This window comes from Trachemys scripta, chromosome 4, assembly GCF_013100865.1.
Source record: "Trachemys scripta elegans isolate TJP31775 chromosome 4, CAS_Tse_1.0, whole genome shotgun sequence".
In the NCBI taxonomy this organism is placed as follows: domain Eukaryota; kingdom Metazoa; phylum Chordata; order Testudines; family Emydidae; genus Trachemys; species Trachemys scripta.
In genome coordinates this window covers 29,977,718-30,049,806 of record NC_048301.1, presented here as the reverse complement: position 1 = coordinate 30,049,806, position 72,089 = coordinate 29,977,718, and the positions used below count along the sequence as shown (strand labels likewise).

Genomic DNA, 72,089 nt, shown 5'->3' with positions numbered 1-72,089 from the left:
TACCCAGTATTCATATGAGCCCACAGCCAAAGACAAAACGTGGAGTGGCTCTTCTTGTGATGAGGTGTCTCGTTGGTCATCCTGGGTCTGCTCTAGGGTATGCAGATTTCCCTTTTTGGTCAGCCAGACCACAGGCCTCTTTTTCTTTTGTTTATAGGCACACTCAATGTGTCCCTTTTTGCCACAGTGTCGACACACAAGCTCCTTACACCAGCATTCTGATGCATGGTGACCCAGCATACCACAGCAGTAACATTCCTGACTCTCCAGTTTTGTGGGTAGGTTCTTGTGACACCTTATGCACCCTAGGGGATGCACCGATGGATTGCGCCTCCTTTGTTGCCAGTTCCATAGAGATTGCAGTGTCAACAGCTTTCTGTAAAGTAAGCTGAGCCTCTGTCAATAGGCTCTTCCGTATAGCTTCACTTTGCAGGCCACACGCTAACCTGTCACGTAGGGCATCATTTAGTATCTCCTTAAATTCAGTGTTCTGCAAGCTCTCTCAAAGTTGCTACAAATTGTACAACTGTTTCGTCTTCTTTCTGGTCTCTTTTTTGTGGAACCTATATCTTTCAGCAATTACCAATGGTTTTGGAGAAAAATGGGACCCCAGGATTTCCACAGTGTCACTGTAAGATTTGGTCTCTGGCTTAACAGGGTGTAGTAAGCTGCGTAGCAGGGAATAGGTCTCGGCCCCTACAACACTTAAGAATATTGGCACCTTCTTCTCTTCTGTAATGTCATTTGCAGTAACAAAAAGCTCAAAACGCTCAGTATATACATGCCATTGCACTATAATCTCCTCAAAAGGTTCAGTGGTCCTGTAAGTGTAGCCATGGTTTTAGTTTCAGTTTGCACAGTCAGTGCAAACAAGCCAGTTCTCACCCCCTTCCAGAAGCAAAAAGATGGGGTTTTTGTTTTTGTTTTTTGTTTTGATACACCTCTACCCAGATATAATGCTGTCCTCGAGAGCCAAAAAATCTTACCGTGTTATAGATGAAACTGCATTATATCGAACTTGCTTTGATCTGCCGGGGTGCACACCCCCCCCCCCCCCCCCCGGAGTGCTGTTTTACCGCGTTATATCCGAATTCGTGTTATATCAGATCGTGTTATATCGGGATAGAGGTGTACCTTAACTTCCACTTCCTTCTGTTGCTGGGGCAGCACAGACATCCCATCCTCGTTGCCACGTTGTTATATCCTTGGGAGCAACAGTTTTAGGAAGGAATCACTGGAGACACAGAGCTGTAAATCTAAAAAGCAGCCATTTATTGCCATACACTGAATTAACCAAAACCCAGCCAAAACTGGCTGGGCTATCCCCTAATAATCTAACTCAATTACCATAGCAACAGCAAGATTCTATTACCACGACAACCAAATACACAACAGTTGGCATTCCTCAAGGTTCTCTCTTTAGTCCTCTTGTCCTCTCTCTCTCTCTTTTAATATATTCTCTTCAGCTGAACTCACTTGGGTTCAACTACCATTTCCGTGGGGAAGATGCCCAAATCTGTGCCTCTGCCTATGACCTTCACACCTTTCTCCAGTCTTCTCTTGAACTTTCAGACCTTTCTTCGTGGATGTGTCACATCACCAGTGTTCTGCCAAAAACTGAATTTCTATTTTTTCTCCTTTAAACTCTTCTCTCCCCCCCCCCCCATTTATGCCAGATTGTATGTCTGTTCTACTTTCCTAACTTCCTAATTATTACTCCCCATTTCATTCTCCACATTCCTCCTGATCGCCCTTTGGCTTACTGCTTCTCTGAGTGCCTTCTTAGCTCTGCACCTTCATTCATTGTGCCTGAAACAAATCTTCCATCTCTTTTTTTTTTTTTCTCCTTAAAACCTATTTTCCCCACAAATCTTTCCTAACCAATTCCTTATCTCTTCACAACCTCCCTTATGTACTCTTCTTCTTCTCTTGTCTGTCTTTGAAACATATATAACTATATTTTGTAAAGTGCTATTCATGTCCGTATATAAATGATCTTTTAAAACAATAATGGACATTTAAGAATAAACGTTTAGCATGTGCAGTGGTAATTCACACTATCAATTCCTACTAACAGTATTTGGCACGATGCCTAATTCCATGTGGACTGAGTTGAAACAGTACCCCAAGGGGTCTAAATTGCAAGAATGTTGCTTGTGAAATCAGGTTATCACCTTGATTATTTTCCATATACACTAGTCTGGGAAAATGATACAATAACACAGTTTGCAAGCCAATTCTGTAAGCTGCAGAATCCCCTCAGTCAGTGGAACGTGAAGGTGCTCAGCATATTGACAGATCAGTACCCTAATAGAGAAATAAAGGCTTGCCTTTGCTTGCAGAAAAATGACATCAATAACACGTCACAAATCTAGCACTAAGAACAGTGGTTTAACGTCTTTCATTTTCAAGGAGAAGTATTGTCATCTCTAATGTACTGTTAGAAAACTTAGAAATGTTTGCGAGATGATTATATTACTGTTTACATGCATGGACTGGATGTGGTTTGTTGATCCTAGAGCTCTTGTAATTAGCAGGTGGCAGTCCTAAATTATTGGGATGCAAATTAAAGTTTCATCTTTGGCAAATGTTTGCAACTGAACAATATTGTTTTATTAGAGTACTTCAGACATCAGAGCAATGTTTTAACCAAATGTTAAAAGGACCCCTGCATAATCACAGTCATCATTGCTTGGAAAGTCCTAAAGCTTTTGCTAATTTGGAAAAACTTTAGAATCATGACTTTAAAAGAAGAAACAAAAATATTGCTATATATTATCTTTCAGTTGGTTCATTTGGTATTTAATACTTATTTTAAACTGTACTGCTGGCTATTATGGCTCTTTAGGCTTAGTCCTTCTTATAGAGCAGGGAGACACAATTCCTTCCTGTAGCAATGCGACACCTCACCGGCGCGGCGCCTCCTGCTGGTCGTCCTGGGAATTAGCTCTCCAGCTCCAGCTCCAGAGCGCCCTCTGCTGGCCAATGTGCTGCTGGCCCCCGTGTCCCTCCCAGACCTCGGTGCCCCTTTACCTTGGGTGCTGCCCCCTGGCAATACCCCCACTCTCTGGGTCTCCCCACCCAGGGGAACCCACAACCCTCTAACCCCACCTCTACTGCCAGTCACCATCTAGCCCCCACTCACTGGGGCAGATTGCAGTCTATACCACTCATCATCGGCAAGAGAGGTTTGGACCTGCTGCCTTTGCCTACCCTGGGCTGCACTTCTGCAATCCCAGTACCCTTTCCAGCTTTTACCAAGGCCTTTACCAAGGCTTGCAGCCTGAGGTTTTTCCAGCCTGGAGCTCCCCAGCTCCTCTGGCCTTTCCCCAGCCCTGCTCCACTCTAGGTACCCTACTGAGCTCCCAAGCAGCCAGGCCCATCTCTCTCCACGGCTAGAGACTGCCTGTGCTCCTGGACCACAGCCTTTTATAGGGCCAGCTGTGGCCTGATTGGGGCGTGGCCCCAGCTGTGGCTGCTTCAACCAATATTTTTTTTTTCTTTTCATTTAAATTTTCTATGGGAAAAAATCCACTATTCCAGCCAGCCTTACTCACTGAGGTAGCATCAGGCATACAGCCCCTATTCTCCCCACCTTCCTCTCCCAAATCATGATTGGAACCGCTTGTACTTGACAAGACAAGAGGATAGGTCTCTAATCCTCCTCACTTCCTTACATGTCCTCATGGGCCCATGGCACAATCTTGCCCTGTGAGATCACTAATTTATAGTTTGTGCCTGTTCTCGGGCTGTCGGGGGAACAGTACCTTGCATGCAATATGGTTCACAGAATTATTTAATGATTACTTAAAACAAATTTAAGTAAAAGTTTTGTGACCTAACAGTTGTCTAATTTAAGGCAACACTGTTTTTCATGCCTTAGAACATCCTGTCTCTCTTTAGTTATTACTGATATTATGACAATGGTAGTACCATTACATGTTCTATCTCTTGTTCTCTTGAGCTGAGAGGAACTTTGTACTTGTAATTTAGAGCAAAATTGTTAGACTCCCCCTCAACTCTGATTTTTGTTTTGCACACATTTGTTCATATGCTCACGATTCTATGTGCATTGTTTGGGACTGTCCATTGTGCGTGTGCACAAAGTCTATCATTTGCACATGGAAACAGTAGTGCCCACAAAATTGCACATTCAGAATTAGAGACCCCATTTTAAGTGTCTTTCCACAAAAGGACATAAATATATATAAAAAACTAACAAACATTGCTAACATCTTTAAAATTATATGTATGCTTTAATTTTAGGGTTCATTTTGTCATCTTTAATCTTGCTTAGTCAAAAATGCTCTGTGCATATTTTCATATGCATCTGCATTGATCTCTCATGCTGTTACAGCTGTCATTGCTTTTAACTATTCAACCACAGAAGGTTTGTCAAGGTTTTAGGGGGATTATGTAATCTGGTTTATCAGTAGGACAATATTCAAAGTTTATAGTGCTTGCTGATATCAGTTTATCATTGCTGCACTGTTCTCTGTCTAACTGGTAATTCTAATCTATTGCTGTTAGATTATGAATACTAATGTCAGAACATTACCATTGCACATGTCATAAACTACCGTTTTCTTACACTTACAGCACTGTTCAATATCTTTTAGTGCAATCCTAAATGTAATATGTGTAGGCTTTGCTGGAGCCCTAGGCATAACTAACAGTATGAACCAAAGGATGTGAACCAGAGTAGGCCTGGCCTTGGAAAAATAACACATTAGGTATTGGATAGCCAAGTAGGCATATTCCTGATTGGACAGGATGGTACAAGAAAACCAAGAGTTCTCAAGTAACTACGTAAACATATTCTTAAGAATGTGGTACAAGGAGTCAGTGTGTTCCTGTAAGATAAGGATGGGGTGACAGGATAATGGATAACAATGTGTTTTGTTTGAGCTAGCTGGTACAGGGAGAAGGGTGGTGACTAGCAATGTCTGGAGTGTATTGTGTAATTTGCTTGTATCAGTGTATAAAAGGAGAAGTCATAGGAGTGGCATCTTTGGCCAGCCAAGGGGACAGTATCCTGGTGCGCTGACTGAGCTGGTACCATTGTTGCGAGCATACATGTGTTAGTGTATCTGTAGCTTAGGGTTACCATCCATCCGGGTTTCCCCGGACATGTCCGGCTTTTTCAGTGTTAAATGGCCGTCCAGGGGGGAATTTCTAATCAAGTAGAAATGTCCGGGATTTCCCCCTTCCCCTCATGCAGAGTGCGGCTCGGCTGATTGGATGGCGGGGCCTGATTGAAAGCCGCTCGCAGCCACTGGGGCCTCTAGCAGCCAGAGTCCCTCCCCCTCCCACGCTCCCTCCTCCCCCACAGAGCAGCACAGAACAGTGTTTGAGTCCACGTGGAGCCTGCAGCTCTCCCTCTGCCGGGTGAGCAGGGCAGGCGGGGGGGTGCAGAGGCTGCAGGGCGAGGAGGAGCAGGGCAGGCAAGGGCATAGAGGCTGCAGGGGCAGGGCAGGCAGGGGGCGCAGAGGCTGCAGGGTGAGTGGGGAGCAGGGGGCACAGAGGCTGCAGGGGTGGGGGAGGTGCAGAGGCTGCAGGGCAAGGAGGAGCAGGGCAGGCAGGGGCATAGAGGCTGCAGGTGCAGGGGGGTGCAGGGCAGGCGGGGGGGTGCAGGGACTGCAGGGCAAGTGGGGAGCAGGGGTCACAGAGGCTGCAGGGGCGGGAGGGGTGCAGAGGCTGCAGGGCGAGTGGGGAGTAGGGAAGCACTTAGCAACCTCCAACCAAGATCAGAGCGGGAAGAAGGAGGGGGAATGCGGGGTGCTCAGAGGAGGGGGCAGAGTTGGGGCAGGGACTTTGGGGAAGGGATTGGAGAAGGGGCGGGGCTGGGGCGGGGCCAGGGGCAGAGTTGGGGCAGGGCTGGGGGCGGGGCTGGGGCCCCGTGGAGTGTTCTCTTTTTTAAATGTTTGAATATGGTAACCCTACTGTAGCTCCTATGGCGTGCTAGTACTGTGCTTTGTGGACAATAAATCTGGCCAAGCATCTTTGCCATTGAACTGAATCTGTGGTCTGTCTTATGAACAACATCGAGGTCTATTGAATTAACATGCTGCACTGTCTGCTAGTGCAGCTGACATTGGAGCTCCAAGAACAGTAAAAACACTGAAGCAGCAACAACATTCCACAGCACTTAACAACACTGGTGATCCCAGCTGCTGATTTGTTAAGTGATGAGCAGCCCACTCTAGTGGTTGTGACCTAAGATGGCAGAAAATGCTAGTTCCGTGAAACAGTCTATCATGTTAAAGCATAGCCTCTTCAGATTTTCATCTGGTGATCCCTTAGAGCAAGTCTGTTCCTGTATATCCCCTGGAATCCTTCAGTACTCTTCCAATATCTTGTTAGCTTCCAGAGAATTATGATGATAACTTTTCTGATTATTGTAAGGATTTGTAAATCTGATATCCTGTTCAGTATATTGCCCCAGTGGCTTTGTCAAAGTTGCTTGCTGGTGGCTTTAATAAAGGCATGTATCTAAAGAACAGTTACCATTATCAGTAAAATAATTTTGGGGTGAGACATTTAATGCAGTACACACCATAACTGTACAAACAAATTAGCATGGAGCTGGCTGCTATAGTAAATGAAATTGTAATTACCCTAAGCAGTTAATAATCTTGTTTATCTTATGCAGTTGTTCTCAGAAACATGAGAACCAATCTTGTCCTTCACGTTTGACTTCTGTTTTGTTGTCTTTGATGTGCCTTAATCTATGACATATTTCCCTTTGGATCTGAGATAAGTGTAATGAAAGCAGGTGGATGTCTTTTGAAGTATTTTCATTCTCATGCATGAATTCTCATGGTTTCAGACCAATGAATAGACATGTTGTTACTCTGATCTCTTGGATATGTAACTCTGTATACTTATAGGCTATATTGACAGTGGGATTATATTGACAGTGGATTTTTATTTTACATTGCCAAAACATGATTCTGTTTTGTTGTATTTATACTTGGACTGTGTAAGAGCTTGATGTTACCTGATGCTGTGAATTGTAAACTGTTATTAAAACTGATGAATCACCATATAAATAACATTAGCCTGATTCTCGGGTCAGCTGGTTCCCTAAGAATTCCTCTGGTATAAGAGGGATCCTTGAGTGATGTTGCAGGAATGGCTGGAGAGAAGGAAGATCCCCCTTGAGCTACAGGTATCCTAAGGTTAAAGTTGTTCTCCTATGCAGTGGCTAGACTGGCCTCAGTTTTCCCCAAAATCAGAGTCACAGAGTTGGTGGAAAGCCAGTGTTACCTCTTTCTTCCTCTCCTGCCAGGTCCTATGCTGAGCAAAAATATTTACAGTTTCCTGTATAAATGCATTTGATTTCACTTCTTACCTGCACGTTTACCTGTACACCCAAATACTGCCATGATGGATGTTAAATATACCTGGGTAGAATAGAATCCTTCTGATGTATAGGATCTAATATTGTCTGTTCTATATATTTCAAATCATAATATGAATTGGGCTCTGTACCCCTATCCAACTAGTATGAATTCACCAGGAAAAGAGATCAATCCTATTGATCATAGTTATTCAAACACCAATATGGTCTTTTAAAATATGTAGGTTTCTTTTTAGCTCTCCACTCGTTAATGGAGCCTGGGTTACTAAAATTGCCTCATCTTAAACATTAATATAGCTCACCTGAATATGTTCATAGATCTGCTATTTTTTAACTACTTGAAACAGCTTCTGGGAATTAAACGTGTCTAAATGCAGCTTCATTGGGTAGTGTCTTGTATAAAAGAGCATCACAAAATGCTTCCAGAGAATTGCATGCTTGAGTTAGCCTTGCTTGAGTGAAAGGGGCCACACTACACCATGAACCTTGAGCTGCACAGAATGATTGTGTTAGCAACTGACAAATTGTGCTAACTTGAACTGTAGCCTAGTGCCCCTGCCAGGCCAGCCAGCTTGAGTTAAAGCACCACCACACTCAAGTTAAGAGAATGGGTGTTAGGACAACACTCAAATTATAATTTGAGTTAATTCTATAGTGCAGACAAGCCCTCAGGTTACGTCTAAATGTAAAAGTTAGATTGACATTGCTACATTGGTGTGAAAAAACCACACCCCTGACTGACGTAGTTATGCTGACCTAATCCCTAGTCTAGATGCAACTACATTAACAGAAGAATACCTCCCTAAACAAAGTTAACTATATTGACAGAAGCAGTGTTCCTACACTGATGGAAAAACCTCTTCCACCGGCGTCGGCTGCACCTATGCTACAGGGTTACATTGGCATAGCTACGCTGACATCACTATGCCAGTATAGTCTCCATAGTGTAGTTGTAGCCTCAGTGTCCTGTTTATCCATCTGTAAAATGGGGCTAATAATAATACGATTGTAATGAAGCTTACTCAAAGTTGTGTAAAGCACTTTGAGGTCTCTGGAGGAAAGTGATTATGTAAATATGTAGCATACTCATTCCAGAAGATCTGCTGATTTGAGATGGTATCATCAAAGAAACAAATTATATGTTAGCAAGTGAGAAGAACTAGATAAATTAATGGAGGATAGGTCCATCAATGGCTATTAGGCAGGATGGGCAGCAATGGTGTCCCTAGCCTCTGTTTGTCAGAAGCTGGGAATGGGCAACAGGGGATGGATTACTGGATGATTACCTGTTCTGTTCCTTCCCTCTGGGGCACCTGCCATTGGCCACTGTCAGAAGACAGGATACTGGGCTAGATGGACATGTGGTCTGATCCAGTATAGCGGCTTTGTACATTCCCAAATAATTTGAGTTAATGAAGTTAGCTCAGACCAGTTGCTATATTCAACAGGCTACATTCAGCCAGGCTGATAGATGGAGATACAGACTGCATTTCTCAGCACCAGTGTGGGGGAAGGGGGATCAAGTCTCCACCTCTGCTCTCCCTGCAGGATTACCCTAGAGAAGGGCAGATTGAATCTGTGGCTAGGGCTTTGTCCCATCTGTGCTACCCATGGGCACACTCCTCCCTGCCCCTTAAATCAGCACTGGTCCTCTGGAAGATGGAAGCTGGCAGCTTCTGTGCCACTGCAACCTCCTTCTAGTGGGCTTTCCGATAAAATGACCCTGCATTCTGGTTCACATCAGCAGGTGCCTGTTTATCTCCTCTTTGTCAAATTCTATTTGCCCACTAGTTTGGAGCAAGTAATTTGTGTGTGTGGGGGGGGGAAATGGGTGAAATTCTTTTTCCTCCTTGGTTGTTGTGAGGGGTGGGTGAGCAGAATTTGTGCCTGGACTCATGAGAATGAAAACATGACAGTTCGGCAAACACCGTTATTAAAATAGCTTATTTTAAGAGAGAATCCTGTAAGCTTGGGTACACATTTCAGTGGAATGTAGGGATTGGCCTAAGATTACTTTAGGGCCAGATTGTGATCCACTTACACATATTGTGTAGCACCTTAGTCCAAGGGTACAGTCTCATTGGAATCATGAAAGTGAATACGGATATCACTATCTAGCCCCTAGCAGGGCAAGGCCAGAAAAAAAACTTCCCAATCATCTAGTCCTAATCCCTAATGTTTTGCAGAGCTCCTATGTGTAGTATTTCTTATCTAGACTATTTTAGATAGTAAACACTTAAGGTTTTTTTTATTCGTTGTATAAAGTACATTTGTAGAGGAGCTGTATAAATAATGTAACTGTTCTTGAATATCTACAGTGGTTGTGATTCATCCATTGTGTTAGCTGTGTATTCCACTTCCTTGTTTCTCCTACTGTTAAGAACTTTATTCCAATATTTAATCTAAACTTTTCCTTCCTTAGCTCCTGGGACTCCATAATATTCCCTGTCTTCGTTTATATAGTTACCTCAAAGATACCTATAGATGGTGATCATGTCCCCTGGTCTCTTCTTTCCTAGACTATATAAATTAATCTCCCTCAAGGCTTCAAGAATAAACTGTGCAGTTTAATCCCATGGAACCAGTGCAAACATGTATTGGAAAAAAACATTTTTTCTGGTGTATTGGTTTGGGATTTTCTTGTGAGTGTCATGCCCTCATTTTGAGTTGTGTGCACTGTAATAAAACAATGGAAGGCAAGCCTTTCCTACGGGGTGGCAAGGTAGATTCATTAATAAATTGCTGGGGAGAACTCTATGCATAATATTTAACTTCTTGGTCAGTTCACGAAGCTTGGTAATAAATTAAAATAAAATCAGCTCAAAAGATCCTCCTTATGGCTATGCTTTGTGGGAAGAGTGGTGAGCTCTGACATAGCTTCGGCCATAGGGTGTATCGTACTGCAACAATGTGTCACTTGTCTTTAGAAAGCATCACTCCAAGTTCACTAACCCATTACTGTAACACTGAGGGCAAACTGCAGAAGTGAGGAGCCCTTCAGATGACCCATTCCCCTGTGATTACCTTGCACAACAAACTATTGGAAATAGAAACTGATGTGGTGTGAGAACTATAACAGCATCAATTCATTTTGTTTGTTCATCTTTTTCCCCTTGTTTAAAGTCCGTTTGCTCCTGTGGTCTGTCTTGTCATACTCATAGACTATAAACTGTTCAGGGCAAAGGCTGTGTCCAATGTTTCTCTATAAAGCATTGTGCATTCCTGTGACATTGCATGCAAATATTTAATAATAACAAAGGGGCGTTACCTATTGGTACATGAAGATATGTGAGTGTGCAGGATTGTAGGTTAAAGTAGAGGGCAGCTGGGGCTATTTTAATTTACAACTTTGTATCCTCTCCTTTAATTAGTTTCCCTGCTACACTTCTCGTTCTGCAATAAAAATCAGTTTTATTCTGGAATATTTAGTGCACTTTCAAAAGTAATTTATTCTTGAATAAAATCACTTTTATTGCATGATAGAGTATCCCTAGAGATTTGTTCTGGAATAGCTATTGTGGTCAACTTCCTGATGTAGACAAGTCCTTACTCCAGTGAATGTATTTACTTATACAGTCTTGTACCTATGTACGAACATACAATTTATAGCCCCACTGCCTTTGATTTGACCCAGGACGTTTTACATCCATATCCCACTGCCTGCCAAAGTGTAATTAACAGTGACTTACATATCACTTCTGAATTTGGCTTTTATAATCTATGAAAAAAATATATTTCCTCATTAGATGTTAGGGTTGAGGTTTCCACTAGACCCATGGGCTTCTCCAAAACTGGCGAGAGGCTGTTCCTCTGGCCAGATTCTGTCTGAAAATAGGAGGTGGTTGAAGTGCAGATTGTCAAAATAAGCATTACATATAGGTAGTGGAAAGAGAGAATCTCTGTATTCTTTTAGTGATTGTTATAGTTCCCTGGTGAATTTCTAGAGCAAGAAGCAAATGCCCCATGGAATACCAACAGGGGGAAAAACAGCACCGAACCATGCAAATCAGGTACCTTTGCAAAAGGTAGCTAACAAGCACATTAAATACACTGCAATGAAAGGGAAAATGTATTCTAAACTCAGATAGCATTTTCTAATATTTCCAGAAGAATATGATGTACAAAGTAGAGGGCCAAATCTTGCTCATCTATTTAACTGTGATAGGGTTACTTGTGTGAAAAGTATAAGTAAGATTTGGCCTACAGTTTAAGAGTTATGTTGGCATCATGTTCTATCACCAGGCAGAAACTGCAAATCAAGATGAATGTTTGCAGTTTTGCTGAGTGAAAACATGCTAGTAGGTTAGCCCCAAATATTTAAAAAGTATGAGTCAGGCTCACCAAAATCATGAGATTGATATTTAAAAAAAAATAAAATTAAAGTTTGGCTACTTTCATTTTTTTGAGCCTGTAGGGTTCTTTGAGGTTTTTTTCTGCCAGCACAAGAGCTAGAAACTTATTTTTATTTTAAATGAAAGCTGTGATTCTCACCTAATTACATGATTCCAGCAGCTTGGGGCTTTGAGGAAAAACACCCAATAACATAGGACTCGCAATCAAATCATGAGGATTGGCAACACTGCGAGCATTCCTCACAGAGAGGCTGCTTTATTTTTATTTTTCCATTTGTGGACAATATAGGAAAAGGAATTTAAAAACCTCTCGGGAACATAAGGTATTGATATTTAAAATGGTCCTAATTTTTGGGCTCTGAAAATACACCTTTCTATAGACACACAGAGTTTTCTCTGTACACGAATGGCCTGAGTGTTCAGGTGCTCAGCAGCCACAAGTAAGCCCAGATTTTCAGAACTCTGCTCCTATTTAGACATGAAAATAAGGACAAGACTTGCAGATGTTCTCAGCAGTTAGCAGCCATAAATGTAGCATGTTGCATTCACATTGGGTCCTTAACACTTTTGAAAATTCTGGCCTCTAGTCAGTCTAGTCTAAAAATCACCTACAAAATAGGATACAGGGGTTTCCTTTACTTTATAATTATTGTACCTTTATATTTTAGCTATTCTCTCTGTCATTGTGCTGATTGACAAAGCCTTTTGGACAATGCCCAAAAAAATGTAGTGTTGGAAATAATCCAGCCTTGGTAGGGGATGGACTAGATCTGAGGTAGGCAACCTATGGCACGCATGCCAAAGACGGCACGCGAGCTGATTTTCAGTGGCACTCACAATGCCCGGGTCCTGGCCACCGGTCCGGGGGCCTCTGCATTTTAATTTAATTTAATGAAGCTTCTTAAACATTTTTAAAACCTTAGTTACTTTACATACAGCAATAGTTTAGTTATATATTACAGACTTATAGAAAGAGACCTTCTAAAAACATTAAAATGTATTTCTGGCACATGAAACCTTAAATCACAGTGAATAAATGAAGACTCGGCACACCGCTTCTGAAAGGTTGCCGACCTTTGGACTAGATGATTGAATAGGTCTTTCTGACACTGCCTTCTAGCATTCAGACACCATATCCAAATAAAGCTATGAAGAGGAGAAACTCCAAACCACACCTGTTCCTGACTTCGTTTTTACATCCTTCCCCTTTTGGTTTCTGTGGGCCTGACTTTAGGGCTGTAGTGTGAATCGACACCCTGTCACTATATTTTCTACCAATTGCTTTGCTTTTTCATGCCCTGATGAGTCTCAATAGTCAGTTTATACAATTTTTGATCTTAGCCTTGTAAAAGGTATCACCTACAGCTTTGTGTCATTTTTCGTCTTCATCTACAGACTAACACATCTAGCCTACCCAGTTATACTTTCTCTGTCTAGAGGGTTTCAGAGAAATTGTAAGAATAAACTCAAAGAAGTTCTTTTAAAAATAATGAATTTAATTTCTTTCCCCATGCATTCTGCATTTGGGGAAATATGTGGGCCATTACTGCTACTTTACATGAGTCACCATGCTACACTTGCTAAAATAGAATGGATTGAAATACCCATTATTATGTATTAGCTCTGCTGCAGGCACTGCAGCACAGACAACGTCATTTAAAATGTACTTCTAATGTGAAAAGTGACTCTGGAAAACTACCTCATGGGGTTGCATATTTCTTTCCTCTCAACATTTTCCAGATCAAATCTGTTCATTTTACAAGTAACACAGTGGATTGTCTAGCTGCCAGCACTGCAAATTCATCCTGTGGTCTGAGAGTCAAGCTGGATTCTTCCAAAGTCATTAATTACAATGGCTGTGCATCTGGAATTTGGGTAGCACTTTTGTTGAGGATGCATGTAGCAGAATAGCCTCCAGCACATGTTCCTGTTGCTGTATGAGCTCTGTAGTGCTAACTAAAAAAAACTGGTGATCCCTCATTTTATTCACTAAAGACAGCAGGAAAGTTGGGTTCATCAGAAGGAGATATTTTATATAATTACTTTTCAAAGTAGAATTGCACATTAAACAGCATTAGTGGTATTTGTCACAGAAAAGGATTATTTTAGCTATAATCCAGTTATTTCCAGTAATAAAGATGACCATATATCTGAAAAAGGACTACTGCTAGTAGAAATCTTTTGCTCTTTATCGTTGAAGAATACACTCTGATCCTCTCATGTGATACCACTTACATGAATGTCCTCTTCCATATGGAAGTCCTCAAATGTTTAAAATGGAAGGCAACTTTCAACCTGTGGGCCAGATTCTTGTATTTGATGCAACTTCATTGTGCTGCTCAGACAGCACAAAAGAGCCAGATTTTGGCCATAACTAGCCAGCTCTGAATTTCCTGTGTTGGGAGCTCTCAGCTGGCATAAAATCACCCATGATTGCCATGCCAGCTCCCATGATTGCTCCCCCACCACCCGTATAGGAAGTATGTTGGAGGAGGGAAGGGGTCTTGTTCTGCTCTGCTAATTGTTGGGTTGCAAATGGCCCAATAGGGATGATACACCACTGACATAAGCTAGAGCAGCCCCAGGGCACACAAGCTCACAGAAACAGAGTTGTAACCATCTTCCTGACATCCCCCACTCTCCTTCACCAGAGTTCTGAAACAGGAAAGACTCTAGCCCAGTGGGTCTCAAACTTTTTTTTACTGGCGACTCCTTTCACATTGCAAGCCTGTGAGTGTGACCCCCCTAATAAATTAAACACACTTTTTAAATATATTTAACACCATTATAAATGCTGGAGGAAAAACTGGGTTTTTAGGGTGCAAGTTGACAGTTCGCGATCCCCCATTTAATGACCTTGTGACCCCCTGAGGGGTCCTGACCCCCAGTTTGAAAACCCCTGCTCTAGCCCAATATATCTTAAAACTGTGTTCCTTTGCTTCTTCACATGTTCAATAAGTTTGACAGTGCTCTTTGTTAATTTATCAAGTCTCATTGGTGTTAAAACCAGACAAGTGTCTCTCCCACTTCCTCTTATTTAGATTTTCAGTGAAGTCATACTGCAGAGTTTTTGACATCATGTTAATTGTCTTGGCAGTGGATTGTTGGCTTTGTTTGATATGGGTGAGCTGGATGAACTTGTGAATGGAGAAGCTGTACAACAAACACAAATAATTGTTATAATTTGATTTTGAGAGGGAATTTTAAAACTGCCTATGAACAAAAAACATTGAACTTGAGATGGTGAGACAGAAAATTGAGGGAAAGCAAGTGGTTGTTTGTCAACATTTATCTCTTCAAACTGGTTCTGGCTGGAAAGTCTGTCTATGAAAAGCATGAGGAATTACATGTGGAATTTTGGATCCTCTGACCTTCTCACAATGTGTGTCAGCATGATCATCCACTACTTTGCTGAATATTTCTCTCTGCAAACATGGGTCCTGTTTCTGCAACCTTTGTCCACCTGATAATATCATTGAAGGCAAGTTCAGTCTTTTTCCTTTCTTGCTCTTTCTCAATAGATTTCTACCAAATGAAAATATTGCCAGATATGTAGCCATCTATTCTTTATTGAAATGAAATACAGTAGCCACTCAACCAGAAAGAAAAGAAATAAATTAATGGAGATATCCCATCTCCTAGAACTGGAAGGGACCTTGAAAGGTCATTGAGTCTAGCCCCCTGCCTTTAACTAGCAGGACCAAGTACTGATTTTGCCCCAGATCCCCAAGTGGCCCCCTCAAGGATTGAACTCACAACCTTGGGTTTAGCAGGCCAATGCTCAAATCACTGAGCTATCTCTACCCCCACTTATCATTGGACTAAGAGACACCATCTCATTTCCCAGAGGCCACTGAAACCACCAGTTCATTCATATAAGCAACTGAATAGCTGTCAAATGGCAGTACATTTTGGATACTAACAGCATGTGCTGGAATCAAACTGATTTTTCTTGGTTAACCTTGTACAATAAAGCAGAAGATAGAACACGTACAGAGTGCACCAAAACTAAGCACAGACTGTTTGACCTCTCTCTGTTGCTGATTTAGAACAGTTGACTTGAGTTGATCTAGCAGTTTCATGGTGAGCTTGAAACTGCAGATCACCTCTTCTCTTCTAGTCAGGTTACCATGGTTTTGTTACCTAACTGCTGCTATCTTGCAATAATAACATTGACATGCTGCTGTGTGGAGCAATCAGACACAAGCTATCCTTAATACTAATCTGTGAGATATCCTGGTGCTCTCACAAAGGAAAGAAAACCAGTCTGGTGATAGAAAATCTCCAGCTCTTTAAAGACATTTTTCTAAAGAAGAAAGCAAATGGGAACCAGGGAGAAAAAGTCAATGGCCCCAAACTTATGAGTCCTTTTATAAGCTTGAGGAGTTTAAAAACATTAACAGATGGACCAATGCACACAAAATGCTGTTCTCTGATATGCTGATACAGTGCATTGCTGCTTCAGGAGGTGAATGTATCATATGCTTCAAATTTCCATATTTCAGCAGATAATTGTTACTATATTTTTATTTGATTTTATGACTCTGCTTTAATGAGTGCAAATAGTTTTCTTAAAAAAGAAATTAAATGTAAATTTATATTTTAATAAGGCATTAGTATAACTTTTCCCTGTAGCTAATCCTGTCTTTTATAGAAATATCCGTAATTTCATTCTGATGGAAAGAGAGCTTTTTAAGGCTATTTCAATAATACACCATCCTTTTTTATCTTACAGTACACGTATTAAATGTATTTAATAGTTAAGAATTGAGGCAGTCATTTGCTTCATAAACTGCTACTTGCCATGGCACAGATAATGCAAATTGAATTAATATACTGCAGAGATTAAATTTGCTAGTAATTTCTACAGATTGTGCTGGGGAATGGGAAGCTTACTGTGCCTCCTGCCATATGGTACTCAGCTTTGGATAGAAAGTTTCATCTTTGGCTTTGCACAACATTAAATTGATTACGTACAAAAGGTTCAGTGGTGTTTCATGCTAGACTTCATTGTTATGTGTTGTCATTGCCCAGGCTGGGCAGTCAGGCTAACTATTCTTACTACAGAGTTACACATAGCAGGGTTTCCTTCCAGAGTTATTTCATGCAAACAGATATGTGTCTTTGAACTGCTGGTCCCTAATTGCTCTTCACCAATGTGTGTATATTAACATGCATCAGAGGCAGAAATGATCATTTTGGGGACTGTCCACATGTGATTTTGATACAAAACTGAAAAACAGCTGTCTAATGGGAACAGGAGTTCAAAGCTTGGGAACTGTCATTTTTTCAGCTGACATCTGGGATTAAAAGTAGAGTTATTATTTTCATGTTAAGATACCAGCTTTCCTGGGTATCAAGTGCCCATGAAGAACAATGTTTTCCTCGGGTAGGGACATCCCTCTCTCCCCTTGAAACATTTAGTTGTCATTATTGAATTTGTGGTGCATGGATAGGTTTGGCAGGATGTGATTTCAATGACTATCTGTTGGTAAAAAGCAACAAAGAGTCTGACGAAGTGGGTATTCACCGATGAAAGCTTACACTTTAATATGTTTGTTAGTCTATAAGGTGCCACAGGACTCTTTGTCACTTTTTACAGATCCAGACTAACACGGCTACCCCTCTGATACTTTATCTGTTGGTAAACGTCTATTTCAGCATAAAATGAAATTGATGAAAAAAATGTCAATCCATAACAGTGGGTGGGAGTGCAGCTTTGCCCCCTTCTGCCTGCAAAGTCTGGGTGTCTCCAGCCCTGCAGCAGTGAAGGGGAGCCCTCTGCAGCTCCATTGTCATGGCCCCACTCCCTCAGTCCCATGACCGCAAGGCTACAGAGGGCTCCCTATGCTGCTGCAGGGCCAGAGAAACCGGATCCCTGCAGGTGTCGGGAAGGCTGCAGTCCTATCAGGGCAGAGCACCGACCCCCAGCCAGGACTGTGAGGAGGATGACCCCCCTGCCCTGCCCCTTCTCTGAGGCCCCACCCCCCCCACTTACTCTATCCCGCTGGCTGCCCCTAAACCTAGGAGCTGGAGGGAGGACATGCCGCTGCTTCTGGGAGCTGCGCGGTGCCACAGCAGGCAGGGAGCCTTCCTTAGCCCCGCTGTGTCGCCAACCAGACTTCTAACAGCCCGGTCAGCAAGGACACCTGACAACCCTACTGGCAGGGATCCAGTGTCACCAGCCCCACATCTTCACTATCATGGCACCACTGAGCAGGAACTGTTCAGCAGCACTCTGTGGCTAGTGGTTCATTCTCCTCCTTGAAGTCCTGGCTGGGAATCTCTGCTGCAATGGGCCAGGACTGCTGCCTTCCCAGCACCATGTTTAGGGAGCCCCCTGCGGCCCCTTGGTCAGTGCAGCCCTAATCCTAACCCCAATCCTACCCCTCCTTTCATTTCCAGCCACTGTAATAATAAAAAATCTTTAAAAATAAAAATCGATGTAGTTGAAATTAGAAAAAAATAAAAATTGAATTCTGCCGAGCCCACCCATGTAACAGCATTCATGAATTTAGGGTTTTCTGACAATTTGGAAGAAAAGTGTAGTATTAATGTACTGTATAGCATTTTTGTGTTTTTAGACAGACACATAAGAATGTATTGAATCTGTTTAGGGATGGACCACTAAAAAGTCAAAGACCTGTAGACTGTTTACTTAGAGGATAATCCATTGATTTAAATAATTATTATTCCTGTTTGTAGTCAGCCAAACACTGAGGTTCAGCGGAAAACAATAAAAATCAACATGAATTTTCTATGATAAAGAACGAAGTAGAAACTGGGACAGAATGTTGGGAATGGCACAGTATGCTGGTGTGATGTTCACATTTGTTCCATTTCCATAGTTAGCATTGAAATTCAAATAAATCCAGTCAGCATTTTTTTAGTCAAAATAACTGCTTTTGTTTCGTAAGCAATTTTATTGCTATCGCAAACCTGAAAATGTGGGGTCAGATAATGATAGCTCATGTTTATGTTGTGCCTTTCATCTCAAACTTTACAAATGTTATCTGTTGTTATTACTAATCATGTTTATTACGGTAGTACCTAAGGGCCAACCAAGAATGGGGTAGGTGCCGTACAGACAGAGTACCAGATGGTCCCAGCCCTGTAGAGCTTCCAGTCTAAATATACAAGACAGACACAGGCTGGGAAAAGGTGTAGAATGCATGCAGAATGAGCAATGTGACAGTGGCAAACATCATGTGAGTTGCACAATATTTTGGGAGTGATGGATTTACTTAGCCAGGGATTGGTAAAATGGGAAGGGAAGGGAAGGGAAGGGAGGGGGACATGGCAGGGGAGAAGACAGTGAGAGGAGCAGGAGTGGAGTGAAGCTGAGGTAAGAGACTCTGAGCAGGAATGGGGAGCAAATAGCCAGTCAGCACAGGGCAGAGGTCAGAGAACATTTAACAGTTTTGACCGGAGTGAAGGTGAGAGAGGTCCCTCCCTGCTTTGGCTACTCCTGTTCCTACCCGCTGCAGTCCCTGGCTGGCTCCTCTCTTCAGTTTCCCCCATGGCCATATGAGGGGAAGGAGGAGAGGCACTACCTGAATCCTAATGCCCCTTGAGTTGGGGCAATCTCACCGGCACAGTTCTGGATTCAGGGGTGAGATGGAGAGGTATGGTCCCATCTAGGCCCTATTTTACCCTCTCGCCCCTAGTGCAGCAGTCCCTGCTCAGGCTGCTTCTATTCCTACCAGCTGTAGTGTCTGTCTATATCAAGCTCTTCACCCTGATTTCTGAAACCCTTACCATTTAAACGCCTGAGCTGATATGAAAACTGCATCTAGGGTTGCTGTACCCAACATTAGGTAACAGATTAAAACAGTGAGACATTTTCAATAGAGGGGAAGCAATGACCGCCTTTTGCCCCTGGAGCCGTTTCCCCTGATGGATATTTCACACCTGGGACTGTGTGCCAGGGTTTTCTGCCAGCAGAAACAGAAACATACCATGCTAAATCCAGCCCACCATAAAAACTAAACCCCCAGGGGGAATTCAGGTACATAGAATGTCATTACTCAAATTGTAATTTGATTAGAACAGAGAAACTAAAAAATGCCTTAGGAACATCAATGAGCAAAGTGGTCAGGACATTCGTTTTCATAGATCCCAAGGCCACAAGGGACCTCTGTGATCATCTAGTCTGACTTCCTGAGTAACACAGGTCATGGAACTTCCCCAAATAATTCCCAGGGTATTCTCTACTCCTGCCTGAGATTCCCCTGATTATGCATTCCAGGATAATATTAGCTCTTTTGGCCACATCATTGCACTGGGAAATTATGTTCAGCTGACTGCCCACCACAACCCCCAATTCTTTTTCAGAATCACAGCCCCGTCCTGTAAGCGTGGCCTGCATTCTTTGTTTCTAGATGTGTACATTTACATTTAGCTGTATTGTTTGTTTCCACCCAGTTTACCAAATATTCCAGACGGCTCTGTCTCAGTGATCTGTTCTCTCCATTATTTACCACTCCCCCAACTTTTGTATCATCTGCAAACTTTATCAGTGCTGATTGTGTTTTCATTGCTAGCTTGGGGAGGGATAGCTCAGTGGTTTGAGCATTGGCCTGCTAAACCCAGGGTTGTGAGTTCAATCCTTGAGGGGGCCGCTTAGGGATGTGGGGCAAAATCAGTACTTGGTCCTGCTCATGAAGGCAGGGGGCTGGACTCAACGACCTTTCAAGGCCCTTTCCAGTTCTAGGAGATGGGATATCTCCAAATGTTAAATAGCATAGGGCCAAGAACTGGTACCTCACTAGAAACACACCAGCTTGATGATGATTGCCCATTTAAAATTAGATTTTGAGACCTGTCAGTTATCCAATTTTTAATCCCTTTAATATGTGTCCTGTTAATTTTATTTCGTTCTAGTTTTTTAATCAAAATGTCAAGCAGTACCAAGTCAAAGCCCTTACAGAAGTCTATTACATCAACAAAATCAACAAAATTACCTTTATCAACCAACTTTATAATCTCATCAAAAAAAGATATCAAGTTAGTTTGACAGGATATATTTTCCATAAAATTGTATTGACTGGCATTAATTATATTACCATCCTTTAAGTTCTATATCAGCTGCTCCATTATCTTGCCTGGGATGGATGTCATCCTGGCTCATCCCATATGTCCTTTTTTGTGTGTGTCTTCAGAAAGCTGTGGATTCATTTTTAAAGTTTCTTTATGATTTGGAAAAACAAGTTATTATTTTATTTTATAGCTATTATAAAATGAATCTATTCTCTGATGCGTGGGGCTTTGGTGCTGGTTGTTTTTTGCTGAGATACGAGCACGCATAAAGAGACCTACTCAGTGTTCTTTCCTTCCTCCATTTGTTTCTTTCTCCCAGCTCTTGTATCTTGCCTTCTAGATTGTCAGCTCTTTGGGGCAGGTAGTGTCTTTTACTATACGTGTGTACAATGCTTAATAGAATGAGACCCTGAATTTGTTTGGGCCCCTGGGTGCTCCTGGTCTACAAATAATAATGCTAATTAATTCAATAACATTTGATTTTTTTAATTCCATCCCCAAACAAGGATTTCGTGTTGGTTTGACAGTGTGTTATGTGTAAAAGAATGCTACAAAGCACAGGATGGATCATTGTTCCTGGGGTAAAACTGCATGGGAGAGAGCTGAAGGAAACAATTTTGCAATGTTCCCCACACAGAGTTTACCCCTCATCGTTCTGTCAGAAGAGCCGGCCGGCTCCCAGAGGCAGATTAGGGATTTATGGGTTCCTGGTCCACAGCAAATGGGAGGGTCCCTCCCCACCCCTTCCGCCTGCAGTCCCCCCCGGTACTCCTGCTTGGGAGCATGGCCTGCAGTCCCCTCAGCGTCCTGACCCTGCTCCCCATCAGGAGCGCCGGGCAGGCAGAGCAGGCAGGGGCACCCATTTTTCTGGGGGCCACCCAATTGGCCAGGGCCTCTGGGCATGGGCCCTGTTGGCCCAGTGGCTAATCTGCCACTGCCCACTCCCCCACCTGCTTCCCCAGCAAACTCAAACTGCAACCCTGCCCCAATCCCACACATCCCTGGAGAGCCACAGCAGAGCAGTGCTTCAGTGTTGGGGTGACCCTGCTACCCTTGCCAGCTTCCTCTACTTGGTTCTGTACATGCAAATGCTCGTTTCTGCATGCAAATGGGGGTTTTGCTCCCTGTAACTGGGGGGGCACATGCATGAACACAAGGCCTTTAAAATTTGGCCCAACCTCTCTGTGATGAGAGAAAAGGCTGCGCCCACATTTAGAAATACAGTCAGTATTTGGAGAGTATCACCTGGATTTGCCCTCATTGCTTGAACAAATGGAATGTGTTAAATGTAATACTTTGGGCTGGATTTTGACTGCTTCTGAGCATATTCATGGGAGTGGGTGGAGGAGAGGGAAGGCGTAGGTAGCTAATCTAGGCCTTCTGCCTTACTCCCTTGTGTACCTGCACTAGGTGCATCCAGAATGCCAGTGCTATGTCCTCCCTGAGCGACTGGGGAGAGAACAAGTTAGCATAGCCAGAGATGTTGCACATGCCAAGGTGGCTGGGGGTGGGTAGGGAAGGGGGTCATGAATGCATCTGCACAAGCCCCTTCCAGCATGGCTCTTACTCCAAGAGCCCTTCATATGCATCTTTTTTTTTTTTAATTGCAGTTCTTTTTTCCCTGCAGCAGAATGCCGCTACCATTGTAAATAACTGTGACAGGAAAATGTAGAATATCTTTTATGTTCAGCAGCCTATTAAGAGTTGGTATGTCTCTTGCTTCTGTGAGTGAATCAACTGGTGATAAAGTGAAGAAATCACATGCCAAGGCAGGTTATAAAACAGCTGATCCACGTGGCTGCTGAGATTTTCTATCAGGCTTATGAGATTTTGAAACTTAGTTCATTGGCAGGCTGCCTCCAACAGTATAGACAGGGCATATGGGAACAATGCTCTCATGCTACTCAGCAGTGCCTACTGGAATAATCTGGTAACCAGCCTAAATATAGGCAGGTGTCAGTATTGTGCACGGGCTCCCCCTGGCTTCTGCTCTGTAAATCCTCACTTAAAAACCAGGGTAAACAATCAAAGTGAGGCACGGGGATTAACTTCTGTAACTCCTTTTAAACTCTGTTTTGAGACTTGTTATTTACACACTTCCATTTGCATTTTGGTGCTTGTATTATAAGTAGTTTGGTAGCTCAGCAGAATCAGCCCTCCAGGTTTGTTCTTTTAAAGGTGATTAACTCTCTTTCTTTGTGTTCCATGTTCATGGCTCAGTATAGAGTTTTCAGGCTCCTTCATAAATTGTACAGAAAGGTAGTGTCCTAGGCACCTCCCCTGCCATTCATGAAATTGTCAGCCACTTCCCCTGCCCTCTGTTCACATAACAGCCCTGTAGTAACTATTATTCTTGTCAGTTATTAATTGGTATGACAGTAGTGCCAAGGAAACCTAGATAAGAGTCCAGGCCCATTCTGCTACTCTCTGAACAGGCAAATAAGAGACAGTGCTCTTGTCCATGAGAATTTATAACCTAGTTTATCAGGACTCAAAAGGTGGGGATAATGGACAGCTGGGGTGAGGTGGGTTGGGAGAACAAGGTAACAACAGGATGATCTGTAGTAGTTTGCCTGGAACTGTCCTGTTAGGGAGAATATTTATGTACTTCCAACTGTCTTCAGAGCAATTGGTGGGTGTTCCTTTTTGGCAGAATTAGTCATACTGTACACCTTGCTTTCCATTTAATCTTCCCCTCCCATCTCAGCTGAAAATAGTGGAGAGACACCTACAGTTCCCATCCCCAGAAGATGGAAGGATCCTTCCTTCAGTATTTATTCTTTGTGAACATGGTCGGTTTTAATTCTACTTGTTAATGAGCAGATATGCATCTAAACCCATGTTCACTGGGAGCTGCCTTTTTTTTTTTTTTTTTTTGTTCATACCTGAGGGAATAGTTCTGGAAAATTCTGCTTTTGGCAATTACTGTAGCAGAGTAGAAACTCTCATATTTGCTGGTGCTGGAATATTATCCCAGAAGTACTGCCCACTGCTGCCACATGAGGGAATGATGTTAAATCACATTGAATTGGCAAGATATATTGATATATTGCTGGAGTGATGTGTGTTGTTGTATTAATTTCGATAGAATACATGGTCCCAGAGAGTCAAAGGCATTAACATGACCCTGTTACTGTATAACATTAGTAGTTTTTAAACAAGGTTTGGAATTCCAAGTACAGAGACCTCAGCCTGATTAGTTCCATGGGATGCACACAATTAATTTTTAACTCTTTAATAAAGATACAGACAAAGAAGGAAAAACAGTTAAAACATTTGAAATGTAAAATATGAAGTAAGGCTTTCCATTGTAACAGTATCGCTTATTCCCTTTCCCTTTGGCCTCAGAGAGTCTTTAGAAGGAAAACCTCTTGTCTGACAGGCTCTTAGATGGTGTCAAAGATGATAATAACTGTCCTTTGGGGGGGAGGGAAGTTAGTTGAGTTAGGCTGGAGCTGTTGATAAAGTCTGATCCTGTTTCCTAAATGACAAAACAAGACAAACACACATGAAAAGAAAAGAACAGAAAGATAGAAACTGCAGCTTATGTTTCTGGTGTTGATTCTTACATGCAACCTCACTGCTGAAAATACAGAATCACAGCACATGGCCTTATCAGCCACTCAGAGATCTGGCATATTTATACCAGCATTAGACTGTATAGGTAGGGTTGCCAATTTTGGTTGGATGTATTCCTGCAGATTTTATCACATGATATAATCTTTAATTAAAGATTAATTTTTAATTCCTGGAGACTCCAGGCCAATCCTGGAGAGTTGGCAACCGTATGTATAAAGCATTGTTTTTAGCTGTCTCTCTGGTCACAGGCTTATATCAGCATTGCAAAATACAGTCTCATTCAGCTAAACTAGATTCTTAATACAGAAGGCAAAAGGAAAGTAGGAAAGGATAGAGAAGAAATACAGTGGGGAAGGAAGAGGACATATAGAGGATTGGAGGGAAGTGTGTATATGAGGTGGGGGGGGGAAGTCTCACATTCCAGGTGATGTTTGGGATTTAGCCAGAGCCATTGGAGGAGGAGATGTCATCCGTGTTCTTCTCTCTGGCTAGTTCGGGCAGGATATTTCTCAGGATCAGCACAACAAAGGCCCAACAGTGTCATAGTGATCCCTGAGTCCCAGAAGACAGTGGGGTTGGCAGCCATGATGGTGAAGTTTGCTCCTTTCAGTCCACTTGTCTCCCATCTGGCAGTTGTTGGTCAGACAACATGATTCTCCTACCAGAATCTTTTCTTTTAAGGATCCCAAAAGGAAGTGATGGATGGAATGGCGCATCTGCTCATTGTTTTGTCCACCAAGTAGGCCTAATTTCTGATACACCAATTTCAGTCTATTGATTTCCGGTTCCACACTTCTCTTGTTACCAGACATGATCTTTACGCAGTCATTGAGCTATATCAGTAGGCCTTTTTGTTTGGATTAACCCAATCTTTCTGCCTCCACTTTTCACCTTTCCCCATCAACATTTACATTATAGGTTAATGTGATATTTTATGATCTTTCATTCACATCTCACTGTTGAGCTCACAATTAGGGTAAACTTGTAGGCCCAAATATTACAACAGTGCTAAAGCAAGTACTAAGTAATATGAGAAACCTATTCTGCTCTAGCACTTGCATATATAAAAGGCTGTTTTGGCCTCTTACAAAGTTGTCGAAAGCCACTGCAGATTATGTAACACTGACTAATAGTAATTTATAGATTATCCTACACTGTCTCCCAGCAGGAGATTAAGAATGTCACTTTCACTCCAGTTTAATAGTAAAGTTGTGCAAATAATGGATTTTTTGGTTGCAGACATTTCCAAAAAATTGTGAGGAAAAATTAGTTTTGGATAAATCCAAAAGTGGATTTTTTTTTTCCAAAAATTTCAGTGACTCAGACTCAAGAAAAAAAAATCATTTCAGGTCAAATTAAATGTTTTTATTTTGTTTCTGACCATTTAAAACATTTTTATTGTTGTTTTTTTTAAAAAGCAAAGGGAAATTTTTTAAATGAAAAGTGTACCGTTTTGAAAAATGTCAAAACAAAATGATTTTACAGAATTTATTTTAATTTTTTGGACTGAAACAATTCATAGAAACCAACATGAATCTGTGAAATATTTTGAGTGTTGCCAAATCTGTGTTTATCACTGAAAAAATGATTCAGAGAATTTCATCCAGTTCTACTTAATACAGTGTCTCAAAATATTACAATGCGACAATCTTTGTTCCAATATATATATGATATTCTCTCTCTTTCCTCTTCCTTGCTTGCTGGAAATAGTAATAAAAATATAAAAAGAGGCTATTTATCCATCTGTTTTGATTCTTTAAAGGTATTTGAATTTGTGCTGGTTCAACAGGCAAATCCATCCAAATGAGGATCCGAGATTTCCTAGCTGCTGGGTCATTTAATTGTATATTATCTTTGTTTTGACAGCTTTTTGTGAAATTATTCGGTGAAATTATTGATTTTTACAAAAGTGTACTTAATAGCAGAGTCTGATCTGTGGTGTTTAAGCTGGTGGCCTTAAACTGGTGTGTTGATGATATTTATGCACGTAAGCACTCTTCAGTCCCTTGAATGACATTTCATAACTCAACAAGGGATTGGGTAGTATCCTGCTGATGTGCTGGATTACCAGAAAGTTTACTATCCATCGCTCCCTCAATTTCTCCCAATGGTTACAGAAGTGGGACATAGGTTGGATGGTTTGTCAAAGGATTGGAAATAAGGAATTGTATTCATAGATGTCTAAACAAAATATCTTTTATAGTACTGTCTTTTTCCTGGACTAAATGTGTGATGAAGAAAAAAATTGCATCTTAATCCTGGGCAAATTCTATGTATTAAATGCTGTTTACTGGCTTTGAAGTGCAGACCTTATGAAAGAGGCTAACGAAACGCAGTACAGTCATTGCTCCATGACATCTGGTTGAACTTTTATTTTATGCTTAATTTTTTATAGACCACTGACTACGGTAGCTTTCGGTCAGAGGATTTCCAGGATTTCACAAAACAGTGGCTTTGCCTTTTGTAAGGCAGATAAGATTTATTAATTCTGATTTTAAACAACTCCTGCTGCCAATGGTCTCATGCAAAAATAATTGTGGTTGTAGGCATGAAAACAGAGCAGGGAGGGTTTCATATTTGCACTGAGGCAATTATATAATATATATATTATATAAATTACTTTCAGGGGGCAAGAAAAGTTTGCCATGTATATACATCCTTGAGCAGATGTTAAATAACTCGGTCTTTTCAAATAGTGATATGAAGGCACTTTATTTTCCCTGGTCAAAATGTTCAGAAATGACTGATTTTGGATGCCTCAGATTTGGAATGCCCATCTTGAGCCACCTTAAAAAGGCCTGATTTGCAAAGGACAAGAGCTCAAACTTTCTTAAAGTCAAGCCCCTTTAAGGTGTCTTAAATTGGGCACCCAAAATCACTAGTCACTTTTGAAAATCTTGGTCTCCATGTATATGTGTATTGCTTGCAGAATTATATTGGAAACTGAAGAATATACACAAACCAGAACAGTGAGTGCACTGGCATTAAATGTTGTGTTTGCAAGGACATTGTAAAGTAGGCATCATATCAAGCATTTGTTACTTCGAAGAAGCAGGCCTCAGCAAGTACCATTAAGAAAAGCTCTGGCTATGGGTAAAGTGATCAAAGTAGACACTGGCTTTTGTCCATCAGGTTTTGGTACATTTATGAATATTTCAAAGTACTTTTGAGCCATCTCCTACCATCAGTCCACAAATGTAACTCCCTGCTGAAATCAATCGGGAGTTCTGCATGAAAATGTCACCTTTCCAATCAATCTAGCTTTCAGTGGCTAAAATAATGCTCTGCTCTGACCATTTCATCTCCAGTCCTCTTCATGGACTCTCTCTCTTTCCACATAAAGTTCAAAATCCTCAACGTCATTCCTAAGGCTTTGTCTACTCTGGAACTTCGTCAGCAAAACTTTCTATCGTTCAGGGGTGCTAAGAAACACACACACACACCCCGAATGACAAAATTTTACTGACGAAAAGTGCTGGTGTGCGTGGGAGGTGGAAGTTTTTTGGTCTGCAGGAGAGCTTTCTCCTGCCGCCAAACAGCAGCTACACTGTGCACCTTTTAGTGGCACGGCTGTGTGGCACAGCTGTGTTGCTAAAAGCTGTGTAGTGTAGACAAAGCCTAAGTCTCTGCACAGCTCTGCCCCGCCTGCCTCACATCTTTGGTTGCTCTCCATCTCACCCACAGCCCTCTGCCCTCTGGGATGCCTAGCTACTTCCTTTCTCTCCACTCTTTGGTGTTCTTGCTCTTAGATTTCTCACACTGCTACCTAGGCATGGAAGATGCTCCATCTAACTACTGCAAGCAGCCTCTCTCTCATTCAGAACCTGCTTGAAAACACATTTCTTTGCTCTTTTCTTTCCATCACTGACTTCCCACTTCTGTCTGAGCTACCCCTCTCCTATTGACCTACCTCAGTCACTGCTTATAAAGTCAAAGCTTATATGGTTCTCTTCATCTATTATCTGACTCCTATTATGTTTCAACCCTCACCTTCCTTTTTTCCCCACCCCTTCCTTTATCTAACATCCTTTTCTTTGTCTAATTTTAGATTGCAAGCTCTTGGGTATGCACCGTACATTTATTTAATCTCTGTAAAGTGACATGCAAACATTTATATAGCACCATAATCTATGTGGATAGCAGACTACAGCCATTACATGTTTTTTTAGGGGGTGAGGCATACATGAAGCCAGGAATATTGTTTTTTTGGGGGGGAATTTGCCCCTCTGCTGGTTACTTCAGAAGTATAATTAGAAGAGAAAATAGTAAAAGGGAGGCATTGTGAGCAGGAAACTCCTAGCAGCTATTGAATATTGGTTTAAACTGTTGGAGCAAATGACAACTGACACCAGCAGACGATCTTCCATGCTTTATCCTAGTGAACTGAAGAGACTTCGGCAGGCTGTGATGCACCAAACTAAATGATATGGTCGTTGATGAAGATGTCACCTTCTCCTTTAATTTAGGACCAGTATTAAATATCCATCTTTATTTTGCTTTCTTTCATTTATAAAATTTCCAGGTAGACCTATACATATTTTTTAAAATAATTGTTTTTCTCTTTCAGCAATTAATGAATTTCCTGAAGATGTATTTACAAATAAGGATCGGCAGGAGGGAGCAGTGCTGTTTCATATTATTGGTGTAAGTTTTGTCCTACCTTGGTTCCTTTTGGTTTTCCTTTTTTTATTTATTTAGTAAGTTGCAAGAAGTTACCCAGTCCCATTGCCCTTTCTTAGTAGAACTCTGTAAATCAGCAGATTTTTAATAGTGCATTTGCAACCCAATTCTCAAATAGCAGAAGGCGACTGGAGCACTTTAAAAACTGTTCATGCAAGCCTAAATTTATTTGTTTATGCCTTCATCTCAGTTAGGGGTGAAATCTTGACCCCATTGAAATCAATGGAAGTTTTGGCATTGATCTCAATGGAGCTAGGATTTCACCCTGTATGGGCAGGTATGGATTCCGGTTGCCCTCTGTGCAGGAATGGATGATATGGGGTCTCCTTGTTCCCTCTCCTGTCCATTGTGCATCTGTGCAAAAGAAACAAGGATAAGGCCTTTAAAGCCTAAAGGAATACAGATGAAATCTGGTAACGTGGTACTGGGCTTGATGTCTTATTGCAGAAACCAAAAACATTTAAAGGTCTTTGGGGCTCAGTCTTGCAGTCCCAGCTCTGGGAAAGTAATAGTAAATGGGAGATTTGCTTGAGTGAGGACTGCAGGATTGGTCCCATTGTGAAAATATGCATCACATAACTCACATAGAACAACAGGAGGACAACATGTGCTCACGAGACTATCACAGCCCCTGAGATGTTTGCAAATGGGAGCCAAGGTCAGGGACCATTTCTTTCAGGATGTGATTGTTCTTTGCACATGGAATGTCTTGGTGTTGCTTTTGCCTTCATTACCTACCCAGGTAATTAATTGAAAACATGAGTGATGACTGCTCTTCCTCCAAAGCACTGTCTGTTATTATCATGTCCCTTACTCTACCATGGCACCCAATTACAACAAATTACTGCTTTTTCATTATTCCCTAACTTTCCAAGCCCTCGCTTTCTAAGCATACTGTTAAGTATAAGAACATATTGATATTTTTATGCCATAACTTCATCAATACAGTTTTTTTGTAGCAGATAGAAATGGAGCCACATATTCATGTTAGTTTGTTTCTACATTATTTGAATAAACATCCTGTCATTCTCCTCTCCCTTTTTTACATGATGTGACTGAGTAACATTTTCTTACTTTATTTTTTCCAACAGGCTCTTTATATGTTCTATGCCTTGGCTATAGTATGCGATGACTTCTTTGTTCCCTCGTTAGAGAAAATTTGTGAGGTAAGTGACAGAGAAATTTAACCACCTTTTGTAAATCTGTTTCCTGTAGGTTTTAGGTTTGGATGTTTTGTACCATCCAATGGCTGTCTGGAGTTTGTTAGAAATGAGTTTGGTGGCCTCAATTCATTTCCCGGTGGACAGGGCTCCATATCACAAACCCACTACAGTTTGCGCTAATTGACACTCTTGACAGCTGTCTTGGCAAAGAGGCTAATGACTGAATGGACATAGCCAAATGATTTCCTCCTGTCACAGGTCTGAAGCACATTGGTGGGGCAGTATAGGGGGTGATGTAAGGATTAGATGGGTTTGTTACTATGATCCTTGTTTTAAAAGCCACTTGGAAAAAGAAGAGCTAGAAATATTTATATTAATTTGCTGGCCATGGGTGTCTTTCTGCCAGCAAGACTAATCAGTCAGAGGAAGGGCTGTGCTTGTGCTGTTTTTCTGGCCTGTTGGGATTGGGTGTGGAGGGGTGGAAGAAAGTTAATGTATTGAAATAACTATCAGGTAGACTTTTCAAAAGCACCCAGCATTGGCTTAACTCTGCCACATCTGAAGTCAGTGAGAGTTTTACTATTCATTTCAGTAAGAGCATAGTTAAGTCAGTGCTAAGCACTTTTGAAAATCCCACCCAAAGGCAATGCAGGATGAATAATTGGAAAGGGAGAATATAGTTATTATAACTAATGAAGTCAGTTATTTTATGTACAGGGCCCACTTGAACCAGATCTGTGAAATGTAACTAGAAAATGTAGTGCAATATATAATATATACACAATTGAGAATAATAATCTGCTATTATATTAAAACATTAATGTACAGCACTTTACAAACGTATTTATCAGATACTAGTTAGAGTTGATCAAGATAGGGGGAAAATTAAACTTTTGATCCAAAATTTATTTTGTTGAAAATTTTCCAACCAACTATAGAATTGATTGTAAAATAGAAAACCTTATTTGGAGAGTGGGGATTGACATAATTTCATATTAACAGAAATGTTTTGACCAGCTGTTCTAGCTAATAAGGCATCTTTTTTCCTCTCCTCTGGACACATGTACAGAACGCCCACAAACATCAGTAGGAGTTACATAGCCTTATCAACAGGAGAACAGATGTAAGGATAGATTGTAGCAGCAAATACTTGCAAAGTATTCAGCAGTGATCTTTACTTACTGTTTTCAGATGTGCTATCAGCATAGCATACTTTTAGATACATGATATTTAAGATGTACCATAATGTTGCTGCTTCTGCTGTCGATCCTTCATAAAATCTATTCTGCTTGTTAAGTATTTCCAGAATGCTAGACAGCTAACAAGAATCCAGAGTAGTTAGCACATCCGTGCTGAACTCTATCAGCCATGTTATCGGTGATAGATCATCTTAGCCCTGGTCTACACTGGGGGTGGGGGGAGAAGATATTGATCTAAGTTATGCAACTTCAGCTATGTGAATAGCGTAGCTGAAGTTGACATACTTAGACCTACTCACCGCAGTGTCTTCACTGTGGTGAGTTGACTGCTGCCGCTCCCCCATTGACTCTGCCTGCACCTCTCGCGGCGGTGGAGTACAGGAGTCGATGGAAGAGCGCTCGGGGGTCGATTTATCACGTCTAGACTAGATGCAATAAATCGACCCCTGCTGGATCGATCGCTGCCCGCCGATCCAGCGAGTAATATAGACATACCCTTAGAGAGCTGTGTGTTGTGTTCTATGCCATGAGTTCCTTATGAAGCCCTTCCTGCTAGCTCAGAATGTTGCAGAGTGCCTGAAAAATACTCTTATCTGCTTCGTTTATCACTAGGCACTCTTCTGTCCTTGGAAGTGGGATGGGATATTAAAGATGAGTCTAGAGATTCAAAAAGGAAAAACTTTCCCATAATATTGCATTTATAGTGCAAAGGAAAGATCCTCAGCTCAGATCCTGGTGTGAATAGGCCTAGCCCAATTGTGGAGCTAAGTGCATTTATACCAACTGAGGTTCTGGCTCAAAAGCTCTAAGGTAACTGCATACAGATTAGAGCTCAAGAAGCAGTATATTAAAAATAGATCTGTCTATGGGACACAGTCCTCTCTCTAGTTCTACACTGCTCTAATTTCATGTACCTCATTGGAGTTCACATTAGAATAAGCGAGATCAGAATCAGGTCTACTATTTGCAAGACATATTCACATAGGTTATATTTTACTCTCACTTAATTCTGTTACCAAATTTTACAAGCTAGGTATCCCCTGTAACTCTTGAATTACTCATGACTTCATTCTAAAAACTGTTCATTCCTGAGCGTTCCACCTTCTAGAATCCCCATCTGGGTGGTCTTTCTCTAATCAGCTTGGTTAGTTCAAATATTATAATGTAAGTGGATAATATTATCTAACTGGTGTAACACTAGGTTAGGGAATAAATATTTTATATGCCCAAAGCATGTTGTCTATATCTCATATATAGGCTTTTTCAACCTTTGAGCTGTATCATAGTGGGAGTTCATTCTTTCATGGTATTGTGACCAAGAAAATAAAAGGATTCTATCTATAGCTATAAAGTGTGCTATGTAAAAAGACCAGCAATGCTGAAGTAATGGGTACTTTTCTTTCAGAAATTACACTTGAGTGAAGATGTTGCTGGAGCCACTTTCATGGCTGCAGGAAGCTCGACCCCAGAGTTATTTGCATCTGTAATAGGTAAGGGATCTGCTCAATAGCATGTGCAACAGTTGCCATTAAAATGTCAAGGTAGGTGAGATTATATCTTTTATTGGGTCAACTTCTGCTCTTTTTCAGCTATGTGTAGCTTGAAAGCTTGTAACTTGTATAAAAGATATTATCTCACTTATCTTGTCTCTCTCATATCCCAGGACCAATATGGCTACAACAACACTGCAAACAAATTAAAAGTCAGGAACAGATCCTTGGCTTAGATTTCAGTGGAGCTATGACAATTGACACCAGCTGAAGATCTGCCCCTCTGTATTATTGAGTGGTTTCCCATGCAGTGGTATATGAAAGTGCCACCATTCTTCCTTATATTTAGAGCAGGAGATAACTGAGTTAACAGGTTTTAGATTCTGATGTTCTGCTGGGTTCCATTCTGCAGCTGACACCATTCAATACTCAAAACCTGCAGCAGTGATACTGTACTACCACGCTTCAAGATTTGAGAAGATACTGCTGGTACTAAACATACCTGGGTGGTGAAAGTTGAGATTTTAATGCCATCCGCTGGAACAAATTTTCCTTCAGTTACATTTGTGCAACCTTATTGACATCAGTGAGAGCAGAATTTATCCCACAGTAAGGAGAATATACATAAATATAGTAAAGCCCACATAAGGCCATATCATCTATCTACTCCACGGCATCTAATCTACAGATACACTCTCCTACATAGAGGGGGTGTGATAGCATCACAGGATCCATAATATCAAAGTCTGTTTGTTCAAACAAGATTATTTTAGCTGAAAACAAAACTTCAGAATCATCATGGGAGCTTTCTTCTTTGCACTCTGTCATGTTAGATAGTTATATGGCCCCCGTTATCGTGGTATCTGAGTGCCTTATAACACCCTTGTAAGGCAGGCAAATACTATTTTCCTCATTTTATAGGTGAGTAACTGAGACCCAGATAGATTAAATGACTTGCCCATATCACACAGGAAGTCTATGGTGGAGCAAGAAATTGAACCTGTGTCTCCTGAGTCTCAGGCAAGTCTCCATCCACTAGACCATATGTCCTATCAAGAGTAGCACCCCAGACTATACACAAGGTGGCTGCTAGGAGTTCTTTGAAGGTAGTGCCGTCCCTGCAGATGTTAAAGGGACAGAAATCTAAATGTTAACTGTCCAGGGGAAAGTTCCTGTGCTTTATTGTAACATTTGAAGTCATTTACATTGTAGAGTTCTGATGTCACTGGAGGTATTTTACATCTCCTTTTGATAAAATATGCATACAAAATAGCTGCTAACTATCCCAAAAACTTCAGAAGGTGCAGCTGATATGTGCACTCATTATTAATCTAATTTTGGTTAAACATTTAAATGATCATGGATTTTTGTTGTTCACAGTTGATACTCATTTTGAACAAATAGGCATTGCCAGTAATGAAGTGATAGGGGTTAATTGTGAATGTATTGCTCTCTCTGCAGGTGTATTTATCACTCATGGTGATGTAGGAGTTGGGACTATTGTTGGGTCAGCAGTTTTCAACATCCTTTGCATTATTGGCGTCTGTGGGATATTTGCGGGACAGGTTAGTAGGTTACCTTTTTTTGGCTTTTTGTTGCTTAGTTTTTTCTTTTGTACGGAAAATGTTTGAGAAATATTGGAATGCTAATGGAAAACGAGCATGAAAGTGCTGTTAAGACAAGGGAAGTGATCATGTTAGAAATAATTCAGACACATCTTACAAATAGGTAATACTGCAAAATAGCGGTTGTCTCAGCTTTCCAAAGTGGCCAGTACCTGATATTCAGAGGAAGGTGATTCCTTCCCATTTGCCATTACATCCTCAGTCAATTGATCAGTATAAATGGGGAGGGGAAAAATCCTTCCTGACTCCTGTGGTGAGTTATTTATACCGTAAAGCATTTGCTCACCCTTCTCCGTAGGAGGCATTCATGAATATCACAATTTTTATATTAAATCTGATATACCTCCCAAATAAAATTAAAAGGGAATTGTTCATTTGCAGAACTGCAGCAAGTTGTGCTTTGCTTCTTGTTCACCTAAAACCACGACCAATGAAAATACCATTAGTAAGAAATACATTTCATTAAGGGAGACATTTATAAGGTTTTTATTAATGGTGGTAATTATAGATACATTTTAGGCCTAATCTTGCAAACATGTAGGCATGTAATTTTAATGTATCCCTATTATATTCCCATTGGCTTTAGAGGGACTACTCATATGAGTAAAGTTACTCATGCAGCTAAGATCAAGCTCTTAGTTTTACTTGCAAACTTTTGAAATCACTGTTGTTTGTCGGCTAAAACTGTGCTTCTTTTCAGGTGGTTCGTCTCACCTGGTGGTCTGTGTTTAGGGACTCAGTGTACTACACACTTTCTGTGATCCTTCTTATCATTGTAAGTGTCCCTCTGGGCTTGCCACGTCAGTTATTAAAGTAAAAAAAATTGCTTGAGCCCCAGCCCCTGTTTCATTACAAATTAAGCACTGCCTCGCACAAACTACAGGTCCCAGCTTGCAGTGTTCCATTCTGATCCAAGTAGCTTCTCTTGGAGCATGTTGGGATTTAGAAATTGCACACCATATTAAAGAGGCAGGGTGGCTGTTATCTGCAGCTTCTAGTACATGTTAGGCTTGTCCCACAGATTAATTGCCAATACAGGCAGAGTTTAGTAGGTAAAGTTTGGGCATAGCTGAAATGACCATTATATTTTTCCAAAGAGTGTAGTAACTCTGACATTTCTATATTTAAGTATTTGGTGGAAGGGAGGGGGAGATTCATCTTAATTTATTTTATTCATAATAAAAATAGAACAGCAATGACTCATTCAACCAAAGGGATGGCATAAAATGAAGTTAAATTGGGATCACCTGCTGCTCTGAGGGCCCAGCTGTGTGGCTGCATGGCTGGAGAAGCAGTTCTGGAGCAAATTTTGAAAGGACTTAATGCCTTTGATCTTGGAAAATAGACCACACTGTTTTATGAGCCTCCTACCTGTCTTCCAGACACATGGTTGCTCACTCTCAATCATATGCAGTGTATGTGTGTGTATCTCTCATGCACCATTTAGCTGAGTGACTTTAATAGCAGTGTCTAAGAAAGGCCCAAATCTTGGCTGTAGGGTTGGTGTTGCAGTGTTGACCGCAGGTACAGTAGAAGGTTTGGGATGGGAAGAGTGGGAAGGAGAAAGCTCCAGTAGCTTCAGGTTGGAAATGACAGTATAGCAAATAAATAAATACACCGCTGTGAAGATTCTTCGCCTGCTGTACAGTGCAGCTGACCAGTTTTTAGTGGGACTGGAGAAATGGTCAATTTGTTTGTTTGTTTTTCTTCCAGTTCATATATGATGAGCAAATAGTATGGTAAGTTGTGTTGTTAATTTCTCAAATTAGTGTATTCTCCATGTCACTGATCAGTACCTACAATCACAGTTTAGCCAAATTTAGTGCTTACATCCTGTGCATTGGCAGTGAGGCCAATGGGGTGTGAGCGAGCACTGGATTTGTCCCAGGGAGATACCGCTTTCTGTCTTTAATTAGGTTTTTTTTGGTATGATAAATAGTGAAAACTAAAGGAAAATTTAATAACCAGAAAACATTAACAGCCATCCCCAGCTGCTGCTGCCTGAGTACACAGGGTGCAGCATGGGGTGCAGGAAGCACTTTCATCCCCTTACACACCTGCACCCAGGGCAGCCAAAATCCCGTTGCAGTGCTCTTTGAGATGAAACTATAGAGAAGTATTAGCACTTCCACTGGTGGCACATACCATAGGCCCTCCCCTCCTTCACTCCCCTCCCCCCGTCCCCTCCCCACCCCAGCTGACAAGCCAACCCTGGATCTGTGGGAGAACAAGCTGCATCTCCTGAAAGAAGGCATAAGAGCCACTCCAGAGTCCATGATAAGCTCTGCTGGCAGAATGGCTCTGGTCACTGCTTCTGGCATGGTGCAGCTCTGTCTTCCTTAGCTCTAGCACAGTTCTAAAATGTTTTAGTGAAATATACATAATATGTGTGTTGTTCAAAGCCCAAAGGAGTTTTGCTTCTTCTGGGCCCTTGAAACTCCCTCTAATGTTACCACTAGAAATTCAGTGCACACAAAGGCAGAGAACACTTCCCATACTGCTTACCCGTGGCACATTCCTACTGAAAATACCATAAGATTACAGCAGCATGCATGACCCTACTAATTCCTTTCCTTTCCTTTTCTCTCTTTGAGGTGGGAGAGCCTTATACTCATCGTTATGTATTTCTTCTACATACTTATCATGAAGTAAGTGCTTCTCCCCTCTCTGTGCTCTTTAATTGTAATTTGGCGATTGTTTCTCTGGAATTGCAACATGCTCTGATCTCCAGCTGAGGAGAATTCCGACAATCTCATTTCCCTGTCTTACCTCCCCCACTTTTGTGCTAGATCAACACACTCTTGGAGTATGTACTGCAGATAGCAGCAAATCTTTGGATGTTTATTTTTTGTTGTATAATAGGGCACAGCAGGTCTAAGAGGTGGCTGAGGAGAAAGGTCAAAAAATGGATTCTCTAGCTCCATGACTGTAAAATAGCATGGAGGTTATGAGTAAAACAGAACACACATGTATTTTTAGAGGCTTTTTTCTGGAGGGTTGCTCTTGCTCTCCCAGTGTTACCACCACCAGTAACTGTGGGTCCTTGCAAATTGGAAACTTTCCTGTTTTAGAGCCCTGTCTAAGCATCCGTTAGTTTTACAAACACCAGCAGTTTGTCCTGATTTTTGTAATCTCTGTGGACTGACCATGTGAAGGAGCCTCCAGGCAGCCAGCTGAGCATGGATTCACCACAAGAACATTCCCTGCCAGACCTGTCATGTATTGATGCCCTTATCCTTATCTTTCACCCTCACTCTTCCTCAGAATCTATGAATCAGCCCTCCCCTGGGAGGAGACGAGGTATAGTCTGCTTAGTTGAAGAGATGGAGAAGTCGGTACCCACTTTTTGTTTCTCGCCCTCCCATTTACTCCTACCTTGAGCCCACCAAAATTATCTCCTGTGTGACCTCAACTTCCCCTTCAACACTAGGGCCTTCCTGAGCCCATCAGCACCACTACTAGGTCAACCAGAAGGGTCAGTATAGAGTGAATTCTTTCTCATGGTGGGGCTTAGCCAACTGTCCCCAGAGTGCTGTCCCTGTCAGTCCACAGGGCGAGAGAACCCTCCTGAGAATCACACCTCTTGTATGCTGGTGCACAGCATTGGTGAAAAGGCCATTGCATAGTGAGTATGTCTTTGGGTATATTTACACTCCCATCAGGAAGTGTGATTGGAGCACATGTAGACATATCCAAGCTAGCTTTGAGCTAGCAAGATCATAGCTAGCTCAAGTAACAATAGCAGTGAAGTCGTGGCAGTACAGGCTAGTCCTGCCCACCTGGGACCCCAGATAGTCGAGCAGCTGCCTCATTGTCTTTACTGTTATGCTAGCTAGATTAAAGCTAACTCAGGTATGTCTACACATGCTACTGTCACACTTCCCAACTGCAGTGTAGACAGACCCCTAGCCCACAAATCCAACCCCCAAAGACATTGCATCTGCATTGGAGCAACTCATTGGCAATGCAGAACCTGATTATGGCTTTATTTTCCTCTTTCCCTGGGAAATAAAGTCCTCATTGCTTGGCAGTTTTCACTGCAACAGAAATTCTTCCCTCTCAGTTCTGTCAAAAGGGTGATAACATGCATTATAATGTGAAATAAATATTTTAAATGACTTCTTCAATGGCGGCATTTAAATCAGAAAGATACTCATAAGAGTTTAGAGATAAGGAGGTAATCCTTTAAGGAAGGAGAAGAGCAGCTCAGGACTGATGTCATAAAAATAGTTGCTGTGTAATGGTTCTGTTATAGCCTGCAGAACGTGAAGAAGTTAATGCGAAACTCTTATTAAGATGAAGAGGTATATTCAATGTGGCATCAGTGTCTGACATAGTTTTCAATGGCATTCATTTAAATGTAATTGCTTGTATATTTACAGTACATTTTAGAAACCCTATAAAGTTCATGTCCCAGGAGGTGGAACAAACTAAATTCTTAGGGGACAGAAAAGCCCCTTGTATATACTGAAAACTCTCAGAATACAGAGGATGTGCTTCAAGATCCCTTGATGTGGATTGAGCATGTCCAAAGCTTGTCCTGGGGGCCAAATGCTATTCTGTATGCTGCGGCAGCCATGCTCTTTGATATAGAGACGAAGACTTCTGAGGCTTCACATCCAGCATGCAGTGCTTCACCTTGAGCTAAATGTTCTCCCTGGAATGTATTTCTGAATTAAAACTGCTTTCTGAAGCCTGCAAGCTAGGTGCAGTCCTTGTTCTTCTGTCAGATTGCCAAAATGACCTTCAGGTGGGCAAAGCTTAGTCATTCCTGCAGTACAGAGTTTGATACTCTCTGGCTTTTCCTAGCATAGTGTAGGTTGTCACAAAATAATCCCTGTGGGCTGGGTTACACTGCATCAGCCTGGGAGTTTGGAGAAGTATTCCAACAATCCAGCATTCTCAGACCCATCTTTTTGCACTTTCAGGTACAATGTGAAGATGCAAAAGTTGTTTACCATCAAAAGCATGAACGTTGGGAATGGCAACACAGTCAGCAATGAGCTGGAAGATGGTAATGAATGTTATGACATAAGCTATGATGACCCATCCATGCCATTGCTATGGAAAGGTAAGGCTGAGCAGACAGGAGTTGGACAAAGAGTTGACATACATTGTGGGTGGGTTTTTTTTCCAATGGTGAACAAAACAGTGATAATATTTAACCTTAAGCAAGAAGGACAATGCCATATTTATTAGGCTAAGTTGACAAATTCAGTGCAGCCAAGCCTTTGAGAATCATAATTCCTTCTAGAGGTGATGGAAACATGCTACTTTGTACACCTGCAGCATTGCTGTCTTCTACTCTCTGGTTCAGCAATAGGTGAATGAGTTACAAAACCATAAATGAAATATTTTCTTTGCTGTGAATGCAGAAGGTAATTTTCACTTTAAGATGTGTAAGAATTAAGTTCCAGGCAGTAGGTGAAACCTGCATTGGGGTGCGATGGCCAGGGTGGCAAAAGGAACCATCCTAATGTGAGGTTGAGTTTGAATACTAGGACGGCAAGGTCGGTTCCTAAACAGATGTGGAAAGTGGGGGGGAAGGGTTTTTGGCAGCCACATGGGGAAGATGGTTTTCTGCTGCCACTGCAGCATGAGAGAGTCAGCACGTTTGTTCTTCTTGAATCTTTCAGCTCTGCATTTCCTTCTGTCTGCTGTTTATATCCCCTCCTGTCTGCAGAACCAAGTCCTTGCTGCCTGGCTCAGCCCCTCTCACTCCTTGAGCCCTTCCTGGCTAGTCAGGTCTTGCTGCTTCATTATTTGCAAGCAACTTCAAGTATCTGGAAGCTGCATCTCCTTGAAATGTGGGCAGCATTTGGAAAGGGAAACTAGTGATATAAGAGAGGTGGGCTAAGGCTTTGTTTGCCCAGTGCATTTTGGGTCAATCCACCTCACCGCAGACTTACAGTATGAATATGTCCCCTCCCCTTTTCTACCTCATGTATTTAGATTAGGAGCTGTCCAGAGTAGGCATTGTCTTTTACAATACTGTACTGTGCTTAACATAATGGGGCCCCGGTCTCAGTTGGGGTCATAGGCACTATTGTAGTATAAATATTAATAATCAAATAAATTAATCAATTTCTTATATGAAACCATGTCATGATTAAGAGAAAATCACTTTGTAGCAAGTATTATGATCCTTCGTTATGTTGGATCTTCAGGTAACAGAAGGGCTATTGCATAGTGAACTATCCATTCTCTCTTGGATGCATGGGAGATTTACTCAGGATTAGAGAATAATCTTCCTCAGGATTAGAGAATAATCTTCCTATATGACAAAAAGCTGGCATTGCTGCATATCACTTAATTGGTCAGAGTCCTTTCAAGGGACGTTGAGGTTTGTCTGCTCCACCAGGGAGATGGTTAGAATGCAGGCCTAGGAGTTGAAACACCTGAGTTCTGTTTCTGGCATAGATGCCATCTTGCTGTGTGACTTTACCCAAGTCATATACGTTCTTTAAGCTTCAATTTCTCTAGCCACTGTGTAAATTTGGGCTAATAATATTGAATCATTACTTACCCCTATCTGCCTCATGGGCATGTTGTGAAGACTAATTCATGTCTGTAAAGTGCTTTGAGTTTCTCAGAGGCATTACATAAGGAGGCTAAAAATAGCCTAGATCCACCCAAATTTCATTCCCTTCAAACTTTCCCCACAACAGATTTCTTCTCTGTTAACTTTTCTGCTGTCTTGAAATCTGAGGCCAATCTCCTCCCCATATCTGATGTTCCTCCCCTTCCTCATCCCCAGCAGCAGTCTCCCCCTCTTACCGCAATGTGAGACCACATGGGAGGGACCAAACCACCACTAGAAATCAGAGGTGGGGTATTGTGGGAATGGACATTACCATGGGGACAGTGGACAAAGGGAAGTAAGGGGACCTGCCTAGGGTGAGAGAGGAAGAGAAAACATGAGTGGGATAAAGATGAGGGGACAGAGAAGGAACTGTGGTGGGTAGTGGGAGAGGTGCTTCATCCAGGTTGCCTCACAACTTTGTGCATCAGGCAACAAGATCCTTCTCCTAAAGACAGTCACATGGCTGCCTGCTGCACCACATTCCTCTTGGGCAAAAACGTGCCATGACCTTGCATTGCCTCTGCCTTGGCCTGCTCTTGGCCAGCTTCCTCCAGAGTTGAACTCCATCTTCCTAAGGTACTGCCAGCAGTCTTCAGGTGTGTGTGTGGGAGTGGGCGTGGGGAGGCTGCCATCAGCTGGCCTGCTGCCTTGCCTCCTACTTGTGGCTAGCAAGTTTCAGAATCCACTGCTATACCACCCCAGGATTCAATGGGCTGGATCTAACCTTAATCTGCTCCTGCCCGTACATACCAAGTCTGATTATTTTCTAACAAAGAACAGCTGCTCTCAGTTAGGTACTTTCTTCATACTGGTGATGGGAATTCTATTACTGTAGGTGCAGATAAAAGGGAGGTTCACATACTGTACAGCTGCCTTTGATGCTCATACGTTTTATTACTTTCAAGAGCTTCCACTGGTGAAACATAAAAGGTTCCATTACTGGATTTTCATACAGAGAGCTTTTCACCCTGAGAAAAATTCAATTTCAAGGACGAGTTCTATACACAGAAGTGAAGGCAAAAGATTTGTACTCCTGTTAATAATGATCCCATTTTAAAAGTACAGGCACCATGGCTCAGTGCTCTGGGCATTTTTTATATATATATTGACCCATGCTCCCCTCAGATGGCATGGGTTTGATTCCTCCCTGGTAACAGAAAACTCTTGCTAAGAGTGTGTTGTGTGAGTCTGTACTGAACACAGGTTAGATGCCACAGGGCTTGATCCAAAGCCTGTTGAAGTCAATGAGTGGCTTTCCGCTGACTCTAGTAGACTTTGCATCAGACCCTGAGTGATGAGCAGAAAGTTTGTCTATTTCTGAAAAGAAAATACTATGGCTGGAGGATATTCCCCTTGCAGGATGTACAAAGGAGTTGCAGAAAATGCTTTTCCTTTTTTTGTAAAAACCACTTATGCCATTTGTGAAATGGGACCCATCTGGACCATATGGAGCTGGGTTATGTGTCTCCAGAAACAGATGGAATCGGATTGAAGAGAAAAACAGGCAGAATAAATGTGCTGTGTTAGCCTTGGGGCTGCAGTAATTCATACACCCATGATCTGTGCACTGTACCTCAATGGTGAGGTTTTTACCCTGTAATTCATCAAAGGTCCTTCTGACTTAGAGTGACCATACGTCTCATTTTGGCTGGGACAATCCCGTTTTTAAGCCTTGTCCCGGCCATCCCGACTTTTTTGGCAAAACTGGGCATTTGTCCCATTTTCTCTTGCCAACTGATCATTAGCTGGCAAGAGAAAACTGGACAAATGCCCAGTTTTGCCAAAAAAAAAAGTGTGTCGCAATTCCTAGTGGGGCATGGAGGAACATGAGGGTGGAGGTGGAAGCAACGCCAGTCCTGAGCAGAAGGGAGAGAGGGATCGAGAGAGCGGTTTGGGCAAGGCCAGCCCCATGCAGGCAGGCAATAGGGGCCTTCAGGCCAGCCCCATGGGGGGACGGCGACGGGGGCCTTGGGCTGCCCCAGACCAGTGTCCCATTTTCCCTTTGGGAAAATAAGGTCACCCTATTCTGACCTGAGCATCTCATTAGTGCTCCTAGAATTAGTTCCATTGTGACTGCAGTACTTCCGTGTTGTTTTCACTGACAAGTTGCGTGATCAAGGAGTGCTTTGGAGATTTCACCGGAGAAACTCACTTGAGAGCTGCTAGTCTAGCAAGACTGCATTAAATCGAAGTGTCAGGGCTTTCTTCTTTACCAGAATTGTTGCCAAACATTTTTTTTTCCTCGACTAAAGCAAATGTTAGGCTGCTATGGTTGAGTCTCCTTTAAATGAGAGTCAGATCACAACTGTGAGTGTTCAGGCTATCTTGGCTATACACTGCTTCACAGGAAAAATAACCTCAGTGCAATCACTTCCTAGAGAGCCTTCAGAAGAGCCCTGCTCCTTATTTTGCATCTACTGCAATATCCCATTAAATTTGGCTGAAGATATTGGGAGTGGGAGGATAATTGCTGCTTTACCTTCACCCAATACAAAATTATTCCTACTTTCATCCTTCATTGTAGATTAAACTGCAAGGCCAAAGCTACTTAACTGATCCTCTGGATAGAAAATGTTTTCTTTTGAAACTTTAAGATATCTTTATGTGCCTCATGTGAGCACCATACCCTCACCGAAAGCCTCATTTTAATGAAACACAAAACAGTGTCTTGTAAAGTTCTGCCTCCCCCAGTACCAAGAGGCTCAAGGACAGGAGCGTAAAAGGGTGTATTGGTGATTTACAATCTCATCCAGGCATTTTTTGGGGGGTGGATGTTAATGGGAGGATCTGTTCTCAGATCCCAAAACGTATGTGTTAGAAGATGCTACAAGCTGCAAAGCTTCAATAGATGATGTAGTTTGCACATGTATATTGAAACTGACCTCATCCTAAAAAAACAAAAATATTTAATCACTGGAGTGAATAACAGATGTAGGCTCAGTAACTATGTAGCTTTCTATGCATTTATATGACAGATCAATTCTAATTCCTTCATTTGAGTTGAATGTTTTCCCAGATTTCCTTTGCTTCCTGACTGAAACTATGCACTAATGATTGTCTTTCACTTTTGCCTCCTAAATTCCGCTCCTCTTAATGTAAGTAACCTACTGTCCAAAAAAAAAAAAAAAAAAGGGCAATAACCCAAGCAGTAAAGAATGCTGTTTTCTCTCCCCCACTACTCAGGGGATAATTTTTTATTTCAATCACATGCATACTTCTTGCCCTGTTTTCTAACTGCACATGGGTATGTCTCCTGTCTGCTGAGCCTTGCTGTGCTTGCTATGTGTAGTTTGTAGCATTTATGGAAATACTGGCATGGATTTGTGAAGTTTAAGAAGCCTTTGATTACACTTGTATTGACTCCTAGTATAATTTAGTGCATTTTATTATTGTAATACCATACCACAACTCTTACCTTTGTATAATTTTAAAGTTCCTTTGTGTGAAAGGATCAATTGTAACAATTATCCAGAAGTAATTGTGTTAAATTTGGATAGTTTGAAATCCCATATTGTTAGAGATATTGTTAATATTCTATTCAATTAAAGTGAAGTTCTGCAGGGACGGGGAACCCAACACTAAGGGACCCTGACAGGGCTCTAGAAGAGGCAGCAGGCTGCACAGCTGCTAAGCACCTTAAGCAAACTGGATAGCATTACAGTTTTCAAAGAGCTGTATATGCTCTCTCAATTGTGCGTGGTCCCATGATGGTCCCAAAGCTTGCTAACCCATGATGAATGGTGATGGTCTGTAAACAAAGAAAAATGGTGTCCCAGTATGAATGGCTAGATGAGAACCATACCAACCTATTTCACTCAAGATAGTGAAAACCCCCTTCAACACATGATCTGAATCAGGTAGAGAGGGAGAGCCAATGATGATCAAATTTGTGAGGCTCAAGAAACACTGTGGGATTGTTGCTAGCAAATTCAAGAACTCAGGTAAATGTGATCCCTTGCATGAGTCACAATGGGGCAACTCTCGGCAAAGGGAAGCCAGGTGAAATGAATTTCCCAACTAACTCTTGGCATTGTGATCACTAGTGAAGGGAAAGCAGCAATATGGCAAAAACCCGGTGGTGATGGTGGATGAGATCATCTGCTCCAGTCCCCCGAAATTCCGCTTCCCTGAAGCTGGCTTACGAATAATGATTACAAATAAATTTGGACCCAGAACCAGACTGCGGATGGCAAGCAGGCTTATTATTAACGAGGTAAGTTCACTAAGAGAATAACAAATGAGTGCTTTGAAGGGGGTTTGCCAAAGGACCACTTTCCCACTCAGTGTTCTTTTATAGAGATGCTTTTGGTGTTGGAATCATAGGTTGACTCTCCAACTCAGCTCCTAGGGCAGCGGAGACTTAAGTCACTTTCTAGTGACTATACTGATTGGTGCCTAGGACAGGATGATAGGCGTCATACCTTTTCCCTGAAGGGTAGGTTACTATGGAAGGGGGGCCCTTGAAGGTACAAGGGGAGTAAAGATTAAGAAGCTCCTCTTGCTAGAAGAAGATGGATTTTTTTCGTTTAGCCACTGGAATTGCATTTGAGCACTTATAAGAGTAGTGAACTGAGGGAAGATAACATAATAGATAAATCAACCATAGGATCTTATTAGTTATTTTAATAGTTGGACAGAGCTTCAAATCACATCAGACATTTGCCTAATGTGTTTAACCTTTATAGTCCTGAGTTATATATAACAAAGGGGAAAGCAGATCAAACTTTTCACAAGGGACGTTTTCTTCAGACAGGCTCGGATTAGCCCTCAGTGAACATGTTGTCACCACGAGACACATAACCCTGTCTTTCACATAACCCTGCAACAAAAGTCCTGAGAATGGTCAAACAACAAGGTCCTGAGCTTAAATGAAGTCCATGGCAAAACCCCATTGACTTCAGTGGAGCTAGGATTTCATCCTTTGTTTCTGAGTAACATGAAGTCCAAGCGAAGGGCTTTTTATTTTGGGATTTACAAGTATAGGAAAAATAGGTTCTTGCAAGTTCCAATAACATAGAGGAGATAACACAGCTCCCAGGACTATAGCACACTGTGAACAGTCCATGGCAGTTTAGCAGAAATTCCGCATGTTTGGGGTCGGGGGGGGGAATCCAACTAACAACCATACACAAATATGTTTTTAGAAAGTGAGCTCTGTGGTGCAGTACAAGGAGTGGGAGAAGTTCAGCTAAACCACTTAGCAGCAACTGGGTTGCTTTCCAGCCAATTAGCTGATCCATAAGAAAGTATTTTTGAGTAGTGAAATGGCCAGAAAGCTGGCATTTTTAGTTTGCAAAACTAAACCCCAAACCAGAAGTGGTTTGGATGTGGGTTCCACTGTATGCAAACCACCAAAGTTTGGCAACGTATTGTGGATTTGAGTTCTCTCTATTTTCAATTCCCTTTTCAGTTACATTAGGCTTAGAATTGTTTCAGATGCTGGCAGCACCTTTCATGTTCAAGGTATTGTAAAGCACTTTCAAGTGAGTTGGAACAGCTGCCATTAAAAAAGACAGCACTTGCCAATAGTTATTGCATCATTCCACCTAAGATAGCACAGCTCATGCCTTTCCAAAATGTATGAAATTAGTGCAGTGTCCCAGCTCTCATTGTGTGGTGAATATTTATTTGGAATAGCAACCATTGTAGCTACTGTAGTGCAATGAGCATAGCAACATGTGCGCCACAAAAGCAATGGACAACCCTCATGTTTAATCAGACCAGGGATGCTGCAGGGCTAATCCTCACCCTTTTTGAAAAGTGTCACAGGATCTTTAAATTCTACTTGGGGGCATCTTTAAATTCTACCTGGGGGGACTGGCTGGGGAAGGAATTGAAGCCGGGCAGAAGTGACCTCAGTTAATGTTTCATCTGAAGGACAGCACCTCTGATAGTGCAGCAGTCCCGGGAGTACAGCACTGCAGCATCACCACTGGGTATGAGCCCAACTTCTGGCTTGAGGCCTGAAGACATAGGTGAGAAATGCTTCCAAATGAGCCATGTTCATTACTCTGTGCTAAAATAGGATTCATTTGAGAATTTGATCCGGGCCTCCAAGGTGGTAGGGGTTGAAAGAACAGAACTGACCAAGTGAATAAGATTAGCAAAGTTAAGAGTTTTTCAAAGATTACTTTGGTTTTTTGGTCTGTGTTCCTGTGCAGCGTCAGCGACTGATCCACTCTGCCAATGGCACAAGCAAAACGCTTCACAATGGGAAACATGAAAATATTGAAAACGGGAACATCATTGTGGAAAATCAAGAGGAGGAGAATGAGCATGAAAACGCGTCTCCCTTTTCAGCACCAGGTAGGTTTGATCTTCAAGAGAATGAGGATGCTAAACAATGAACAACAAAATGGAATTAAAATGCCAAAAAATGGGTTGTAGAGACAATCAAGAGTCAGGTGGAACTATGCAATTGATTTGAAATTGTTTTGCTAGGGTTGAATGACAATAAAACCCAACTGGAGGTCACATTAAATGAAAACGGGCCATTGTTAGGTTCAGGCCTTTGATTTCCAATTGCCATGTGCAGAAGTGGTGAAGGTGCTGCTTGAGTGGAGATCTCGGGTAAGAACTCAAGACTGATCTGGAGTTCTCCAGGGTTGGGCTGGATATATAACTGTGGTTGTTGGAAGAGGGGACTAAATACATAACCTGCAATCTAATCAGCACACCCCCAATAATAGCCTTGGATTAATTATTTACATTGGCCTCCTGATGAAAGGTAAGCTGGTGCACACATGTATGTTAAAGACAGGGCAGAAAGCCTTTTTGGAGGAGAAGGAATTAAAAGAGGTTCAGAATAACCAGGGCCGGCTCCAGTATGTCTGCCGCCCCAAGCAAAAAAAAAAAAAAAAAGCTGTGATTGCCGCACGTGCCGCCCCTCTTCCTTGGCCGCCCCAAGCACCTGCTTCTTAAGCTGGTGCCTGGAGCCGGCCCTGAGAATAACAAGTGGAAACACAGGCCCTCATGGTTATATACATGTTTGGTTCTCATATGTAAAAAGTGACTTATACTACCCACTTTTTGAAACCACTTTGAAATCCTCTGATGAAAGGGGCTATATACAGGAAAAGTGTTATCATGATGATTTACATAGTACTTTATATGTTGATTCTGTTGATTCATTTCAAAATGCTCTACAGATCATATAGAAGGGATTAATTCGCCTGCCACTGAAATGTAGCCACATCTGGGGTGATGCACAACAGCTGTTTAACAGCTGTGGAGGAAAAATGGACTAAGGCCTAAACTTTGGTCAAGTGAACTGTATGTATGGTCAGGTGAACTGTATGTGTGGCCTGGAGGAAGGAGAAAAGGGGGGGAGGGATAAAAGGAGAAGGTAGACAGAAATCATAAAAGCAGAACTAACTGTAGAAATTATAAAAGTAGAATTAACCTTGTAACAGACTATGATTGATAGATGTCAGGTGACAGAGCAAGAAACCACAAAGGGCAAACTAAGAATAACAGGAAAGCTTGCTATGCTATATTCCCTTTTATGGATATTGTATTCCAAATATGGCAATAATGTTGATAAGAAAGTATGTATTACTAATCGTGGTTTTGTCCTATATAAGCTCCCGTATTTTATCTGTCGGGGGGGTTCGGCTGCCTTGGCTGACTCATCCATGCATGCATGTTTGATTGATCAATAAAGGAGCCTCAGGCTGTTTGATCCAAAATCAACTGTGTGGTCAATTTTCCACAACACAGCAGAAAAAAACATTTCTATACAGTGAAAAATAATGCCAACTCCTGTTGAAACTGAAGGAGGAATTTTAGATGTTGAGCATTAAAGAGTTGAGAATGCTCTTTGATTTCTGTGAGGCCCCATTTCTAAAATGTTAATGATCAAAGCAGAAATGCTGTTGATTTTAGGAAATACTGGAGCCCACTGAAAGAGATGATGTGTGAAGAAAGATTGGTTGAAACTATATATTTTCACATTTATTGCAGTGTGCACTATTATTGGAACTGATAGTGTGCACTATTATTGGAATCCATTATGTAATAAATACCTGTTCTCCCGTGAAGATAAAACGTCGTAGACAGCTGATCTGCTAGAGAAACGCACCTGTTAGATGGATTGATGGCAACAAACGAGTGCATTTATACAGAGTGTTTTTTTTACTGTTTGTACAGCAGAATAAATTGAGCTTATTTACACATATGGACGCACATGACCATGCTAATGTGACAATTTAAAATCACTGTGAACTTAAACAGATAATTATAAACACAAGCGTGAATGGTCATGTTTGTAAAGATAATTTTTAATCTAGATATTTTAAGTACATTCTTTGCTACCAGTTTTGTTTGGAGCATCACGGTCCCGTCTTTCATTTCATATTTCTGCACAGAGCAGAACCTGAGCACAGGGGAAATATTACCCAGAGCCTAAAGCTTTACTACTACTACAATAAATAACTCTTCTGGTGGCTGGAAGTTTTATCATTTTTGGCTTTGTTCAGTACCCAGGAGATTTGATTGTAAATGAGAGTGGGGGGAAAAGATCCGCCTAAGGCTTCCTGTGTCCTACAATATTCATGGTAGCATAAGGATTTGAACTGAGGACATAAGAACATAAGAAAGGCCGTACCAGGTCAGACCAAAGGTCCATCTAGCCCAGTATACTGTCTACCGACATTGGCCAATGCCAGGTGGGCTGCAAGTTATGCCATTGGCATTGTTTTAAGGCAGTCTTTCTGAATTTATTAAGAATGTTTTTCGGATAATTGAGGCCCAACAGGCCGGAGTGGAATAGGTGATGAGACACTTCAGACTACGATAGAGCAAAAGTTCAGCTAGAACTGGAAGAGTTTACATAAGAGCAGAGGGACTAGATATTTAAAATCCTCATCATTATTTTCAGCTTTTCTTACTCCCCTTTTGTCTGGGGATGATTATCTATTGCTTGGATGCTTATTGCTCAGCTCACATACTCTGAGGGAGAATTCTGTTATTTTTTGCTCTCGAAAGCACCCACTTCAATAACATTGGGAAAATGTAAAGAAACAACACCATGCTTTGTTGTTGTTTAAGAGTCATGGTACAATCAGCAGCCTAAAAAAATCTGACATTTGAAAATAGCTTTAGGGAGAAAGGTAATTTTCAGACAGTTTCCCAGCATCCCCTCTGTCTATCTTTTGATGCGTTTTCAGGCCAGGAATAAGGAACATACATTTTCTAAAGATCAGAAGTTCATGTATTCTTTCTGTACTATAAAGAGCACAAGGAAGAATAGACACTGAAAGGACTTTCCAAGTTAGGTGCTTGCAGTTTGCAAAGTAGGGAATTCACTTTAATTAATTTTTTTTTTTTAGCGCCCCAGTTAAGATGGCCAAGGATTGGTCTAAACTTTTTTCTGCTGTTCTATAGTCACATCTTTTTTTGGTTTTGATTTGCTTCTTCAAGTTGCACACCATGGTTACTTTTGTCAGAACATCTTTCTTCTGAAATAGATGTAAGTGCAGTTTAATCTACCTCAGAGTAATGCTGCGTTTGAATGTACTGTCTTAAAGATCTACTCCCTGTTATGTGTGGTGCCCCCTCAGTGGTGGGTTCTGTCATAGAACTAAGGCTTTCGGGCATGGGAATTGGGAGTAAAGGGAGAGTTACGTGAAGGAAGTAAAGATAGTCTCAAGCTACAAAATACAGGCAGGATCCTAGACTGAATTTCAAAGACCCCAAATTTCAGAGCGGTTCCAGGTTTGGTTCAGGCCCATCTTGAAACGCAGGACAACAGCAGCAGCCACTGTGGAAGGGATTATTATACTACCAGATTTTGGCTTTGGCTTGTATGGAAAAGTAACCGTTCTCCCTAAAAAGAGAGTACCTTGATCTCTCCTGATCTGCAGGTTAACATTTGGACAATTAGCTCTTAAGAACTGAGGCTCATCTGACACTTTGCTGTTTGGTTAATATAAAGTAGACTGGAAACAGCACATGGGCTAAAAAATGTGACGAGTGAGACAGTTAAAGCCCTATTACAACTAACTTTTTTTAAAAAAATATTCAGTTTATAAAAGTATAAAAAGAAAAAAAGTATAGTCTCCCCCTCCCCCTCCCCCCAAGATCACAGCTACTTAAATCCCTTTTATTCAAACTGGGGTTGTTAAATAACAAACTGGGGTTGTTAAAATAGCATTTAAAGTCAGCTCAGCCCTGTAGATTGTGCACAAACTAATAAATTGTTGTTCCTCAGGATGGTTTTAAAGACAGAATGCCCTCTGGTCTGTCAGTGCCCATTTAAGACAGAATGATCTAGGAAGGGAAGGCAGTGCTCAGTGTTAAGTGTGGAGAGACTGAGTTGAGGAATGACCACCGGATTATTTCATTTCCTGGGCAGGTGGAGGCCAGGTATACAGTTATGGAGATGGCTCACTTGACCTTGCAGGGGAGGTGTCCTTGTGAATCCTTTGGAGCAGCATTGTTAAGAAATGCTGGAGTACATCAGACTGAGATTGAGTTGGCATATCTTGAGAATGAGCTGATGTGTAAGAGCCCTTGCACAGTTTAGCTGCCTTTTTAGAGCCCCGATTCAGAAAAAGCACTTAAACACATGCTTAGCTGTAAGCACGTAGTTAAATCCCATTTATTGCCACATCTTCAAGCCTCTTGTAAAAGTGTGGATTGTTTTGAACTCCCATTGACCTAATGGAAATTGAGAATTCCTTGTTGCACAGGATGGTTCCTAAATTCACTATAATGAAATATTATGTTTGTGAAGATAAGAATTTTTTTCCAGAACTAAAAAGATAGAGCTACTGTTCAAGGAGGTTAGCAAATCCTACCCATTATCCTATGGCACTGGCATCTTGAAAGACAATATTAAAAACAGACAGGTTTGGAACAAAAGCTTGCAGATTTAATGTTGCTCTAGGTCATTCCATTGGTAACCCACCAACTGAACAGAGCTATAACCACAAGACAAAGGTACCTAAAAGTAATACGTTGTGACGAAAATTCTGTTTCCCTTTTGGGCTGCATATGTGTCTCTCTGTTTGCAATCAGACTTTGGATTGCTGTTAGACTCATAGATTCATAGACTTCAAGGTCAGAAGGGACCATTATGATCATCTGGTCTGACCCCCTGCATGCTGCAGGCCACAAAACCGTCCCTACCCCTTCCCTGGACTCTGCTGTTGAAGTCCCCAATCCTGTGTTTTAGTGACTTCAATTGGCAGAGACCCTCCTGCTAGCGATCCCTGCCCCATGCTGCGGAGGAAGGCAAAAAACCTCCAGAGGCTCAGCCAATCTATCACAGCACAGATGTCTGTGCCGATTCACATGATACAAAATATAGACTGATTTTTCATAAATTAGACAGGAAAATGTCTGTGTTTGCCAATTGTCCTCCTCCTTGGTAAGAAAGATGTTGGTCCCTGTTGTGACTGGATTTATATTTGTAATTTTTAATCCAAAGGCCCACATTAAGGGATGGAGAAGTAACAGGTTATGACTTTCTTTTAAGTAGCACTTATGATTTATCCATTGCTTTAAAAGAAAAAGCTATAGGAAGCCTGTTCTCTGCTCAAAGAAGGGGTAACAAATTAGACAGTAATAAGAAAAATCAAACAAACAGTGGAACTAACAGATATACTGAACATCTCACTCAATAACTTCTTTATTTTTGTTGCATTCCCTCCTTTGTAGATCTGGAGTAACTCCATTGTAATGGACAGCAGAATTTGTCTTTGTTGGTCCCTGGCATGAAGAATTTATCTGTCTTCATTGTAGTAGACTGTGCTTTTAAGAAACCCAGTCATGGCATGTACTGGGAAGTGTAACATGCTGGATCCAGTCGTGGTGCAGGCAGAGTGATCTCTGAGAGGCTGTAATAAAGATCTGTTTGTTGGAAGTGGAACTGGCAGGGAAAACAGAATTTTCATCCCACAGAAACTTTTGAGGTTTTGGATACAATTTTCCAATTTAGGATGAAAAATAAAAACCTGACAGTTTTGCAGATCAAACTCTGAAAAACTGAAATTCTAAAAGCGAATTTTCGATGAAAAAAACATTCAAACATAAAATTCCTGACCAGCTCTAGACTGAACCTTTTGGGTTGTGTCTCTGGCTTCCATGATCGGTACCACAGTAGGGATGTAACATTTATAACATATTCATTTGTTAAGTGCCTAGCATGCAGTAGACTCTTAGAAACAAATTAGGCTGATTGGCTAATTTACATACACTAAATTTCATACACTAGTCCAATCAATCCTTTGCCCTTGAGAATAACATCATTTTGTTGCAGAATTATACTTCTTGCTTGGGTTAGTACAAGAGCTCTTACATGGAGCTGTACACTCCTCATTACTACATGACTTAAGATCAAAATTTGAATTAAATATTACTGATGATGATTAGTCCTAAATCTCAGCTGTAAATTATAAAGCGTAATTAGGACCCAGGAGAAAGGGAACTTAAAATCCGTTTTCATTAGTGGAAAAAGACTGTTTTGTTTAAAAAGTTAAAGTAACAAATTTTGAAACTGATAAAATGAAACACTTTTTAAAAAGCAAACACACCAACAGTGCCAGCTCCTCAATTGGTGTAAACGGGCCCAACTCGATTGATTTCAGTAGAGCTACTCTGATTTACACCAGCTGAGGATCTGAATCAATTTATAATTAACCAGTGGAATTCATTGCCACCAGTCACACTGAAGCGAAATGCTTGATAGAAATCAAAAAAGGACTAGAGTAGGGATGGTCAGCATTTTTTCTTCAAGTTTCAAAATTTCAAACAAAAACAGGAAGAAATTGCAGAAAGGTCTACAAAATCTTTCCTGTTTCTCAACCAGCCCTACAGCTGAGATTTATGTGAATTAGTAAGAATATCTGTAGTATCACCAATTGGGATAAACATTTATAAGAGGTGTCAACACTCATGCTTCGAGACTCTGGTTTCCACCACTAACTACCTGGGGTTAGAAAGAAGCTTCCTCCATAATTGTCCTTTTTTGAGGATTTTGACACTTTCTTCTAAAGCAGTGGTTCTCAAACGTCTGTACTAGTGACCCCTTTCACATAGCAAGCCTCTGAGTGCAACCCCCCTTATAAATTAAAAACACTTTTAAATATATTTAACATCATTATAAATGCTGGAGACAAAGCAGGGTTTGAGGTGGAGACTAACAGCTCATGACCCCCCCATGTAATAACCTCACGACCCCCTGAGGGGTCCCGACCCCCAGTTTGAGAACCCCTGCTCTAAAGCATTTGGTACAAGTCACTGTCCGAGAGCATACCAGAGTAGATGGACCATTGTTTGACGCTGTCTGGCAGTCCCTAATTTAAGTTACACAGTAATACACTGAATAATGCACTCTTCCTACTTACCTGCTCCTCCTTCATTCCCAGAAGAAATGATTCAATGGCCTGGATATCAAGTTTGAAATACCTGAGCTCCAACAGTGCATTTGATTCCTGGCAGTGTCATCACAGCCTTTGGCCCATCTAAGCTAGATAAAACAGAGTTCCACGTGTAACGCTGCCTGCAGCGACTCAAGAATGTGAGGACCAGCCTCAGGGCAGATTGTTAGGAACCAGGGCACAAACCCCAAATTGGCTGTGAATTCTATACTTAGTTTGCCAGCCAATTGTCAAGTGTAAACTCCTCAGGTACTATAAGAGCCTAAACATGGAGCCATAGACAGTCCCCTTGGTACTCCAATCTGTCTCACCACACAGGTGAGCATACCTTTGTGATAAATCATCCCTTACATCAAGAATCACAGCAATATTCAGTAAAAAGCAACAGAGGGTCCTGTGGCACCTTTGAGACTAACAGAAGTACTGGGAGCATAAGCTTTCGTGGGTAAGAACCTCACTTCTTCAGATGCAAGACTTCTTGCTTTTTACAGATTCAGACTAACACGGCTACCCCTCTGATACTTAGCAATATTCAGGTTACTCCCAGTCCCAAAGGACCAGTCACTTACCCCAGGTCAATGGCACTTTAGATCTCACACCAAAGACAACAATGGTAGCCAATTCAGTAATAAACTATATAGAGATTTGTGAAATAGGAAAACGAAACAGTTATTTACAAGGTGAAAGCAGGTAAACATATACACACAAATGAGTTACAATCTTAAATTTCAAAAGGTAATAGAAGCCTCTATGTTCAGCAAGGTCTATATATTCTTTAGGGCTAACCCAGGCTACACAGCTGGGGATCCCTTTCCCTCCCCCCCCACCCCAGACCAAGCAGCATAAAGATACCTAGTTCCTTTTGTTTGGGGTTTTTATCCCCCTTCTGACATGTGCTCTGAGCTGCAAACTCAGCTGATGGGGGATGGCAGGGGAATCAACTTGCATGACTCATCTTCATGGGGGGGGGGAGAGGGGGAAGAGCAGAAGAACAAAGTATTTTATCTTCTTAACATCTGGTGTTGATGGACCTTTCCTGTTGGGAAGGATGTAAAACCTTCTGTTGATGAGCAGCCCTTCACACTAATTTAATGTCTCTCTCCTGTCTGGTGATTTACATAGTCACAGAGGCTCACAATACAACCACTCAAATATTGTCTTACAATATGAGATACAGATGTTACAAGTGAGATTAATGCATGCAGCAACTCACATGCATTCAATAAAGTCTAAACACATTCTTATCATTCTAACACCTGGTTTAACAATACTAACACACAGGCGAGCCAAACTGATTCCAGCTATGTATTTGTCAGTGTTCAGTTGAGACATGGGGACTTTGGCATGAGCTGGCACCTGGTCTGCCAGCATCACACCGTGTGGTTTACCAAGTGTGGGGTTTTGGGGTGAGACTTTAAAACTGAGTTCCTGTCTGCTATATGTGGATATTGCAAATCTTATGACACTTTTTTTAAAGTAGGGCTTTGACCAATATTCCCTTCTCATCACTGTTGTGCTGTGTGTTGTTTACCTATTATCTTTCACCTAGAGATGGCTACAATTTAATGGGAAAGTGATTCCTGCAAGTGTAAAGTTTGTAAAGCTCCTTTGTGAGGAAATAGGGGCATGTAGCATTAGAGGAATATATTAAAAATTAATATAAGACTTTTTATTGTAGCACTGTCTCTTTGGAATGTTCGGCTCCCAAAGCTTCTTATATACAGTGCAGAGCATATGGATTTGAAAAAGATTAAAATACTTTAAACAAGACAGGAATTATTCTGCTCTCAGCTACACTAGTATAATTCACAAGTAACTCTATGTTAGTCAGTTGCACCAGCGTAAAACTTGTGTAAGTTAGATCAGAATCCAGATCAATGTTTCCGGATGCTTTCTTTAATGAAGCAAAAATCCTCCAACTGCAGGATGAGTGGGCAACTGTCTCACTAAATTACTGGAAAAAATAAGGACCTGATTCTGATCTCTCACTGGTGGAACACTACGTTGGTCTTAGACCTGATTTACACTAGAGTTGAATCAGGCTGGTATGTTTTCCCTGTTGCATGGGTAAGAAGAGATCCCTGTATTGCTAGATAACAAGTATGGCATTTGCAGTTGCTGTCTTTCATTTTCTTTGTTGAGGGCATGTACCCTGACAGGGATCCTACTTAAGGTCCTGAATCAACAAAGCACTTAAGGACATGCTAAATCAGGGGTCTCAAACACGTGGTCTGCGGAGTTATTTCCTGCGGCCGCCAAGCTCCCCTCCCTTGGCACTCCCCTTCCCCAGCGTGCAGTGTCCCTGCTCCTCTACCTACCTCCAGGCACTTCCCGCCTGTGCTTAGCGCTTTCCAGGAGGAAGGGGGAGGAGTGGGGAGCCGTGCGCTTAGGGGAGGAGGCAGAGAAGAGGTGGGGCAAGGGCAGGGATTTGGGGAAGGGGTTGGAATAGGGGGAGGGAGGAGGCGGAATTCGGGCAGGGACTTTGGGGAAGGGGTTGAAATGGGGGCAGGGAAGGGGTGGGAAAAGGTGGGGCGGGGCCTCATGGAAGGCGTGGAGTGGGGGCGGGGCCGGGGGCAGTGTGTGTGTGTGTGTGTCAGTGATGCGGCCCTCGGGCCAATGTACTAGTCCTCATGTGGCCCTCATAGTCATTTGAGTTTGAGATCCCTGTGCTAAACCATGAATGTTCACATTGACTTTCCACTAGTTTTGCTAAATCAAGGCCTAAATGAATAGCTCTTCTGTGACAAAAAATAGAAATCCCTATTACAAAGCATTGGTCCAGCTGTCTTCATTGCAGCGCAGGCTCATGTAAGCATTGGAAAGCTGGAGTTTCAGCATTACTACTATCTTTTAAAGCTGAAGGCAGCATAATATTGTTTGTTGCTCTCTCTACAACTAATTTTTGCTTCATTAAAGAATGCATCGAGGGACATTGATCCAGATTCTGGTCTCACTTACACCAGTTTTACAGTGGTGTAACTCTGACTACAGTGGAGATGTATCTGTTTTTTTATTCTTTTCCTTTAGTGTGACTATCCATCTGTTTCAAAACAGCACATTTGTATAGATCTTGCACACACAATGATCAGGGCATTTATACTGTTTCAAGCATCAAGAAATCCCCTGCTAGCTTAATTATATCCAAAATAAAACTACATCAAGGGCACTTGACTGTACCCCTCATTTGTCAGCCTGAAAAACAAACTTGTAGAATGCTTGAAAAATGTCTCAAGGAATATGAATATAATCCCTGGTCTGTGAAAATCCTGTAGTTTGCCTCTGATCTCAATACTTGAAATTTACATGCACATTTGCAACACTTCACACTTTTGAAACATTGACATTTCATATGTCTTGTCTGTGAAGCAAGAGTGAGTGTATTGTTATGCAGACAGTAAACTGTGATTTGCAAATTCTCTAGCACTAGATCCTTCACAGGCACAGCTCAGAATGAAGGCCAACATCTGTTTTTATATCCGCTAAAAATGTTCACTGATATTGCACAGAAGTGGGCATTTTTTACACTGTTCCTTTAAAAAAAAAGTTGTAATTTGCTTTTTATTTCAGGTGAGGGGCTTAATGGTAAGATAACACACCCTTGAAAGGGCAGTACTACCATCCTTCTGTTTTAAATTCAAAAGAGCAATACATTGTGGCTAAATTTCATCATTGGATGTATGTACATTGTCTGGTTTGAATCAGTGGGAACCCTACACATGCATCCAAGGGCAGAACTTGCCATATTATAAAGAGAGACAGAAATTGCGGACATGGGGGCAAGGGAGACAAATGACCCTCAAACCAAAATGCACAGCTGCAACCAAGCCTATTTATTATTTTCTCCTCTATCCACGCAGTGTGCACACATATGTAACTGGACCTGGTGCGGCAGGAACAGGAAAGTTAAATAGGTTGTTTTCCTTTCTCTCTGCAGATGGAAAAATGAACAAAGTCAAATGGATTTTCACGTGGCCATTGCTATTCCTGCTCTTTTGTACCATTCCAAACTGCAGCAAACCCCGCTGGGAGAACTTTTTTATGCTGACATTCATTTTATCCACTTTGTGGATTGCTTTGTTCTCCTATTTTATGGTGTGGATGGTAAGTGGATGCAACAAAAACCTTGTTTTAAGAAATGAAATGTACAGGCCAGATGACGAACGTCTTCAACTCCAATCCCAGTTTGTTTTAGGTGAAGAAGAAGAAGAAGAACGTAGCCACATTGGGATTTGTGCCGTCTATTAGTTATTCTAATATCTGACCTATGTGCTAGTCTCTCTTCTGGACAGTACTTTTGGACCATATTTTTAAAGGTAGGCACTTAAAGATGCAGATGGGGGCCTGGTGTGATTTTTTTCAAAAGTTCCTCAGTGCCTACTTCCTAATATTGGGAGTTAGGGCGTAGGTGCTTTTGAAAATCCCACTAGGTGCCTATCTGTGTCTTTAGGCACCAAATACTTTTAAAAATATAGCCCGAAGGCCTGATCTTGAAATATATTCACACAGTAACTCAGGTGAGTAGTAAGGGTTGCAGGATCAGATACAGTGTAAAATGCTTAGGGTGGAATGGACTATATTAGTCGCAAGTATTATTCTCCTTCTTAATAAGAGTGCCATAGAGGTTACCCATAAATCTTTTCAGTTGCTCTTAACATGTGCAAAAATGTAGGCTCCGATGAAGATATATCAGGTATGATCCATTCATAAACACTCTTACTTTAAACGCTAGTCCAGGTGATTCACTCTTATTTTCTCTCAGTTTTTATAGCTTAAATGTATATTTTCACTCAGAAGAGACATGAATAGTAAAGTAGCTCAAATTAGACTCTTTGTAATTAAAAAAATATTTTTAGAAGTTTAAAAAGGCATCTTTTTTCTATTCAAAGAGAGGCAAAGCTAATGAGAAGTTATGTTAGTACTGCTGAAGGATTGGTAGGTCAATGGTAGGGTAGGTAAAGCCTTCACATGCCTATATTTTCCTCAATTAAAAATCAGTAAAATGAAAAAATCTAACTCTTTCATAATATGTACCCTGGAAAATGAAATATGTAACAGTTTTGTGTGACCTTTTGGAAGCATCTTCATTTACGAGCAGCTGATCTTCATAACTTGCTTGAGGCTTGTGAGTTGTATGACACAGCTTTACTTGTCTGGGATACATACTGATAGCTCTGTCAGTATATTAGACATTTGGGGATTATTTTATTTTTCCATTTTCACTTGGATACAGTATTTTCCCTTAAGTTAGTATTTAAAGTATTATATTTTAAAATAAAACCCTCTTCCCCTGATTTTGTAATATGTAGCAAAAACTGTTTGAGAGATTCATATTCCAACAATTCATCCTTCCTGATGTACCACATTGCCACAACTTCATAGCATCTGTACTTCAGTAAGACCATGCTCTCTACCCTGGTTCCACTTTCAGAACTTCTGTTGAAAACAGTGGGAGTTTTGTGGAAAGACCAAAAGTAGGATGTGTTCAGAGATGCTGTAACAGTGTCTCTGATCTCTTTCAAGATGCGTCCATGCCTCAATGTCCCCATGGTTACTTGCCCTCTCAATGGGAAAATGTTTTAGTGATCGGATAACTTAATATAATCCTCTGGCTAAGTTAGAAAAAAGACTCCATCCTTCTGGGGTAACCACAACTCTTAACGAAAAAAAGAATTCAAGCAAACACTTTTGGCTTCTGGGCCACTGCCTGCTTTAAGAGTCTGTGGGAATTCTTTCCCTTGGCTGCAGGGGTTCCAAAAAGAGCCCCTTGATTGCACGGATCTACAAATAGACTTTTCTTATAGGAGTGCCAGCACAATACTTCAAGGTGGCAGCACTGAGGTTTATGGGAATCCATGCCACCCTTTCTACCCAGGCTCCAGCCCTAATCCCCTGAGCAATGAAGTAGCTGCCTGCTCCAGTCTCAAATGTTCTGGCTTCACTCTTACTCTTCCCACAGGCTACTTCCTAGGCTTGCTTAGGTGGCTGGCTATTAAGCCTTCTTTCTGGCCCCTTTTTCAGGATTTTAACGCCCCCCCCCCTTGAGACCCTTCCTCCCATCCTTACTGGGATCCCCATTGCAGGCTGCTGTCTCTCCCTAGGCTCTTCCAAAGCTGCATCTGGGCCATTTGTCTAGAGAGACTCATGTTCTGTTCCCTTCAGGAGTGTCTCTGTTAGGACCCTCAGAACAGGTCTCACCTCTTCCCAAGCCATTCTCTTACTATGGCAAAGGGAGCTCTTTTATAGTTCTTCTCTCTTCCCAGCCTGCATTGCTGCCAACTTTACAGCTACCTTCAGACCTGGGAACCACCCAACATTCCATTGTTCCAGGCAGAACATAAGAACAGGCTGTGCTGGTCTTAAGGGGCCAGCGCATCCTGTTACAAATGTATAAAGTGGAGCACTTTAAATGGCTTTCATAAAACCCTTAAGACTGTGCCTACAAGCACTTATTGTTCCCTAGTAGGAGGTTTGTAGTCAGATTGTTGCTACGATTTTGTTTCCTTATAGAAATGTGTGTGTGTGTGTGTGTGTGTGTGTAACTGTCATAACGGCCCCATCCAGAAATTAAAGTGAAGAGTGAATCACAATTGTATTGGAAACAGAGTTTCAGAATAAGAGACTTCCCAATTATTTTAAATGGCTGTTTTTGCTTACTCTGCAGGTTACTATAATTGGATACACTCTGGGGATCCCTGATGTTATCATGGGCATTACTTTCCTAGCTGCAGGAACGAGTGTACCAGACTGCATGGCCAGCTTAATAGTAGCAAGACAAGGTATTATTTCTGTTCAAGTGTTCCAACAATTTCATGCTTTGCTCCTGTAATATGCAGTTTTTTCAAACTGTTGTTTGAATTATGATAGCACCTAGGAGCCCCAGGCATGGACCAGGGCCCCACTCTGCTTGGTGATGTAAAAAAAAAAAATGGTTCCCACCTGTTACATCTCTGGTTACGAGTATGGGCCATTTATTACATCCAAGAGGCGTGGAGCATCAGGAGAAATCGCATAATGTTCTGGCAGTTCATTCAGCAACCAAACCTCACATATGCAGCATAGATCAGTCAGATTAGACAGATGTAACATACACATGAGCTACACTAGAAAAGATCAGCCATAAAAATAGGATTGTACACCAAAAAGGTGCATAGAAAAAGGGTTTGCTTTTTGGATCGTGTCCTAAGTGCTGCATGTAAAACTTGCATTGATTTCAGATTAAGTTGATGGGGAAAGATATTGGGGGGAAAAGGCACGACAAAAGTTAACTTGCTTCAAACATATTCCTTGTCCAACTAGAGACAGCCAGCATCTTCCTTTTGGCTCTATGAATATTAACACTGAGTAGGGAAAGATTAACCGTAACTATGTCTAATTTAACTTTCCTATTTAAAAGGCCAAAGATTTTTCCAACTCATATTTACATGGCTGAGCTTTTGATTTTTTTTTTTAAAGCTTTTCTTTTTTACATGAGAAATATTTATGGACACATCCTTTACCATTTTTGCTTAAAACAAGCATGAGTGTGTTCATTTGTATCACACTGAGAAAGGAGCAGATAGTAATAATAGCATTTTGCAGTATTTCAGCTCCTACAGCCCTTAATGCCAAAGGATGGCTCTTTGTTCTCCAGGCTGCATACAGGCTTCAAAAATTCTGAAGTCCTAAACTAGCCACCAGGAGCCAGTAGAGACCCACATCTGTATGATGTGAACAGCATAAACATATTTAAAATGTTTCATTTGTAACTGTAAGATCTATACATTTCACACAGTCTGTTTTTAAATGTTTTGGCTATGCCTAACAAAAAAGAATCGTATATTAAAAATCATCCATTCTCCACTTCATATTAGGAATTACATGCAGGAAAATCTCACAAAAATAGATCAGCTGTGTTAAGAACTGTTCTGGGACACTTCCCATTAAAATTGGTTTCTTCCATGTATGATATTAGAGTCAGTAGATCTGTAGAGGAAATACAGGGGGGAAAGTGCTAAAATGATCAGTGTAATGCCTTCATATTGCTTGAACCTGTACAGAAAATAAATGCTATCATACTTTATCTCTGTTCACTAGAGTTTCTACCTTAAGTTTAACTCAAAATGTTAAATGAGTAATCAATGAGGAAAAAAGATATCTGCTTCGTTTAGTTATTCCACAGTCCAGTTAATATTCTATTTGTAGCTTACCGATGATTTCTGTGGGCCAAATCTTTGCAATAGAATAGCGTCACATATCAGGGAAAAACCTGGTCAAGATTACTTGCTGTGAGAGTACAGGCAAGGAACAGCGTGGTGAAGTGGTAGATGGAGAATCCCCGATTCTCCCATGTAACATGTGCGGGCCATGCGTGGCACTTTAGTAAAGGGTTTCCCAAAGGGCAAATGCAGGTGTACCCTGACAGTGAAGGGAAGCTGCAAGAGGTGTTGCCATAAACACAAATCCCGAGGATATCCCAGGGATGGACAGTCTGCGCTACTGACCGTGTCCCACTGTGTTAGGCCAGGCCTTGGGAGCAGACGTCGTGCATGTGATCCAGTTGGAGGTCTCTCATGGGCTTGAAAGTTCCTCCACAAAGCTGATCTTATTTGAAGGGCACTTTCCAACAATATTAGATCTTTTCCTCCTTCCTGGCACGTTTTGTGGATTTGGCAGTAGCACAGATAGCTAAGCAGGTACTTGAGAGAGAAACAAATTGGGGTGAGCAATCCGGCCACCATTATTATTGTATCAAAATCAGACACCAGCTAATATTGAGCACAGGAGACAGAGATTCAGTAAGAACAAGGCTCTGGTGACCTTACCACCCACTCACACTTTGTTCTCCTATTTTATTATTGTTTGGGGTTGTTTTTAAAAAATGAAATTTCTAAAATGAACTTTCAGGTTTCAGAGTAGCAGCCGTGTTAGTCTGTATCCGCAAAAAGAAGAACAGGAGTACTTGTGGCACCTTAGAGACTAACAAATTTATTAGAGCATAAGATTTCGTGGACTACAGCCCACTTCTTCGGATGCATATAGAATGGAACATATATTGAGGAGATATATATACACACATACAGAGAGCATAAACAGGTGGGAGTTGTCTTACCAACTCTGAGAGGCCAATTAATTAAGAGAAAAAAAACTTTTGAAGTGATAATCAAGATAGCCCAGCACAGACAGTTTGATAAGAAGTGTGAGCATACTTACAAGGGGAGATAGAATCAATGTTTGTAATGGCTCAGCCATTCCCAGTCCTTATTCAAACCGGAGTTGATTGTGTCTAGTTTGCATATCAATTCTAGCTCAGCAGTCTCTCGTTGGAGTCTGTTTTTGAAATTTTTCTGTTGTAATATAGCCACCCGCAGGTCTGTCACTGAATGACCAGACAGGTTAAAGTGTTCTCCCACTGGTTTTTGAGTATTTTGATTCCTGATGTCAGATTTGTGTCCATTAATTCTTTTGCGTAGAGACTGTCCGGTTTGGCCAATGTACATGGCAGAGGGGCATTGCTGGCACATGATGGCATATATCACATTGGTAGATGTGCAGGTGAACGAGCCCCTGATGGTATGGCTGATGTGATTAGGTCCTATGATGATGTCACTTGAATAGATATGTGGACAGAGTTGGCATCGGAGTTTGTTACAAGGATAGGTTCCTGGGTTAGTGGTTTTGTTCAGTGATGTGTGGTTGCTGGTGAGTATTTGCTTTAGGTTGGGGGGTTGTCTGTAAGCGAGGACAGGTCTGTCTCCCAAGATCTGTGAGAGTAAAGGATCATCTTTCAGGATAGGTTGTAGATCTCTGATGATGCGCTGGAGAGGTTTTAGTTGGGGGCTGAAGGTGACAGCTAGAGGTGTTCTGTTATTTTCTTTGTTGGGCCTGTCTTGTAGGAGGTGACTTCTGGGTACTCGTCTGGCTCTGTCAATCTGTTTTTTCACTTCAGCAGGTGGGTATTGTAGTTTTAAGAATGCTTGATAGAGATCTTGTAGGTGCTTGTCTCTATCCGAGGGATTGGAGCAAATGAAGTTGATGCTCACACACATAAGGGCCCAATCCTGCTCAGTGCTGACTGTCCTCAGCTTCCACGCTGCTCAGCACCTTTCACTATCACCTTTCAGATTAACTAGAGCCCACGTCCCCAGAGCACATCCCAAAAGATGAAGACAGACCACACACAGCTTCTTACAATGAAGCTCCTGGCCAGCTGTGCCCTGAAACTACAGAGAAAACAGGACAAAGCTTATCAACCTGTTTTTTTAATTAGCTTCAAACTCAAACACCAATTTCTACTCACCCCTCAAGGATGATACATGCACAAAGTATATTGGTTGTGAGCATTTTTTTATTTTAAAAGGTTATGTAAATGTTACGCAAATTATGTATTGATCTTAGGTACTTGGCAAATTGCCCACGTGGGGATTGCAGGAGTGCTTAGTTAGCTAATTTTAAAGTGTCATCTTACATTGCAAAGCTGCTCAACAGTCATTCTCTCTCTCTCTCTCCCTCCTCCTCAGCCTTGTTACAGAATGTTTGTCCTGTGTGTTGTTTTGACCTGAGAATTATTGTTTGCTTTTTGTTTCCCAGGTCTTGGTGATATGGCAGTATCCAATACAATAGGGAGCAATGTATTTGACATTTTAGTAGGCCTTGGAGTACCATGGGGCATGCAAACTATGTTGATTGATTATGGATCAGTGGTACGTATATATATGTATTTTTTAATTGTTTAATTGTTTAATTTTTGTTTTTGTGTGTTTTGTTTTCAGAAGAAAACATTGTAAAAATGCTGAGCATTTTTATTAGTAGTTAAATAAGACATGAGGTTATTTCCTAGCCAAAGAACAGGGAGACGTGCGAACAATTTTCCTGTCACAAGATGCAATTAATTCCCATTGCTTTCAATGTGAGTTAATTGTATTGGGTGGCAGGAGAATATGAGCAATTGGGTCTATTCCTGGCTCTGCTATTGTCTCACTGTGCAACTCTGAGCAAATCTCTCTGGCTCTCCATGTCTCAGTTTACCTGTTTGTAAAATGAGGATAATAAGGCTTACTCTCCTTGAGAGTTATTGACCAAAGGCAATATGCAAGTGCTGAGGGGTTTTAGTTAAGCAAGACTGATTATTTACGTATTTGTTCTGATTCTTTTAAACATGCTGTTATCCCATTATTGTAATTTTTGCCATGAATTAAACATCTATGTCATTTAAAAATTGCAAATGGGGGCTTGTCAATACAGTGAAGCAATGAGCACTAAGCGATGTGATTTCTAAAGTGCACTAACATGTTGCACATTAATTGGGCCATGTAGACCCCTAGTGCACTTTAATGTAGTGCAGGCACACTAGAAAGCCTTTAGTGCACCTGAGCAGGATCAACGCGGGCCAATTAATGCACAACATATTAGTGCGCTTTAGAAATCACACCCCTGTAGAGTGCAGTACCCCGTCATGTAGACAAGCCTTTCATTTTAAATTTTAGACATTACTTTAAAATAGAATAGAGAATGTTCTAAGTCAAGAGGCAGTTAACTTTCTATTGCAATTACTATGTCCTAAACATTTTAAAGTTCTCTTTTATGTCTAATTTTCACAGGTTAAGATAAATAGCAAGGGACTGGTCTATTCGGTTGTGCTTCTGCTGGGGTCTGTAGCTCTTACTGTAAGTATTTCTGTGGTTTAAAATATGACTCCGTTGAGTATTCACTTCATGTCATAATTTGATACATGTATTTACTTTGCATGTAAAAGTAGGCGAAACTGGAAGTACTTACCATTCTGACTAGCATTTGTTCATATAGAACTTTATCTAGCAACCAGTGACATCAGTGGGCATTAAATCAGGCTCTCAGCACCCAATGGGGCACTGAGGACCTTCAGTTCCCATTTATTTCAGTGAGAACTGAGGACCTCGGCTCCCAGGAGGAGCTAACTAAGTACCTCTCAGGACTGGGCCTTTATTTTGTAACAAAGGGCCTGGTAAGTGAAACATTGATTTGGGTCTGAAGTCAGTTCCAATGCATCTAGGGCCTGCACTGGAATGCATTGAAGTCAGTGGCAAAACTCCCATTGAGCCCAGTGTGAGCAGAACCAGACTCTGAAAGTGTAAATATCCATCCTCATTAACACTTCGCTAACAGTGTTTCTCAAACTGTAGACTCTCAGCGGAGACTACATAGAGAATGTGGTCATCACCATAGACCTCACATTTCTGCATCATGTCTGTAGCTTACCAATGCGTTGTACCAATGACACACTAAATTTGGTGGTAGGATGACCAGTATTGCAAAAATCAGACCCTAGTCAGTATACAATTAACTTGCCAATGCATCTCACAAGTGACATGTATGGACATAATCTCTTTCCAGCCCAGCCCTCAGTAGACACCATCACTGGTATTCATTTTTGCCACACTGGGAAGCAAATGTCCAAGTAATATCTTAAAAGACAACAGTTGTGTTGTATAGTGTCATAAATCTCCCCCCCCCCCCACCCACCCACCCACTTGTCCAGCAGTTTGGCAAGATATGGGAGGGTTAACTAAATGTTATCATCAAAGGTGTCCACAGGGCATTGAGGGGCAGAATGACCAGGCTTCTGACACAGCTGAAGCAGTGTCATCTGAATGGAAAAGCTTCTGAACACTCACATTACTCTCTCACTAAATGTGAGCCTAAATGTGGATTTAGGGGCCTAACTTTAGACCAGTCACCCAGGTTTTGGAAATGTTGGCCAATGTCTTTGCACAATACAATTTGAGTGGCATATATTTTGGCAAACTGTCTGTATGAAGGAACAAGCCATCTAACTCTCATTACTTCTGACCGCCTTTGATACTATATTCTCTGCTTCTCTGCAGCTGTTGAAAGAAGTAACGTCTGTAAGGGCCAATGTTCCAGAGACCACAGTAGATCTAGGGGGCAGCACTGAAGGTTCTGATAATTTAGGCTGTACTGAAGCAATTAATGGGAGCTGCATGACTCCGAGTATGTTGAAACTATACACTTATGGACCTGATTCTCAGTTACATTAAGAGCTCTTCGCTAAGCTCAGACCCTGTGAAGGGTTCTGAAAATATACCACTCACTTGCGGTACATCTATGCTGCAGCATGTGTAAACATACCTATGCTAGCTGTGATCAATTGTCATGCTAAAAAATAACAGTGCAGCCACAGCAGTGCAGATGGCAGCATGGACTAACTGCCTGAATGTTACCAAGGACAGAGACAGCGCTATTCCTACCTAGCTCCCAATGGGCTAGCACCACCTCTGACGTAGCATCTCAGATCGCTAGCCTGTGCCACCACCTGCACTGCCATGGCTACACTGCTGTTTTTAGCAAGCAAGCTTGATCAAAGCTAGTGCTCATATGTCTGTCCAAGGATACCTCCAGTTGCAATGTAGACGTACCCTAAGTTACACCCACTTAAAGGCCGCTTTATATGTTACAGCAGTGTAAAGAGGCCTTAATGTAGCTGAGAATTAAGCCCTCATGTTTAACTCGATCAGTTATGTGCCTTATCTCTATCTGAAAAAATGAACACTGTAAAATACCAAGACTGCATTTTTAGCATGTTTAAGGACAGCAGATTCAAATAGACCTCATTTGAAGCTTGTAGCATTCGTGTCCTTTGAGACTCCATTAACTAACACTTTGTATACTTGCAGGTGGGTGGAATCCATGTAAATAAATGGAAACTTGACAAGAAACTAGGCTTCTACGTGCTGTTTCTTTATGCCATTTTCCTGTGTTTCTCTGTATTGATAGAGTTTAATGTCTTCACCTTTGTCAACTTTCCAATGTGCCGAGAAGATCTTTAAAACAAGCCACAACCATGAGAGGGGCTGACATACTCTTGATTCCTTGTGCTATAAATGATAGGAGACATTTTACATTTCTACCTTCTCATCAGTCATCTGATTTTCTTTCCTGCTTTGTCATCCAACAAGCACTTTTACTTACCTGGAAGGAAAACAAACCTTTCTTTTAACATGCTAGCTCAAGGCAACCAAAGCATTTTCCTCTTTGGGTATTGCTGCTCAGCCATCCAACTTGTGGATCTCATGCAGAGCACTCAAAAGTCCGATTTTCATGGTGTTCTGCTGTGGTTTTCATTCTCCTTATGCAGACAGTAATGCACCACAGTCAATCGGAACAAGACTAGAATAAACTCTCCTCTCTCTTTTTTTGACATTTACTGTCCATGGAAGAAGAAGAGGCTGGCTCAGAACTTTTCTTGACTCCATTAAAGCATCGGAGCTACAGGACCAGAAAGTCCGATGCACATAACATGGCATGCACTGTTGTGAACATATGTTTTTCCCCTTCAAGTGCTCTGTTTATAGAGGAACTGCATTGACATTTATAAGCCTTTGTTGGTGATTTCTGAATATTTAATCACTCTCTTTTTTTTAAAAAATGTGAAGAACACATGAACAATTTTACAGAGAAAGAAGAGAAAATGGTTAATATCGTATCACTTTTGATGATGCACACTAAGAGTAATAGAATCTGAAATCTTCAAAAGAGAAATATGTGCAAAATATTCATACTTGAAAAATGTGTTTTACCATCAACAAGGAATATTGTACAAATATAAACTAACATTTGTGGAATATTAAAGCCTGTAAGTAACATTTTGCATTGGTACTAGTAAGCCCACTTGTAATTTTACAAGAAACTAAAAGATTAACGCCAGTGGGGCGCTCAGTTTCTAGTGGCAATTGTTATCTGAAAAATAGAACATGAACACATTCCAGACCTTCTTGCAATATGATGCATCAGGGATTTGGGGGGGAATTTATTTCATTATTAGTATATTAATCTAGAAGCTGCTGCATCTTCTCCATTTTGTTTTGTTTTTGTTTGTAACCACAAACTTAATAGAGATGGGTACCCAACACTAAGTAGTGTAGATAATAAACAACTCTAACAAATCAAGTCTGTCATGGGAACTATCTCCTTGATCAGATTGTATGCAGGAAGTTTTAAAGCATGTCTTATTTTAGAGCCAAATTATTTTAAATGCACAGAACCAGATTTTGATTTTCTTTGCACCTGTATAAATCTAGATTAAAACAGTAACTCTGAATTTTCCTGGGCATAACTGAGAACAGAATCTGGTCCAGAATAATGAGTAACATTACCAAAACTGTGTAATGTCACAGTTTGAAGTGGAGTTACAAAGAAGATTCATCAAAAGAATTTAATATATTTTGAAACTGCTACTTAACTCTAAAATGTATTTTAAAGTTGTATATGAACAAAACATATAAGGTTTCTAAAGAAGCACAATTAACTTTATACATAGATTTATTTTTTATTTTTTTAATGTTTATATAGCAAAACATCTATCAGATTACTAAAGATTTCATGCATTTTAAATGCATTAATATTTTGCACTTAAGATTATATATCAAGATGCCCATTATTTGTCAACAAAAATACTTTAAATCCTTAGGAAATAAAATTGATTAGAGAGGTTCCTTTACATATATTAAATTTATCTGACTAATATGTGACCAATAATTCCTTTCGAAGCAAAGTTGCATGCACAACCTTAATTACCCCAGGCAATGTGTTATAATTAAGGCTATTTTTTTATGTGTATGGGGGTACCAATTAATGAATGTATTTTGCTGTTGAATTTTAATAGGAATAGGATCCTTTCAACACAGTCCTAAAGAAAAAGGGCAACATATCTGTTATTTGTCTTACTGTTCTTTGTTACAAATGTCAGTATTAGTAACCAAGCTAAGTTTTTGAGTTTTCCCCCTCACTCAAGTGGTTGAACTCACCAATCCTAAAGATGGCAACAAATGGCATTTGATTAAGAGGCTTTATCAAATAGGCAAGTGTGACCAGTATGTGTAAGTCACTGGGATGCAAATGTAATGGCATTTAAAATACCTTCACTGTGGTTTAACATGGAAAGAGGTGGAATCCATGCACACCTGTGTTATACTTATAATATAATATATGGAGATATACCTATCTCCTAGAACTGGAAGGGACCCTGAAAGGTCATTGAGTCCAGCCCTCTGCCTTCACTAGCAGGACCAAGTACTGATTTTGTCCCAGATCCCTAAGTGGCCCCCTCAAGGATTGAACTCACAACCCTGGGTTTAGCAGCCCAATGCTCAAACCACTGAGCTATCCCCCCCCCCCCCCCTTTTTTTTTTTTTTTTTTTTTTAATTTTAATTGTAGAAAGGCTGTAAGCCAGGGCTAGATTGTGCCTCCAGGATACAGCTCCTGCCCCTTTTTCTTCCTTCCATTCCAGGAGAATAATTGTCCTGTTCTGGTAGTAATTTATTATGCCCCTTATATTGGCTGGTATGGGCTGGCTGGCATGGGAGAGCGGAGTCAAGGCTCCATTCACTCCCCACCTACTTACTGCTGGGTGGGTAGTGGAAAGTAGCAAGCTCACAGCACCCTCTCATATTCAGACCCAACTCCTAGGTAGCCCATAGTGGGGCATAATGGGGATTCCTAAACTACAGGAGCATGGTCCAAGTTACAATCTAGGCCCTACTGATCAGCTGAGGCATCAGCGATTTGTGCAGCAACAAGTTACACCATTTTACACATTTATGGGATCAAAGACAGAAAAACAGATTGGAGCTGGATATTTCAGAGCCAAGCAATCCTCAAAAGACTAAAGATCTTGTGCTGGTTACCTGGCAGCCAGTCCTAAACACGCTGCGCAGCCAGGCATGGAATTATTGCATGTGTTAATATGGATTAGAATTACGCTGCCTAAAAGGATGCTGTTATCATGGTTGAGTTAACCCATTCTACAGCTCTCTGTTCTATTTTGTCCTAACCAGAGATTGTCCCAAAACAAAATGTTGGACCCAAATTTCATAGGTTGATCCCATCTCTATAATGGGCCCAACCAGAATACTGACCCATTTCTTCCGCCCTTCAATTTGGAGGATATTTGGATTCTGAATCAATTCTGACTCTGAACCCCAGGGCTCAGCCTCATGTCTAGCATTTATAATATTACAGATAACCTACCATGCTTACCAGAAATAATTATTGATAAAAGTCTTGTCTAACGGGACCAGGTGAGCAGGGATATATACTTTGCCAAAGAAGTATTATGCGCTGTATCAGGGCCTTGATGAAAAATTGTCATGTAAATTAGTTTACTCTGAAGATTTCTCTCTATACATTTTATCCATATACAAAAATAAAGAAAGAAATCAATATAATCCAAGCCATGCAGATAAACTGAGCGGCCTGAGAAAAATAGTTTTGCTGGTCAGGAGCCGCTTGTTTTATACTGTCTAAATATCTTCAAGATAATATATATCATACCAATAATATTATACTTGTGCCTTCTGAATGTAAAAAAAATCACTCATATGGTCTGAAAAACATGACACATTTGGAAGCTTTCCAGTAAAAAACAAAAGCAGGGATTCATGTTTGCCTCCCTGAAATTGGCAAAATTATAAATCACATCTGTTCACATTGTGTATGTAAAAATCTGCATCTGTTTGTTCTATTAATCATGGCACAGAGTTAGCCAGCGGAGTCTGGAATTTGTTGTGTTTTTGCATAATATAGCTAATGTTTAGTGCATGAGTGAAAAGAAAGCTGGTGGATGTGAGAGGGGAAACTGTTAATGTGATACAAAAGTTGCC

The 72,089-nt window shown here is 41.2% G+C and overlaps 1 protein-coding gene across 1 annotated transcript; it reads left to right on the top strand.

The window, feature by feature from the left end:
• Positions 1-28,904: 28,904 nt before the first annotated feature.
• Positions 28,905-68,847, top strand: SLC24A4 (solute carrier family 24 member 4). Its single transcript, XM_034769936.1, has 15 exons — positions 28,905-28,977; positions 30,105-30,179; positions 32,781-32,865; positions 34,327-34,430; positions 35,191-35,265; positions 36,204-36,229; positions 37,085-37,138; positions 39,419-39,504; positions 45,117-45,286; positions 47,235-47,379; positions 58,390-58,556; positions 61,117-61,231; positions 65,022-65,134; positions 66,032-66,097; positions 68,105-68,847. The coding sequence occupies exons 2-15, from the start codon at positions 30,114-30,116 to the stop codon at positions 68,255-68,257; spliced, it is 1,425 nt and encodes a 474-aa protein (XP_034625827.1). The 5' UTR covers positions 28,905-28,977; positions 30,105-30,113; the 3' UTR covers positions 68,258-68,847.
• The last annotated feature ends 3,242 nt before the right edge of the window (positions 68,848-72,089 follow it).

Bases quoted from the DNA above. Each gene is read 5' to 3' on its own strand.
- SLC24A4 (XM_034769936.1), top strand. From the start codon at position 30,114: ATGTTCTATGCCTTGGCTATAGTATGCGATGACTTCTTTGTTCCCTCG. The intron at 34,431-35,190 runs GTTAGTAGGTTA...GCTTCTTTTCAG, and splicing joins GTGGGATATTTGCGGGACAG to GTGGTTCGTCTCACCTGGTG. The intron at 35,266-36,203 runs GTAAGTGTCCCT...TTTTTCTTCCAG, and splicing joins CTGTGATCCTTCTTATCATT to TTCATATATGATGAGCAAAT.